Source organism: Panthera leo, chromosome F3 (genome assembly GCF_018350215.1).
Source record: "Panthera leo isolate Ple1 chromosome F3, P.leo_Ple1_pat1.1, whole genome shotgun sequence".
NCBI lineage: Eukaryota > Metazoa > Chordata > Mammalia > Carnivora > Felidae > Panthera > Panthera leo.
In genome coordinates, this window is record NC_056696.1 from 59,501,519 (window position 1) to 59,573,607 (window position 72,089).

General features: G+C 43.2%; 1 protein-coding gene across 1 annotated transcript; it reads right to left on the bottom strand.

Moving 5' to 3' along the window:
- Positions 1-6,503: 6,503 nt before the first annotated feature.
- LOC122211553 (flavin-containing monooxygenase 5-like) lies at positions 6,504-21,911 on the bottom strand. Its single transcript, XM_042924786.1, is given in 10 exon segments — positions 6,504-6,659; positions 6,661-6,690; positions 6,692-6,860; positions 8,144-8,216; positions 10,268-10,617; positions 12,044-12,243; positions 13,294-13,436; positions 17,285-17,432; positions 17,869-18,057; positions 21,777-21,911. Coding segments are annotated over 10 exon segments (1,593 nt in total).
- Positions 21,912-72,089: the final 50,178 nt, after the last annotated feature.

Consider the following 72,089-nt stretch of genomic DNA (forward strand, 5'->3'; position numbering starts at 1 on the left):
AGTACAATATAAAACTGGGAAGACCTTTGAGTGACAAAGGCTGATTAGAACTTAGTCTTGGGGGGTAGCTGGATGGCTCAGTCAGTTGAGTGTCCAACTCTTGATATTGGCTCAGGTTGCGATCTTGTAGTTGTCAGATGGAGCACCATGTCTTGGAGCTTGGAATTCTTGGAATTCTTGGAATTCTTGGAATTCTCTCTCTCTCTCTCTCTCTGCCCCTATCCTGCTCACTCTCTCTCTCTCTCTCAAAATCAATAAACTTAAAAAAATTAAATTAAAACAACAACGACAACAACAACAACTTAGTCTTGAGACCAGCATCACATTAAGGGTATAGCCATCCCACTCATTGTTAAAACCTCTGAGTGGCTTCAAGCGCCAAGGTCACAGCCATGGCAGGGCTCAGTAATTCCTTTCAACTGAGCAGAAGAACTTGCAATCCAGTCGGGAGGGGGTGGTGAAGAGAGAAAGAGAAGCAAAGGATGTGGGGGATTGTGGGGGTGTGGGTGGGGGCAGAGGGGAGAAGCAGAGGCGGGGGAAGGCCAAGAAATACAGCAAGCTGGCTATTGGTGCTTGTAACTGGCAGGAGCTGAAGAGGTGAGCTCGGTTTTCGAGAACGTTGTACCGTCAAAAGGACCATCTGCCTAAACTAGAATAGACTGTAATGGTTTGAAGGCTAAAGATGACCCCCTTGGACTCCCAACATCCAGAAAAGCTGGTTAGTCGGGGACGTCTGGGTGGTTCAGCGGGTTAAGCATCTGACTTCAGCTCAGCTCATGATCTCGTGAGTTCGAGCCCTGCGTCGGGCTCTGTGCTGACAGCTCAGAGCCTGGAGCCTGTTTCGGATTCTGCGACTGCCTCTCTTTCTGCCTCTCCTCCTCCTCCTCTCTCTCTCTCTCTTTCTTTCAAAGATAAATAAACGTTAAAAAGAAAAAAAAAGCTGCTTAGGATGAAAGCAGAATCCCTAAAGCCCATTTCAGGTGTGGCCAAGGAGAATAACCTCACAAGCAGAACTGCCCCAGGGGTGGAACTAGGGGCTACAGAGAACAACAAACTTCCAGATGGTGCAAATAGGGCTTAATCGGAAACATTCCCCACCCGCAGTCATATCTCAGAATTACCACAGTGAGCTCACAAGTAAAGGGCGTATCTTGAGCACCTAAGCACTCGATAGCTCCCAGCTATCAGCACAGAGACCAATGCAGGGCTGAACACACAAGCCATGAGATCATGACCTCATTCAAAGTCAGAAGCTTAACCGAGGGAACCACCCAGGCGCCTCTGACATTTTAGATCCAGGTTTCCGTTGTTATTTTTTAAAACCAATGTCATCGTGTATCTTGTTTTTCCAGCAAATAATATTGACGTTTGTGTTCAGTTTTGTACCCGAAACAGAAATAATTATGAGACATTTCTATGTTTAGATGGCTTCGGAGAATAATTCCAGTCTTATATCGTGCTTACTCTATTTATGAGCTTTTCATCTCCTTCAACTCTTTTAGTAATTTCTTCAAGAAAAGAGAGGGAACAGTGACTTGGCCACCGTATTGTTTCAGCCGCAACTTGTGGCTGAAGTGTTCTTGAGTTTTTCATCTCCACACCCAGCAGTGACTCAGTGTTTAGCCTTAGGCCACACAGCTTAACATAGCCTCGTTTCTTGAGGATGAAAAGATATTAAAACCTTTCTGACCTCTGAAGGATTTTGTACAAAGTATTATCTGCTGTCAAAAATTATAATATACGTGCGGTTATGGTCTCTTTGAAATAGACACCATCAAAGATCTGGGATAGGCAGGGAGCAAGAAACACCTTTCAGAAGTACTTTCCAAGTGCACGGAACCCCTCCAGCGTATTTGGGTTCAGTGTGAACTTGATCATTCAGGTGTGAGTATTTCTTGTGAGCCTTGACTGATGTGAGCTCTGAGGCAGGTGGGACATGTGTAGAGGCTGATAGAGTAAGGGGTTGTGTCGCAATTCATGGGCCCACTGGGAGGCCCAGCCTCGCGCAGAATTGTCTGTGACTAAGGAAAGAATCTCTCTCTAGGTCTTTCAGGTGAAGGTGAAAATAGAGAAGACCTCTGTGGCTCGCTTAGGGTGCTGAGCCGGTTCCCCCAGGGTCCCAGTGGTCTGGTACCCACCATTCTCTATCTGTCTATGCAACTGCTCTGAGGGAGCAGAAGCTGTCATTTTCCGAAAAACCCGTACTTAAGGCATTCTTGGCGGGATTCACCTCCTATGAACAGAGAAGATGATTTCAGAATGAATCGCATGGTTACAACTGTTACGGGGCGATGGTTCTCACACTGCGGCCCCCCAGGTAGCAGCAGCAACATCGCCTTGGAATTTGTCAGAAATGCCAATCCGTGGGCCCCGCTCCAGACCTACCAAATGAGAATCTCTGGGGACAGAGTGCAGCAGTCTGTGTTTTCACAAGCCGTCTAGAAGAATCTGATGCACACTGAAATTTGAGAACCATTGTTGAAGGGGTTCATTCGTCAGCAAGAGGCCAGACCAGAACTATCAAAAAAAATGGAAGCAAATAAAAAAACAACAAAAAAACCTTTTCTATACTTGAAATTACTCTTAGGTTTGTATGATGAATCTCCTCAGAAGCATGGTCAGGGGCCTGAGGTGAGGACAACTAGAATATGTATCAGATGTAAATTCAGATTCTAGTATTGCATTTCTGGATAAATGAAGTGAAGAAAACTTTAATACAAACGGAAAACTTGGGGAGGCAGGAAAACAGAACAAAACAAACAAATGAAACACAAAAGAATGGAAAATTTCACTTCACTTACAGCCTATAAAGAAGAAACATTATATACGAGCCAAGGAGTTGAGCTTGGTTCCAGAGCCAATGAAGAATGAAAGTTGGGGCGCTTGGGTGGCTCATCTGGTTAAGCGTTCAACTCGGCTCAGGTCACGATCTCGTGGTTCATGAGTTCGAGTCCCGCCTGGCGCTCTGTGCTGACAGCTCGGAGCCTGGAGCCCGCTTCGGATTCTGTGTCTCCCTCTCTCTTTGCCCTTCCCTCACTTACGCTCTGTCTCTCTCTCTGTCTCAAAAATAAACATTAAAACATTTAAAAAAAAAATAGTGACAGTTTTAGTTTAAGCAGGGGAATGTTGTGACGAGATCTGACTTTTAGAAATTTAACCCCGGCAGGTCTTTAGGAGATGGTATAAAGAGTGATGGCACTTAGGAGACGGTCGGATGGGGGTGGAAGCTGGATGCAGGGAGACGAAGGGTACGACTGTGAGAAATTCTAGGTCTGCTCCAGATCAACGAAGGGAGTGGGGATAGGTGTGGAGGGCAGAAGTCCTTCCATTTCTGTCCCCAAACCACCGCTTCAGGCTCATTTCTGTCACCCCCCCCGCCCCCTTGTATATCCTGTGCTGTGTTCTTGCATGAATCCTCTAGCATTCTAGGCTGTTGTGCTCACTCATCCATTGCATAGTTGGTGTCTTTCTCTTTTGCCAGAAACAAACTCCTACTTATCTTTAGAGATCCAAGTGTACTTTCCTGATCTCTGTCATTCCTTCCTCACTTCCCCTTTCTTGAGTTCTTTGCTCTGTCTTCTGTATTCCAATAGTACTTGCTTGTATATTTGCTATAGACAGATGTGTCCACGTTCAATTGTTATTCATATTCATCTGTTCAGGTGGTCGCTTTTTCCTATTAAACTTAGAGCTCTTTGGGAATGGGGACAATATCTACTTGTTCACTTATCCCACAAACATTTTTTTAAGCTCCTCGTTTGTGTCTGTTCTGACAGAACAGGGAAAATCTTCGCCACGGCGAAGAGGGAGATAGAAAAACAAATAGGAAACAGAGAACCAGTTAATATGTATTATGACAGGGAGAAAAATAAAGCAGGATAAGGAGGATGGGAATTGCTATCGTATGTAGTCAAGGAAGATCTCACTTAAGACAAAAAAAAAAAAAAAAAAAAAAAAAAAGGAACCAAACCTTGCAAACCCACAAATGGAGAAGATAACCAATATAATGTAAAGCTCAGAATCTTGCCTACTAGCATTTAATGTGCATAAAAAAAATAGAGAAAGAACTCACTTTAAAAGATAACGTTGGAGCAAAGACCCAAAGGAGGTGAAGGAGTGAGCTTTGTGGATGTGCGTGTGGAGGAGTGTTCCAGGAAAAGGGGCAGCACGTGCAATGACCCTGAGGTGAGAGTGGGCTTGGCCTGTTCAAGGAATGGACATGGAAGAGAGAAGTGATAGAGGAGGCCAGAGAAGTGGTGGGGAAACAGGTCATAAAGGGCCTGGTAGGATTGTTAGGATTTAACCATCACTCTCAGTGACAGGGAAGCCATTGACACTTTTGGATATAAAATGTCATAATCTGGCTTATGTTTTATATTTTTATTTATTATTTTTTAAAATTTTATTTTAGAGGGAGAATGTGAGTGGGGGAGGGGCCGAGGGAAGGAAGGAGGGAGAGAGAGAGAGAGAGAGAGAGAGAGAGAGAGAGAGATCTTAAGCACGCTCCATGCTCAGCGAGGAAGCCCTATGCAGAGCTCCATTTCACAACACTGGGACCATGACCTGTGGTCAGTTCAGGAGTCAGACGTTCAACAGACTGAGCCATCCAGGAGGCCCTGGTTTATGGTTTAAAAGTATCATTTGGCTGCACCAGTGAGAATAAACCACAGAGATTAGGGGTGAAGGAAGGAATGTGCTGAGGACACTATTATAATGGCGCATACAAGATGGTGGCAGGGAGTAAGGTGGTAGCATTAGAGGTGATGAGAAATGGTGGGATTCTGGATTTACTGTAAAGGTGATATGATTTGCTATTCAACTAGATATGGGATATGAAAGAGAGGAATCAAGAGAATTGAAAAAGGAAGCCCTTTTACACTTTTAGTGGGAATGTAAATTGGTACAGCCAGTATAGGAAACAGCATGGAGGTTCCTCAAACTATTAAAAACAGAGCTCCCATATATATGATCCAGCAATCCCACTGTTGGTTTTTATCCAAAGGAAATGAAAACAGGATCTTGAAGAGACATCTACACTCCTAAGCTCATTGCAGTGTTAGTCACGAAGCCAAGATATGGAAGCAACCTAAGTGTCCATTGATGGGTACAGGGATAAAGAAAATGTGATGTGTGTATATACATAATGGAGTATTATCTAGCCCTATGAAAGAAGGAGATCCTGCCATTTGTAATGTAATGGGCAAAACTGCAGGACATTATGCTAAATGAAATAAACCAGACACAGAAAGACAAATACTGCATGATCTAACTTACGGAATTATGAAAAGTCAAACTCTCAGAAATTAGAGAGGGGAAGAGTGGTCACCAAAGGCTGGTGGTTGGGGGGAAATGGAGAGATGTTGGTCAAAGAAACATCCAGTTATAAGATGAGAAGTTCTGGAGACCTAATGTACAGTATGGTGACTATAGTTAATAATACTGTCTTACTAAAGTATTAAATATTCTATTGTATATTGCATTGAATATATTATTGAGATTTGCTAAGAGAGTAGATCTCAAGTGTTCTCATCTCAAAAATAAACATATCTATGTGAGATGATGACTATGTTAATTATCTTGATTATGGTCATCATTTCACCATGTATATGTACACTTACTACTTTTTCTCCCCATTTCTTCTTCACATTCTTCTGAATGATTTTATAGAATTTTGTATGTTTACTGTAGAATTTGTTCCATGTTTGGATAGTTTTAACAGAACACAAATTATGTGCATTTTCTGACTTCTATTATTCCTCTGTGGTATTCTCCATCCCCTAAAATACCCTCAGTAATACCTGAAATAACCTGTGTATTAGTAACCTGTTACCTCAACATCCATGATTCTATAGAATGTGACTGTAGAGGAGAAGGTTTCTTTCTTTCTTTTTTTAATGTTTATTTATTTTGAGACAGAGAGAAAGTGTGAGCAGGGGAGGGGCAGAGAGAGGGAGAGAGAGAACCTTAAGGAGGTTCCACCCCCAGCATGGGGCCCAACATGGGGCTCCATCCCACAACCCTGGGATCCTGACCTGAGTTGAAATCAAGTTGGTCGCTTAACTGACTGAGCCACCCAGGGCCCCGAGGAGAAGGCTTCTGATGAGGACATTTGTTCATCGTTAGCTATTCGAGATCGTTTGAAGAGATACTTTTTCCCAGACTGTGCTTTACATGCAAAACCAAGAATTTGCCAATTGCGAATAGCTGACAAACCATGTGTTTATTATAAAAGGAGGGCCTAGGAGAACTTGGCGTAACTGAGAACATCTGCCATATTATGGAAATTAACTTTTCACTTCCAAAGCAAAGTTTCATACAACCCACTTCATTTGAACTCTCTGTTGAAGAAATCTCCAATTTTGCCAAAATACTCACGCAGAGAGATTTTAGAATTATTCGTTGTACTGGTCTAGTCTGAATTGAAGGATAAACACTTGAACACACTCAATCTCCTTAATTAGTGTGTGTCACTGTCAGCTCCTAATATGGTAACGACCATAGGATTATCCTTTAATAATGATTAAGGTGAGAGCAAAGAGGAGAAGAGCTGCACAGGCACTTTTAAGCCAAAATGGCACAGAGGATGGAGGCTGGTCACAGATGAGGGTTCGAGATCTCAGGGGCTTGATGATCCGCTCTCTCTGGGTCAGGATGGCTCTCCCGGGCCCCAGCCCACGTCCCTGGCCCCATGCAGGCGGTACTGGTAAGGCGTGCATGGGCCAAAGAAAATTTCTACAGCCAGCTTTGGATCCCACAGGAAGATGGAGGGCAGGTTGGGTTTCGCTCCTATTTCAGAGGCAATCTCATCCATGTATTCCACGTATTGCACTCTGCATGTGTCGCGAGGATTATTCAGGAATCTGAAAGCAGAAGGGGAAAAAAACCGCAATCAGAGACCTCAAGTCAGATGACAACCTCCTTCCTTCCAAGCATAATTTCCTCTAAACATCGGTGGACTTTGTGTGAGGGGATAACCCATGGGGGAAAGGACTGATGGCTACGGGTAATTTCTTAGTGGTTCCTTTTCTTTAAAATTTTTCTTGTTTATTTATTTACTTCTGAGAGAGAGAGAGAGAGAGAGAGAGAGAGAGAGAACACAAGCAGAGGAGGGGCAGAGAGAGAATCCTGGGCAGGCTCAGCACTTCCAGCACAGAGCCCGACATGGGGCTCAATCCCATGAACCACAAGATCACGACCTGAGCCAAAATCAAGAGTCAGACGCTTAACTGACTGAGCCACGCAGGCGCTCCTCTCAGTGGTTTCTAACAAAATATTCACACACTGTATTTTTCATCCTCAAATCCTTCCCAGAGTCTTGGATGGTAATAGGTGGGTTTCAGAAGATTGTTGTCATATTAATGGTATTCTTTTCTTAAATCCTGTACTTTGGCCATGCATTGGATTCTCATTCAGGGTATAGTCTCATTTTGGTAAATTGGTGGGGAATATGAAATTGTACATGCCAGTTATTTAGGTATGTGTGACATTCATTTGATTTTAAGTATTACTAAAATGTAATTCGTGGCCGACCTTTTAAACCAGTTGCTGGATAACTGACTGTTTTCGGGATAAACCCTTTGGTCTTAGAGACAGGCTGTAAACATTCACACTGTAAATTCTCAACAGGTATTTGTTGCATAGAAATACCTTACATTTCCCACCTCAGTGGTTGAGAATGATTTTCTATTAAGAAGATTTCATACAACCTATGAGCCTCTGACTTCATGTCAGTATTTTAATTAGATTCTGTAATGATTTGCCAACTCATTTCTCACATTGATTTATCTTTCCAACTCCTTAAAGGAGTAAAACAACCCTTCATTTCATCTTACATTTTTTTACACTTTGCAGCTCTAAGGCTATGATATGACATAAATTTGTAATTGTATTTATCTAGTGTTACATGAATTTTAAACAAGATTCTAAGGTTTCCATATTGGACTATTCTGTACCCATTCTTCCCATAAATATTCCCTACGTTTATATTATGTATTATAATAGGAAGAGATGGCGAAGTTGATAATTTGAGATCTCATCTAGGCAAATAGATTCTATGATGAGAAAAATAGAAAGAATCTTTGGTAGGCAAACAGCTCCACCTAAACACGTCCAATTGACTTTTACTAAGAAGCAAGTTTCTTACTCTTTTTCAAATTTTTTTCTCTTCTGTCTTATGTCTGCCATCATGCCACTCACCGAAGGTAATTTGTTCAATCCTAGGAAGGAAAGAAGATGAGATTCCAGAAGAAATGAATACCTTGAGAGTCACTTTGGTGGAGAACACCCTAAGTGAGGCAGCACAAGAGTGAGGGAGCTGCATCCAGGAGGTCCTCTTGTGTGCCCTCCACTCGTTGTTTCGTCCGACGCAAATGCCTTACAGATGCAGAGACATGTCCTCTAATGCGTTCACATCTTGACTAGCAGACCTCAAAGCCCACAAAGAAGGATGGACTGAAGGGAGTGACACCCAAATGACAGGACAAAAAGTAGCATGCGTGTGCTTCCATTATCAGAGCATTCACTCTGGCTGTCCTTGATTTATTTATTCACATATTTTAAGATGTTTATTTACTTAATTTCTGAGAGATAGAGATAGAGAGAGAGAGAGAGAGAGAGAGAGAGAGAGAGAGAGAGAGGATGAGTGGGGGGAGGGGCAAAGAGAGAGGGAAAGAGAATCCCAAGCAGGCTCTGCATAGGAGAATCCCAAGCAAGGCAGAGCATAGCCTGCCATGAGGCTTGATCCCATGAACTGTGAGATCATGACCTGAGGCCAAATCAAGAGTCGGATGCTTAACATACTAAGCCAGTCAGGCTGTCCTTTAAATAGTGAGTTACCCCTGTTCATTTATGTTATGGATTTGTTTACAAATACATATTGTATTTACTAATAAATAGTGACTCAGTGTCTCTTGTTTTCATTGGACAAAGATTTATTCTTAATTTTCCATCTTTTAAAAAAAATTTTTGAATGTTTATTTATTTTTGAGAGAGAGAGAGAGAGACAGACAGACAGAGCATGAGCAGGGAAGGAACAGAGAGAGAGGGGGAGACACAGAATCTGAAGCAGGTTCCAGGCTTTGAGATGTCAGCACAGAGCCCGACGTGGGGCTCGAACTCACAGACTGTGAGATCATGACCTGAGCTGAAGTTGGACGCTCAACCGACTGAGCCACCCAGGCACCCCTTAATTTTCCGTCTTAACTCATGGGAGATACCTTCCTATAATTCTCCCTCATTTCTTTGATGAGTGACATTCTATATTTTGAGAAACACAGAATGTTCCAGGAAAATATGGGGAACTTTTTAAAGGAGAAACAAATGAGCAGAATTAATACAATGTGATTGACAAAAGGTAGTTTGTGAATCTGTCTTCATCCATTAATTCTCAACCTTAGAATTAATGATATGGAGGAGCTGGGTTTTCTTTCTTTTTCTTTCTTTTCTTTCTTTCTTTCTGTCTTTCTTTCTTTCTTTCTTTCTTTCTTTCTTTCTTTCTTCTTTAAGTTTATTCATTCAATTTGAGAGAGAGAATACACAGTGAGGGAGGGGCAGAGAAAGAGGGAAAGAGAGAATCCCAAACAGGCTCTGAGTATGGAGCCCAATGAAGGGCTCGAACCCACAGACCGTGAGATCATGACCTGAGCTGAAGTCAGATGGTTAGCCGACTGAGCCACCCAGGTACCGCTGGGGGAGCTGGGTTTTAATCCCAGGTTTGTCTTGGTACAGAGCTCTTACTCTTTTCATTGTGCTGTGGTGCTACCCCAGTTACTTGGTGATTCGGCCGTAGTTCATATAATTCACATAATTTACCATTCATAATTCTGTGACTCTGCTTGTCCTCTTTTATTTTGAACGTGAGAGGCGAAAAAATGCTCCCTTTAATTTAGGCTCGTTCCAGAGTTATTCTAGCAACAATTGAGAAGTAGCATAGCCATTATTTCCCATCTATACTTTAGGTTGAGCTCTTTCTTCCACTTCCATCACTTCCTCTACTAGGTACTGCCCTAATGTGCTCTGAAGAATTATTTGCCAATAAGTTGTCACTTCATGGTAGCTTAAGGTAGTTTTTTTAATCTCCATTTTTCATGGTAATCCTAGAGGTTAAATAGCCATCAAACACTAACATAACAAATACGAAGCGGTACAATTCCGGATACTGTAAAGGTTAACTTCACATATGTTTTGCAGCAGAAGACCTTTGCAATGCCTCTGAAATCACCTCTTTGGGTGGTCACCTTTTCCAAATATGCATAAGGTCAGCGCATACCCTTGAATACACGCATGGCCCATCAGCTCTGGAGTTCCGATGTGGGAATGGTGGCTCCCACTGGCTGGAGAATGCCAATGAAAGCTAGTGTTGGTTTCTCTAGTTGAGGGGGGAAGACAAATTTAAACATGGAGTGCTGGCTGTCCAGAACTGTTGCATTGTTTTCCAAAAAGGGAAAAGAGAAAGTATATCCTGTGGCAAAAATAACAACATTAACGTCCTCTTCTGTTCCATCTCCGAAGATGGCTGACGTCTCTGTGAACTCCCTAACATCTGATTTTATCAGAACTCTTCCAGATATTATGTGATTGGGTAGATCGTCACCACAAGTAGCTTGATGAGTGAGAAGTCTGAAGAATAAAAATTGAAATTCAGGAAAATTAATATGTCTTTTGGGATAGGAGTTGAGCTCAAAAATATTTCAAATATTTTTTGGTTGAGCTAAAGAAAAAAAAACTTGCATTTTTGTTTTATAAAAAATTTCTTTAAGTCAATACTTTTTCTGAATTGTTTACTGAATAAATATCCTGTACTTATTAGAATGCCAATAGCATTTATTTAATACTTATTATATACAAAGAGAAGATTTTGCAATGGTATATAAGTTTATGCCAATGATAATATTGACATCTAATTTCTTGGAAACCATTTTTTGGGGGAGAGATTTTTTAAAAGCAATTGGTGGAAGTGTTCATACTAGAATAGGAAAATTAGATCATATTCTGATTTCCATTTATTTCGAGAACCTACATACCACTTTTATAAGCTTTACTGACATCATTTAATACTTAGTAGTCTCCCTGCTTCTACCCCAGCCTCCCTATAATTTCCCCTCCACTCGGCAACCTGAGGGATCCTTTGAAAACGTAGAATTATATCCTGATGGGTTTCTATTTCACCAAAAATGAAATCGAAAGCTATGACCATGCCCTAACCCTAAAAATCCCCCCGTGATCTGGCTCCTGCTTACATCTGTGAATATATTTCTTACCACTTCCCCTCCCCCAACAGTCTCTACACTGGGTTGGTTCCTTGCTCATTCCATCCAGCCTTTGAACTTGTGTTTCTTCTGCCCAGAATGATATTCTCATCTTAGACATTCTTTCAGGTCTTGCCTCCTCACGTCCTTCAGGTCCCATTCAAATGCTCTCTCATCATATATGCATTCCAGAACCACCCCATCTAGAAAAGATTCCTCTCCCCAACTCTTCTTACTGTTTGTTATAGCACATATGACTCCACATCATTGCATTATCCCCTGGTTGGTTTCTCCCCTACCAGAAAGGAGGTCCAGCAAGAGCTAAGATTCCACCTGACCTTGTCCTTATTCTACTCCCAGTATCCAGAAACATACGTGACCATAGTAGGAACTCAGAAATATTTATTAAATTTATCCACACTGTACACAATCAATTTTTTGTGCTTGCACATTTATACCTCATAACAGATAGGAGATAGGGATTGCATTTTACCAATGTAAAAAAGAAAGAAAGAAAATACTTAACTATACCAGGGTTAAAAGACAGAGGCAAAATTTTTTTTTTTTTAATGTTTATTTATTTTTTTGAGAGAGACAGAGACAGAGCTTGAGCAGGGGAGGGGCAGAGAGAGAGGGAGACACAGAATCTGAAGCAGGCTCCAGGCTGTCAGCACAGAGCATGATGTGGGGCTTGAACCCACGGACGGTGAGATCATGACCTGAGCTGAAGTCAGACACCCAACTGACTGAGCCACCCAGGCGCCCCAAAATTAGTTTTTAAAAAACCTAGAACATACCTGTGTTTAGGTAGTAAGCCATAAACGTCATGGTTAAATCGAGCGTTTAATTTATTCTCTGCCCATCTGTTGATTAAGAATGTAGGGTAAAATTTGTTGAGGATGGTCTTAAAATGAGTGAAGAGAACAGTGTCCATGGGCATTCCATTATCCCAGACACGGTTCCAAATCCATGCACCCCGCCTTGTGCTGAGATACACCTGGGAGAGAATGCAGATAAATGAAATATAGATGCCTCACAGTGTAAGACTTTCCTTTCTCAGTTTTTCAGATGTCTCTCATTTGGCTCATGAGAGATGGAGAAGAACTCTCTTGCCTTGTTAGCTTGAAGAGTTCCTCTGTCCTCAAAGACAGATAGACAGACAGATATAATCACACACACTCACGCAAACAGACACATTTGGCTTATGGCTTATAGTTCCAGAAATCTCCCTCAGCTTTCCTCTGGGTCTCACTCACTATCCCTCTTGCGTTTTCCCCAAAGCAGTGTTTGATGCCTGCCATCTCTTACATTGCAGATCCTGGACAAACACAATGATGTAAGATGACTAGAGGTCAACAGATTGACATGCAAGATCCCATCCATCTGCTAATTATGACATTATAGAATTTGGAATACGTACTTGGTTACTATGTATCCCTAGAAATCTAGGTATGGAAGGAATCAGAGTTGGGAGATGTATCAAGTGTCATATCAGTGAAAAATAAAAGGATTTAAAGTGGTTTTCTGATATAGTTCATTTTTTTTAAATATATTTTTTTAACATTTATTTATTTTTGAGAGATACAGAGACAGAGTGCGAGCAGAGGAAGGGTGGAGAGAGAGGGAGACACAGAATCTGAAGCAGGCTCCAGGCTCTGAGCTGTCAACACAGAGCCCAGCACGGGGCTCGAACTCACGAACTGTGAGATCATGACCTGACCTGAAGTCGGATGCTTAACCGACTGAGCCACCCAGGCGCCCTTGATACAGTTCATTTTTTTAACTCATGGCTGTACCAGTGAAGCTGACACTCTCTGGTGAAAATAATATGGTGGTCACTAAAGTTTGAAATATCGATTTTTATTCAATTCTCATTTTTTAAATGTATTATCAAGATTGCTACCAAGAAAACGAGTATGAAGAGGTAATTAACAATCAGGATTGAAGCAGCGTGTGGGTAGGCACCACACACACTTCATGCAATGCCAACATCTCAGAGGGCAGTGGGAAGGGTGCATCTCAGGAAAGAGAATTTTAGGAACCAAACCTGTGAAGCTACATGACTGAGTTCAATTGCCAAGTCAGCTCCAGAATTTCCAATGCCAACCACAATGATTTTCTTCCCCTGAAATTTCTCTGGGCTCCTGTATTCACAGCTGTGGATATATTGACCTTTGAACCTGTTGATTCCTGTGGGCAAGAATAGAATTACTCAACCATTGGTCTTTATGTATGTATGTATGTATGTATGTTTGTTTGTTTGTTTATTTTTATTTTTTTTTTAACGTTTATTTATTTTTGAGACAGAGAGAGACAGAGCATGAACAGGGGAGGGGCAGAGAGAGAGGGAGACACAGAATCTGAAACAGGCTCCAGGCTCTGAGCGATCAGCACAGAGCCGACGCAGGGCTCAAACTCACGGACCACGAAATCATGACCTGAGCCGAAGCCGGACGCTTAACCGACCAAGCCACCCAGGCACCCCTGTTTGTTTGTTTATTTTAAGAAAAGAGGGAGGAGGAGGGGCAGAGAGAGGGAGAGAGAGAATCCCAAGTAGGCTCTGTGCTATAAGCACAGAACCTGATGAGGGGCTTGATCCCATGAATCTTGAGATCATGACCTGAACCAAAATCAAGTCAGATACTCAACCAACTGAGCCACCCAGGTGCCCCTATATTATTTTTTAAAGCTTATTATTTAATTCAAAGTCCATCCTATTTAAACCTCTCATTTGCTGTTTTACTGATGCTGGCCTGCAGATTATCTGCCCAACATCATCAGAGAGAATAAATCCTCAAACATTTTTGTTCTAGATCATAAATTCCAAGCTTAAACAAATTATCAGGTTTCTAAACAAATCAGACATCTAATTTCTGCCTCCGTTTTACTTACCTATTCCTTGCCAAGCCTTCAATGGTGAGTTAGGCTCCTATTTAAGTAATGCATCTTCCTTTTCCTTCATCCTTGTTATTTACCATTACTGCTTTGGACCCACTTTCTGTCTTGCTTTCCCAACCCAAGCTTCACCCTTGTCTAGATGTTTCCACTCAGGCTAGGCCCAGCACACCCTTCCCACCAGCACTACTCACTCTGCTTTACTACTGGGGACAAACACTCCAACATCACCTATGGGATCTGAAGCTAAAATAATGTAGGAACTTAATATTTTTGCCTAAAAATTTCCTCTGACAAATAGAAACCTCATGTGGCAAAGCCATAAAAGCTGGTTGATTTCGCAGTATTTCATTTCATTTATTTATTTATTTAAAAAAATTTTTTTTTAACATGTATTCATTTTTGAGAGACAGAGAGAGACAGAGTATGAGCGGGGAAGGGGTAGAGAGAGAGGGAGACACAGAATCGGACGGAAAGTCCAGACTCCGAGCTGTCAGAACAGAGCCCGATGCGAGGCTCGATCTCACAAACTGCGAGATCATGACCTGAGCCGAAGTCGGTCGCTCAACTGACTGAGCCACCCAGGTGCCCTGACAGTATTTCATTTTTTAAGCAACACTGGGGTCTGCACATATGGGCTTCATTTGCTCCTCTTGTGACACTGGACAGCCCTAGTCAGTCCTGACTGTGGGTCAGTCCTTGCCCTGTTTCTTTTCCCCTACAGAATCTGATCTAAGATCTCAGCTTTCCTTTGGAAGTTCTTCAGTCCTCACCTAGCGAACTCCTGGCATGGATCTAATTGTTCCCAAACTCCATCTTTCCGAGTTGCGTAGTCCATAAAATTTCTCATCAGTCATTTCCCCTCCCCTCGGGCCCACTGCGATTCATCTCATTCCTGAAGATAACTTTTTTTTCCCTCACGTTTATGGAACAGCAAAGATCTTCAGGGAGTTTCCCAACACCTAAAAGTTACTGTGTTTTCATCCATCCTTTTTCTGTCTCCCTTCCCCAGGAGAAAATATTTCTCTTCAACTCTGAAATGAATCCCTTGCCCTGTGGGCCAAACTGTGAGGGGGTTTTGAGGTCAAACAAATGTAGGCATGAAGGTCAGCTTTTTTTTTTTTTTTTTTTTTTTTTACTACTAGGGACATTGCGATGGGTATGGTTTCACCCAGCTCATAGGAAAGGTATCAGATCTGTTAAAATGTTCCTAAATATTAAGTACTTGAGAAATAAGTTTAATACTCTTCTTTAAGTATCTTCAGTCCCGGCCCACGCTCTCCTATTTTCAGGGAACATTCTCTTCAGCCTTGTTGCTTCGTGGTCCCCTCCGTCTTTCTCCCTCATGCAGGCAGAATCAGCGTCTCCTGCATCGTCCCCTGTCGCAGGAAGTGGCAACTCAATTGCTGGGACCGATGACGTGCAAGGTACCGTTGATACCTCCCTGCTACATCTCAGTTCTGGCCCATCAGCAAATTCTATCATCTCTATGTTCAAACTCTATTCAAGACCCAAGCACTTCTTTATGTCTCCACTGCCACCCACCTGGTCCAAACTACCATCATGTCTCCCCTGAATTAGCGCAAGAGCCTCCTCCCTGCTCCCCCCGCTTCCATCTGTACTACCTCCTTCCCCGACTCTTCTGAGCACAGCAGCTAAAGAGATGAGAGCACGCCTCTACTGGGCTCAACACCTCCTAACAGCTCTTACCTTGCTCAAGGCCAGAGTGCAAACAATGCCCCCCCCCCCCCTTCACTCTCCGACGTCATCTCCTGCCTACCCCATCCGCTCCTCCCACCACACTGGATCTGGGAGGCACACTCCCCCATCACGGCCTTTGCACCTGATGTTCTTCCTGCACGGGGCGCCTTCTCCAGATATCTGCATCACTTCCTCAACTCCTCTGGGCGTTTGCTCAAGTGTCCCTTTCTCACGGAAACCTTCCCTGGCCACTTCATCTAACCTTGCATCGCACCCTCATCCCCAAACTCCTCCCCTTTCCCACAGTTATCACCTCCCCATATTTATCCCATTTTTGTCTGTGTCCATCTGCCGTCCGCATGCTCCTTGCGGGCAGGGGTTTTGCTTGTTTCGTTCTCTGCTGAGCCTCTGGACTCTTGGTGCCCAACAGGTATTTCTTGAATGACTGTTGAATGAAGAATACAGGAATATTTAAATTTCGAATCAACTAACCAAGAGCTTTCTCTCGACCCATTTAAACCTTCCTTGTCTTCTCAGACACTGGGAAACAGACACACACAGCAGTGAAAGTGGGGGGCATCTAGAATCTTCTAAGATCCCCAAAGGAGTCTCAGGTTCAGCTCTGTTTGAGAAGATTGAGCATGCATCCTGCTCCTAGGGATAAACAGGGAGGCACTGTGTAGGTAAACCATTCCTGCAGCATTCCTTATATGCGAGGTGCTTAAGCTTCCAGATAGTAAACAATAGCATTGCAGCAACTTCTAAGATGTGTACATGGCTATTTATATTCATCATGCTATGTACCTACATACACCTTCGGGGTGTTGTATGTAAGCAATGAGTCACTGTAATCTACCCCCAAAACCAAGAGCATGCTGTATACACCGTATGTTAGCTAACTTGACAATAAATTATGTATATATATATATATATATATATATATATATATATATAAGCTAAATCTTAATATATTTTCTGTAGCTTTGATCCTACTATTTATTCCAAACTATTTTTTTCAGTTTTTTATTCATTTAAGTAATCTCTACACCCAAAGTGGGGCTCAAACTCATGACCCCAAGATCAAGAGTCACACGCTTTTCCAAATGAGCCAGTCAGGAGCCCCATATTGACTCCAAACTATTGCCAACACACAACAATTCCCACATTTTGCTTGTTAGTTGTGGAAAAATGTAATGCTTTTCTCTGAAAATAACCCAGAACTTGTGGCAATAGGTATTAGTAATTTCAATTTTTGATTTTATAATATTATGTATTTTTTGAATGGACCCCGTAAGAGCATGCATTACTTTATAATCAGAAAAAAATAATGTTTCTTTTGAAAATAGGGTGACTTTCTGAGTGACGAACTTTCTTCGAGAATAACAACAGCAACAATGATAAAACCTCATAGCACCAGTGCCTTAACGCTCCATATGACATACCTGGAAAGTTCTGGAGTGGCAAGATGGGCTTGGTGTAAAGACCACTACACACCATAATCCCATCAGAGACATAGGATTCCTGCTTCCCTGTGGTCTCGACCAGGACGTCCGTGCAAGAGAAGTCAGAGCGCTTCCTCACGCTGTGCACCTTTGACCGGGAATGAGACAAACTTGGACATGTGGCTTCTCTTCCTGGCTGCCTCCTGTCCCAGAACTTTTGGCCTCATTGAGTAAGGTTGGTTATAGCTACTCTCCCTCGGGGTTTTCTGAAAGAGTTTCTTTATAGCTGATTTTCCTACCAAGACCTTTTTAAGTAGAGACGTAAGCCAGCACGTCCCCAGCTGTGGTCCTGAATGTAGTTGACGGTGAGCCAACACCAGGTGCACCGTCTGGCGTTTTCAGCCAACCCATCATACCTTTTCCAGAAGGAAGTAAGGATGGAAGGTCCTGCTGACTCCACCAGAGAGGCACACAGGGCTCCCCTCCAAGACTGAATGCCTGTGCCTTGCTGCCCCTCACTTAGCCTGGTTCTGGACTCTACCAAGAAGGTTCTGCATATGCTGAGTGTTCCCGGTTCCACTCACCAGAAACCGGATGTGCTTCGTTAGGTCAAAGTGTTGTGCATACATCCTGAGGTACTCCATGATTCTGGAATTGTGCAAGTAGTTGGGGAAATGATCGGGGGAAGGGTAATCGTGGTAGGTTGTCATCTCCTTCAAAGTGTTGCTGGTGGCAGATTTGTAGATACTTGCCCTGCCACTCGTAGTCTCCTCCTGCCAGGAAAAAGAAGATACTTCCCATCTTTTAAAATACAAGAGTAACATTAAAAAAAAAAAAATCAATCCTTCATTTGTCAAATTATGAGGCTCCTGGGATGAATTCCTTCAAAGAAAGTAAAGTTGCTTTTCCAGTACCTTCACGAAGAGATAAGTTACCTTGTCTTAGTTTAAAACAACAGATAATTTTGTTGAGGAACAAAGAGGAGAGTATGAAAAGATGGAAGCAACCTGAAAAGAAAACTGTATGTAGAATACCAGAGAGTGAAAGTCATCAGAGGAAGTTGGGGCTGCCTCCCTGCCCACTGAGCTCAGAGGGGTCAGAGTCCTGGCCAGAGGATATCCAAGAAGTCCATGCTGTTTGTAGTGACAGAAAGAATACAGAGTGTTAGTACATTTGGCTTTCTTTTTTCCCTCCTTTTTTTAATTGATGATTTTTTTCTAATTACAAAAGCATCAAATGTTTATTACAATTTTATAGAAAATCAGAGACGAATATCATTCTTGATGATCATTTTCTTTTTTTTCCAAATTTTTATTTAAATTCTAGGTAGTTAACATATAGTGTAATATTGGTTTCAGGAGTAGAATTTAGAATATAGTGATTTATCACTTATATACAACACCCAGTGCTCATCACAAGTGCCCTCCTTAATGCCCATCCCCCATTTAGCCCGTTCCCCCCAACTCCTTCCCTCCACCAACCCTCAGTTTGTTCTCTATCATTAAGAATCTCTTAGGGTTTGTCTCCCTGTCTCTTTTTTCCCCCTTTCCATATATTAATTTGTTTTGTTTCTTAAATTCCACATATGAGTGGAATCATGTGGTATTTGTCTTTCTGATTGACTTATTTCACTTAGCAGAATACCCTCCAGTTCCATCCACATTGTTGCAAATGGCAAGGTTTCATTCCTTTTGATGGCTGAGTAATATTCCAGTGTGTGTGTGTGTGTGTGTGTGTGTGTGTGTGTGTGTGTACATGTTAGATCTTTATCCATTCATTAGTTGATGGACATTTGGACTCTTTGCATAGTTTGGCAATTGTTGATAATGCTGCTATAAACATCGGGATGTGTGTACTCCTTTGAATCTGAATTTTTGTATCCTTTGGGTGAATACTTAGTAGTGTAATTACTGGATCATAGGGTGGTTCTATTTTTAACTTTTTAAGGAACCTCCATACTGTTTTCTAGAGTGGCTGCACCAATTTACATCCCACCAACAATGTAAGAAGGTTCTCCTTTCTTCACATCCTCGCCAACTTGATGATCACTTTAAATGTTTTGATATATATGCTTTTGGTCTCAGTTTCTCAATCTTTCAGAACCTCTATTATCTACTTATCTATATGCATACAGATAGGTATATTGTATTTTAGCAATTTACAATATGTTACAGTTTATAAAGAGTTAAAAAAACTTTTTTTAATGTTCATCCATTTTTGAGAGGCAGACAGACAGACAGACAGATAGAGCACAAGCTGGGGAGGGGAAGAGAGAGAGGAGACACAGAATTTGAAGCAGGGTCCAGGGTCCTAACTGTCGGCACCTAACGCAAGGCTCGAACTCACAAACTGTGAGATCATGACCTGGCCCGAAGTTGGACACCCAACCAACCGAGCCACCCAGGCACCCCTAAAGAGTTTTTTATATACATTACCTAATTCAATCTTGTGAAGCACATTATCATGCTAATTTTTCAGGAGTCCATACAGCACATAATATCTGTTATGCGTGTTAGCAACCATTCCTGATTTTTTTTGAAACTAAGGCCAGACACTTAAGTGATTTAAGGCTAAGAAAAAAAATACACCACCACTTAAAATATGTTGTTTTCTCCCGGGAAGAATTTATTATAATCTTAAAATATAGTCATTTTAATATATGTACGCAGAAAACACAATTGGGGAGGAGGTTATTTTTTTCATCTTTTGTATATTATTGGTGAAATAAAGAATCAGTAATACATGTACTATGAATATTCTAAACTTGAATCCAGAAAATATGGAATCTAATTCCTGCTAAATCACATCAACTTTAAGAACAGATCAAAATATGTGTTTTCTCCCTCAAAATGAAGAGTATTGTTTAATAAATGCCATTGTAGTGAACACTCATATATAAAAATATCCCTTCTGAGAAGGATAGCTTCTGCAAATATAAGCAGCATTTTTTATGAGTGAAAGCTTAAAAGATGGGTATCAGATGAAATCAGATGACATGATGTGGTATTTTGTGGCATTCTGATGTGGTCCTGGAGATATATTATTGTCTGGCTTGGATAGGGAACCTGACATCAAATCATTTCTCTGAATCTATTTCTTCGCCTGCAAATAAGTGCTTGCCTCTCTCACGGAGTTATTGTGAAGACCAAATCGTGCACAAAAAATGCTTAAAAACCTTACACACCTCAACAAGTGCATATAGTGCGATATGACTAATAGCCTGTGTGCACAGGGTGCTGTAGACATCAGGCGTGGAGGCTGGAGAAGCTTTCCTAGAGACAGGCCTGTATTGGTTAAGGTCCAACCAGTAACATGGAAACTAGGGCACCTGGATGGCTCAGTCAGTTAAGCATCCTACTGTTGGTTTTGGCTCAGGTCATGATCTCAGGGCTCCTGAGTTTGAGCCCCACGTCAGGCTTTGTGCTGACACACGGAGCCTGCTTGGGATTCTCTCTCTCTCTCTCTCTCTCTCTCTCTCTTTGCCCCTCCCCTGCTCACTCTGTCTCTCTCAAAATAAATAAATAAACTTAAAAAAAAAAAAAAAGAAAAAGGAACATGGAAACTACTCCCAATACTTGAAACTGGGAATGTAATGCAGGGAATTGTTCTTCCAAAAAAAAAAAAAGAAAGAAAGAAAAGGATAGACCTAAAAAGCCAACTAGGTGTGGGTGAGACATCCCAGAGATTACCTTTCTTTTATCCCCACATGGCAAACTTGGAGGTCGCATGGTCAAGGGGCATAACTCTAAGTTGGAAAAGAACTGCTTAGTCACATCAGACTATGATGCGGGACAGAAACCGTTATTGTGCTAAGTCCTGGAGATTTCAGAGTTTGTCTGTGGGACAGTTAGTGTTAGCTGCCCTTACTAGCACATATATATTATTAGGATGAAGATCAAAATCTACAGATAGATCAAGCATTAGCATGTATGTGGTAGCTGAAAGCCAAGGTGGGGTGATACGGAAGAATCCCAAGGGACTTGCAAAAGGTAGAAGACCAGAGGATCGAGAATAGAACCACAATCAGCCACGTTGAGAGGCCAAGCGGAAAACTATCGCGTTGGAAAAGGAGAGAGAAAAGAGAGTGAAATCACGGAAGCCAGGGACAAGCGGTTTTTAAACTGAGTTGGTTTTTGACACTTTTAGATCCCCTTGAGAAAGCAAGAAAACTCAGCACAGGAAGTCCATCTGATTTGACAGCTTTGATTGGTAACAGCCGTGAGAGCAGTTTTCTGGGAGGGTTTGTGTGCCCACTAGGTAATGCTGGTGGAACTTCAGGGAGTTAGACTCTGTAAGGAGGAAGGACTGTTGGAGCATCATCCTTGGGGGAAGGAAAGATTGGGATTCGACGCACAGGTGTAGGCACTAATAAAAATAATAATTATTACGCTGGTAGTTGAGGATAAGTTACTGTTGATATCTTTGCATTCCTACTTCCAGATATGGAAAAGATGTCATCACACATGCGGTGACATAGTCTATTCAAACTTACCTGGTATCTCCACAGTCCTCCAATGTCATTGGTTCCTTCAAAGCAGGTGGGCTCCAATCCCTCCTCCAGACAGATCTTAATGGCCCCTAATCCACTGACCCCAGCACCAATCACCGCAATTCTCTTTCCTGGCATTGTTCCCTCTATCAGGGAATTTATTAGTAGAAAATCAGATTTTTCTTGTCATGGAATTTTTTTCTACAGTTCAACATCATTAGGTTTTTTTTTTTCTTTCTAAAATTGCTAGCTAATGCATTTAAGTAATGTCCTACTCAAAGCTGCTATCCAATTCAAAGGTTCTCTGAGCGACAGAAAACCCTACCTCACACAAGACTTTCTCATTTTCAAGTACAAAAGTAGATTGCTTAAAAAAATAGGTTTGGGGGACCCTGGGTGCCTCAGTCGGTTAAGCGTCCAACTCTTGATTTCAGCTCAGGCCAGGTCAAAGATGGAGGCCCTCGTGGGCTGAAGATTCTCTCTCTTGCTGTCCCTCTGCCCCTCCCTTGATCATGTGCACGCATGCGCACTCTCTCTCTCTCTCTCAAAAAAAAAAAAAAAAAAATTGATTCCTAAAGTTAGCACACACAAACACACACACATACACACCTCCATATACAGATTTTGCACAAACTGACTTTTAACTCCTTCTGCTACTACGATCTGCTTGCCGAAACACTCATGTTGGTGACTTTTGCAGTTTACTTTTGATTTAAGCCAGAAAATGGCCACTTTTGCCCTGTGATAGGGTTTGAAGTGGGTAGGAAAAAGAAAACTCCAACAGAGCATTTCATCAAGTAAGTATCGCTCATCTCACTGTTCTTGGGACAGAGTGCAAGCTACATACATGTAAACGTTCTTCACAAAAGTAGTCCAACTGCCTTCATCCTGAAGATTAATGTTCTGCCATTTGCTCATTCACTAAACATTTACTGGTATCTACTCTGTTGCAGATATGACTTCAGTTGGGCAGATACAGCAGTGAACAGATCTAACATAGTTCCTTGAGAACATTCCAATGATGTAGAGAATAAACAAGGGAGTAAATAAATAGTAAGCTGGATGATGATACACACTATGGAGAAAAATGAAGCAGGGTAGGGGCTGTGGGGAATACAGGAGGCAGGCTATTGTTTTCTATAACACGGTCAGGGAAGGGCTCCCTGATGACACTGAAGCAAGGAGTGGGGGACCAAACCCACCTGTAGGCATCTGAAAGAGAATTCCAAGCAGAGAGTCTGAGGCAGAAACATGCTGGACATTTTTGAAGAAAATCAAGCGAAGCCTTGTGAGTGGGTGCCAGAAGGGTAGAGGGTACAATGAGGTTGGAGATGAAGTATTAGGCGTCAGCGTCAGGGTCAGGATCAGGGTCAGGGATCAGATCAGGCAGTGCCCTTTTCAACGGATGGAGCAAAGAAAATATGCGGACGATATCAACAGGTATGCAGAAATGCCACTTATCTGTAAGTGACTCTGAGGACACCACTCTCCTCACCCTGTCTGCTCTATGAGCTTGCTCTGTCCTCTGCTACTCAGTTGAAACATGAGGAGATGGAATTTTCTTCCTTCCTTCCTACTTCCCTTCCTTTCCTTCCCTCCATCCCTCTTCCTGTCTTTCTTCCTTTCTCTCTCTCTTCCTTCCTTCCTTCCTTCCTTCCTCCCCCCTTCCTTTCTGAAATAGTTTTTTAAAACTTTTTAAAAAAAAGTTTGTTTATTTATTCTGAGAGAAAGAAAGAGAGAGAAATTGCGAGCAAGCAGGGAAGGGGCAGAGAAAGAGAGAGAGAGAGATTGAATCCCAAGCAGTCTCCACAATGTCAGCGCAGAGCCTGAAGCGGGGGTTGAACTGCAAGATCGTGACCTGAGGCGAAACTAGGGTCAGATGCTGAACCAACTGAGCCACCCAGGTACCCCTGAGATACAGTTTCCTTAGGAGAGGTCTCCTTAACTCTCTGGTGATTTTCTCCCCGTATGTTTGCTCTTTAGCTGAATTTCTCTCTGAAAGAAAAGCTGAAAGGAATTCTGTACTGCATTTTAAAAAAGTTTTTAAAAAATGTTTATTTTCGAGAGAGAGAGAGAGAGAAAGTGGAGGAGGGGCAGACAGAGAGGGAGACACAGAATCTGAAGCAGGCTCCAGACTCTGAGCTGTCAGCACAGAGCCCGATGTGGGGCTTGAACCGCGAACTGTGAGATCATGACCTGAGCCAAAGTCGGACACTTAACCGACTGAGCCACCCAGGTGCCCCAGGAATTCTGTACTGCATTTTAATAAGTTTCTATTACAGTGGATTCGAGCTGCTATTAAAATATGAGACTGTTTTTTAATCTGGAGTTCGTTGGTAAATCTTTTAAATTAAGGCTTATTAACATAACCCTGTACCATTTGATGTGCCGCTACTACTTGAAAATGTATCCAGAGGCTACAAGCAATGAGTTTACCCAGTGACAGCAGCTAGTCCTTAAATAATCCCCCCTGAGTACACCAGTTAATGCATAGGTTTTCCACGCACTTTGCAGGATTGTAATATCAGCCAACACCCTAGATCACAAAGTAGCCGAAGGAGTCTATATTAACAAAGAAATTGCTACCAACAGAAATACATAGACAATGAATGTTGCATTTAGTAATTTGAAAAGTGAACCCAAATACTCAGTGTCCATGTGTTTAATGCCAAGGCTATCATGTTTCATTGGGACATATACATTTGTTTGAAAAATCACCTTTCTGGGCGCCTGGGTGGCTCAGTCGGTTAAGCGTCCGACTTCAGCTCAGGTCACGATCTCGCGCTCCGCGAGTTCGAGCCCCGCGTCGGGCTCTGGGCTGATGGCTCAGAGCCTGGAGCCTGCTTCCGATTCTGTGTCTCCCTCTCTCTCTGCCCCTCCCCCGTTCATGCTCTGTCTCTCTCTGTCTCAAAAATAAATAAACGTTAAAAAAAAAAATTAAAAAAAAAAAAAGAAAAATCACCTTTCAAATATCAAAATTATCCGGTCACTTTTCTCCAGGGTAGTTGATTTCCTTGGCTGCTGAAATAAAAGGCTATTTAGCACGTGCAATCTGTGTTTAGTGTGTTGTAGGTGTCTCCTTGATCATTTATATGCTGTTGTTTCTTCAGCAGCTCCCCTTGACCTCCAGTGCCCAGTCACCTCTGTCTATTTATCCCCTCATCTGAAACAACCTCAAATTAAATCTCAGTTGGCAAAATCTCTCTCCATACGTATAGCCAACACTGACCTCAACCTGTCTTCTTCCTCACTGGAAATGGTAACGAGTTGCTCTTTGGATAAATTCTTAGTCCATTTTTCCTTCCCTTGTGAATATTCCAATTAGCCATTTTTTTTTAATTGCACATATAGAACACAAGGATATTTTTCTAATCATGCACTTATATGGCACAAAATAAAACATTTAAAATCTCATTAAGCCCCAATTTCTTTGAGGAAATAAAGGTCATAAAACTAACCTGCCACAAGAAGGAAAATAACAGCAGATTTGCTCTTGAAGTTTCCTGGTGCCAGGGTGAAGAAATGGGCTCTGAATCCTTGTCTCCTATGAAGACTACTGGCTTCTTCTTTGCTCTTTTCTATACTGAGGAGCCCGTCAAGGTGAGTTTTATGTGATAGCTAATTTGCAAAAACTCCTCCTCTTGTCTCTCCCCCTTCCACCTGGATTCTAAAGTTGGGATTCGGGTAAGAAACTGTCATGATGTCAAATTTTTCTAAACATAGTCATTGTGTTGGTTTCACAAAGTCTGATTAAATCAAAGGTAAGAAGGAGTTTGGAAGCAAGTTCATTTAGACAGTAGACAGTTTGGAAATTGATCTATAGTGAAACTCAGCAAACATGGGGAAACATTTCATCTCCTGGGATGATAGACAATTAATTTAAACATATTTCTTCTTTTTAATTAATTAATTAATTAATTAATTTTTATTAATTAATTAATTTATTTATTAATTTTAATTAATTAATTAATTAACTTTTTTCCTAAATATAATTTATGGTCAAGTTAGCTAATATACAGTGTATACAGTGTGCTCTCGGTTTCAGGAGTAGTTCCCAGGATTCATTGTTTACCTACAACACCCAGTGCTCATTCCAATAGCCACGTTGTGGAAAGAGCCCAAATGTCCATCAACTGATGGACTCAAACTGATGGGGCTCAAACTCACGAGCTATGAGATCATAACCCGAGCCAAAGTCAGATGCTTAACTGACTGAGCCACCCAGGCACCCAAGATAATTATACAGATTTCTAATTTCATCTATTGCTGTAATGGATTATATTAGTTAGGTTTCCCAATTGAACCATATATGCATTTCCCCATTAAATCTTACTTGGTCATGGTATACTAGTATTAAAAAGTCTAAACATCTAAAAATATAAATCTAAGAATAGTAGTATTAAAAAATCCCTCTTGAGGGAGTGGGAGGCCACTAAACTTCCCAATGAACTCAGGAGCTGTGGATCTGGGATCTTGACCATGAGATCCCTGCACCTCTGTTATTGTTGTTACTCCTTGGCCATTTCCCGGAATGAACAATTTCAAAACAAGTAAAAAAGATCTAATTTACTTTTTTGAAGGCCCCATATCATGCTCTGCGGTTAAGGGACCCCTAGAAATAAAAAGGGTATTAACAGACCTAAAACAGAAAGCAAGGGAAGGAAATCTTTGAGTGGGTAGAAAGAAGCAGGCAGAGTGTTTGCCTAGGGTTGTTCTCAAACATAACCGAGTGGGGACCCACTTGGTATCAGACATACAGTGAAATTCTATCAAATGAGTTTAGAAACCAAAAGTTTGAGGACACACAATGAATGAAATGCTGAAGTCCGTAAATCCTCCACCTGTCTTGTTCTAAGCATTTCGTTTGGCTCGTGTCCTTAGTCAGAAATATAACTTCTGGGGCACCTGGGTGGCTCAGTCAGTTGAGCATCAGACTTCGGCTCAGGTCATGATCTTGCTGTTTGTGAGTTCGAGCCACCGTCAGGCTCTGTGCTGACAGCTCGGAGCCTGGAACTTGCTTCAGATGCTGTGTTTCCCTCTCTCTCTGTCTCTCCCCTGCTTGTGCTCACTCTCTCTCTCTCTCAAAAAATAAATGAACATTAAAAAAAATTTAAAAAACCCACAACTTCTGAATTGCCTTATAGCAAGCACATCTAATTATGGGAGGGGTTCTAAGAACTGAACCTACCTGAGATTCCTACAGTCATGTTCTCAGGTGCTGACTTAGTTTTGCTTTATAACTGATGAAAAATAGATTGGAAGCTTATATAATACAATAAAGTTCTCTAATAAAATTTTGCCTTCTATTTCACGGTAATGAATTGTGACATTATAACACATCTTAATAACTTTGTGGTAAATCTTATTAGTCCTTTAAAATCATTGCCAGTATTTCTTCAGTTAATTAAAATCAGCGAGTCTATTTAATGGGCAATGTGATTACTATAATTAATTAGGAACAGACAAGGTAAAAAGTCTCTGAACTAGAGGTTTCAAGATTTTGTCAAATCAGGGAAGGTAAAGTTCCTAAAATCAACATCTTCAATTGCTTTGTGACTTTCTTTTCTTTTTAAAAAATTTTTTTTTAATATTTATTTCTGAGACAGAGAGAGACAGCACATGAGTGTGGGAGAAGCAGAGAGAGAGGGAGACACAGAATCCGAAGCAGCAGGCTCCAAGCTGTCAGCACAGAGCCCGCTGTGGGGCTTGAACTCACAAACCTTGAGATCATGACCTGAGCTGAAGTCAGTCGCTCAACTGACTGAGCCACCCAGGCGCCCCTGCTTTGTGACTTTCTGAAGTGCAAGCAGAAAGGTAAAATTGGCAGCTAAACTTCTTCTTATATCTTAAGTAATTAATTTACACACACACACACACACACACACACACACACACACGTATATAGACACATTTTGACTGTAAAGTTATAATTTATAGACAATTGATAGTCATATGATGCATTGTACCTTAAAGACTGCTAAATCCATCTATTAAATGTTCCAGCGAAAAGCAAAGACCCACAACGAAGCAGCTGGAAACTCTGTACGCAGGAAAAGCACTGAACTTTTCAGAAGAATTGTTCATCTCTCTATTTGCTGCTATTATCTGTGTGAGTCTGAGCAATGCCTCTTTGTTTTTTAAAGTATAAAGTAGGAATGATAATATATGAAACGAGCCTCACAGAATTATGGTATGGTTTAGATAAAAAGCTACACTTAAAGATATTTTCAAAAGCAGAACATAAACTACAAATTTGTTTTTTATTATTTAGAATGTTACCTATTTCGATGGTTTTCATACCTAGTTGAGCATCAGAATCACTAAGGAACTTAAATAAATGCTGAGCATCTTTCTGGGCTTCACTTTATATTTACTAAAGCAGATTGTCCTGGGGAGAAATCAAAAATCAATATTTTTATGAAGCTATCAAGTTGTTTACAGATTTATATCACCTGCCATATCTCAGATACTTTGAATGGTAGACAATTTCCCCACATTTGGTATCTCATTTAGACCTCACAAGAGTTCTGGAAGTAGGTGTTTTTATCCCCACTTTACAGATGAGGAAAAATTAAATAATACACCCAAAGTCCTCTAAGCATATAATAATTGGGCATAATTGATATGTGGCAGAAACATCATTAGAAACCTAAGACTGTCAGGAGGCAAAATCTTTGCCAGTGGTTTCCAACCTTCAGGTGTTCGTGGCACATTTGAGGACTAGAATTTCTAAAATGATACTGGAAAAGATGAGAGGACTTAATAAATCGAGGCAAAAGCCATGGCTGGAGTGTCACAGTGGCCTTCTAAGGAGGCACGTGTCACTTGGCTGTCCATCGACAGTGCAATGCTGTCGCAGCAGAATGTTACTGCCTAACTGAAACTGCATGTTCCACGGGACGTGTGACCATGTTTCTTGGGTGCTGACTCCCTGTTGCACTGTGCTTTTCATTTCTAAGTGCATGAAAATTCTCCATGTCTATCTGATCTTCATGGCCCCAAAGATATAGGTTCTTAGTTTGACAAAAATTAATTTTGCACATTCGCCAAAATTTGATGCACGCTGAAAGGTCCGCAGACCATATTTCTTCCACTAAAGCATGCCTCCTACCTATTTAAGACAGGTGGTTTTTGTGTGTGTTTTGGGGGTGGGTGGTGGTAGTGATTTCAAATTCTTTCTTATGCTAAACATAAACTTATACTTAAGGTCTAACATAGACTGTCTGTTATCCCCATTTAACATGTGCCATTTTGCTTTATTTGAACTTAGATTTTTTCCCCTCATTCTGAACACATTTAATACTTTAAAAGGCATTTCTGAGGCACCTGGGTGGCTCAGTCGTTGAGCATCCGACTTCGGCTCAGGTCATGATCTTGCCGTCCGTGAGTTTGAGCCCTGCGTCGGGCTCTGTGCTGACAGCTCAGAGCCTGGAGCCTGCTTCGGATTCTGTGTCTCCCTCTCTCTCTGTCCCTCCCCCGCTCATACTCTATCTCTCTCTCTCTGTCAAAAATAAATAAAACATTAAAAAAATAAATAAAATAAAAGGCATGTCTGTGAAGAGTTTGAATGTGTGAGATTCTGGTCTGCTTTAGAAACAGGGCAACATTCCAAGTTGTGATATTTGAAAGAGTGTTACACAAGACCCTGAGACCCCTCACAAGGAAAGCCATGTCCCTGAGATGTACATTAGGTTAGAGAGGGAGCTCTTTGCCCAGAACTTTGGGCAAACTTTTCTTTAGTCTTCTTGTCTCCTGCCTTAATATATAAAGCACCCTTTTTTTTTTTTTTTTGCCTCCTTCTTGTATTTTTTGCTGGTTTTTGAAAAGGTACTTCCAAAAGTTTCTTACTTTTCTTAAAAACTGACTTCAAAACTGTACCATGTAAGATATTTCTGTAGCATGGATTATTACAGTATTTTGTATTGTGTTTTTTTTAATAAAATTTTTTTTAATGTTTATTTATTTTTGAGAGAAAGGGTGGGACAGGGAGAGAGGGAGACACAGAATCTGAAGCAGGCTCCAGGCTCTGAGTTGTCAGCACAGAGCCTGACGCGGGGCTTGAACTCACAAACCGTGAGATCATGACCTGAGCCGAAGTCGGACGCTTAACTGCCTGTGCCACCCAGGGGCCCCAAGTATTAATGTTTTGATTTAGTTTCGGTTGGGGAGAGCTATCATTTACTGAGCATTAACTATGTGCCAAGCATTGTGAATAAGCGCTTTGAAAACATAATCTCATTTAATCCTCACAAAAAGCATATTTCCATTTCATAGACAAGGAAACAGGCTCAAAGGAGATTAATTGTCCAGTAAATGGTAGAACCGGAATGGAAACCCTTAATTATTTAACTTCAAATTCCCTGCTTGTCACTCTGATTTAGCAGCCCCTTTTTTTATGCGTGTGTTGGTTTTAGATAAATGGCCACAAATTCTTTGATATTTCTCCTATTGAGAGGTGAAAAGCACCAGAAATGATAAATATAGAGATAAATATAAAAGGCATTTTTGTAATTAAATTATACCTCTAAAAGATAATACATTGTTGGGGCACCTGGGGGGCTCAGTTGGTTATGTGTCTAACTCTTAATTTTGGCTCAGGTCATGATCTCCCAGTTTGTGAATTCGAGCCCTGCATCAGGTTCTGTGCTGACAGTGTGGAGTCTGCTGGGGGTTCTCTCTCTCTCCCTCTCTCTCTGCCCCTCCCGTGCTTGTGCTCTCTCTCTCTTTTCTCAAAATAAATAGTTAAAAAAATTAAAAGATAATACAAGGTTGAAGGCAAAATAAATAGCAATGTAGTGTGAGAATTAAAATATACGTAGAAGTAAAATGTATGACACAAAGAAAAAAGGACAGAGGGCGGACAATAGAGTACACGGGGTTATATATGTACCACAAATATTATTTGAGAGGGCAGGAAGTTAAAATATATTTTATAAACTCTGGAACAGCCTCTGAAACAAAACAGAACAAAAGAGATTGAATAAAATACTCATAAATATTTTTTACATGTTGCAAGCAATCATTCTATATTTACAAAAAAAGGCTGGATTAAGTTTAATAATAGTGCTGAATTTAAAAAGCTCCAGAGGAAGCTTTTTAAAGCTTTCCACTTTCTGATTTGGCTTCTAGTTAGGAGGTAACCTCAGTGACAGTCGGAGGCAAAAGATTTTGGAGACCCTACCCATTTCTCAAACCCTCCTGTCACCCCGGGCTGCCCCAGCAGGTTCATCACCTGCATAGATGGTATGTAATCCAGGTGTGTGTGTGTGTGTGTGTGTGTGAACTGTTCTACTGAGGGCAGCGTCTCTCCTTTGTCCACTGCTGTGTCACACGTGCCTGCATAGTGGGTATACAATAGTATTTGATGATTTACCGACTGGAAGTATTAGAACCTTCTGGAGAAGCAGGCAGGTGAACACCGAAGTCAATCTTTGCATCTGGGTGAATGACAATAAAAGATTGCATCATTTGTGGCCTGGTATTTAAAAGCCCCACTCTGATGATAAAGATCTCGCCTTTTGGTGATCCTGGATGAGAATGCTTACCCAACAGCTCTCAAGACTTGTGAGTGTGCCTGCTCTTGGCTTAGCCAAACTAACCCTGATCGTCCACGCATTTGACATCTTTCCTTGGATCCCAGCTGTCCTCAGCTCAACAACTAAACCTCATTTCCTTATTCTTCCTTTAAAATTGGAAGTGGAGGGGCGCCTGGGTGGCTTAGTTGGTTAAGCATCCGACTTTGGCTCAGGTCATCATCTCACAGTCTGTGGGTTTGAGCCCCGTGTTGGGCTCTGTGCTGACAGCTCAGAGCCTGCAGCCTGCTTCCCATTCTGTGTCTCCCTCTCTCTGCCACCTGCCCCCCTCATGTTCTGTCTCTGTCTCTCTCTCTCTCTAAAAAATAAATAAACATTAAAAAAAAAGATTGGAAATGGAAGTATGGGGAAAGATATGCCAGGCAAATATAAGCCAATGTTTTTCGAGCCTTCCGAGATTGCCATGCAAAGAGTATACTAAGAAAGAGGTGGTGTCCTGGTCCCTTGTTACTTAGAGTGACCTGAGGACCAGCGGCATCTATATCTTCTCCGTGCATGTAGCCCCGAAACCTGCATTTAACCAGGTCCCCATATTAAAATGTGAGACTCCCTACCTTTCCTGCAGTTTGTGGCCAGAGGCGAATGGGGACGATTTGTCACCAGACTGGAGACTCCAAAAGTCACTTGTTACAAAGCTTTCCAGTGGCTCCCCATCTCACCAAGAATAAGTGAGGCTCCTTACTATGGGCCTTATCTACCTAATGAACAAGCTGAACTAAATAATTGCCACAAACAGGGTATTTTAGCATTTTTTATTCTCTAAACCTCTGTCCCTGAAACCGTCTCCGGGTTTTACTCTCCACCTCTCTGCTTCGAAACGTTTCTTCGTTCATTCACCTGTTCTACATGCAGTGATTACTGGATTCTGTGGCCCAAGCCCTCCCCACATTCACAGAATTCCATTTCCCTAAGTGGGGGAGGGTGGTCCTCGTTGCTCTGCACGTGTGTCGCAAGGGTCTGACGTGACCAGATCATCCTCAGTCTCGGAGACGAGCTTGAGACATGAAGCACGGAAGAGCCCCCCATGGGGCATCGAGGCCTGTCCGCTCTCACACACGTTCTGGACCTGCTCTTGGCTTTCCTTCCTTCTCAGGCCAGTGGTGGAGACAAAACTGACCACATCGTTGCGACGTTAGGTATTGGGCTCTCGTCTACACGATCTCACGTACCCCAGTCTGTCCTCTGGGGGCTTTCCCGAGCAGGGCCCCTCGGTCATCCGATCAGCAAGGCTTCACTGCGGGCCCACTGTGTGCTGCTATGCAGGTGTCCCTGAAGCATCAGGAATGACCCAGCACGGTCCCCGCTCCAGAGAGACTCTGCTCTAGTTGGGAGACAGACATTAAGGAATAATTGTAGTGCCGTAGGTCACAGACAGGAACGCAAATCCATATGAGGAATGGAAGCGACCAGAGAAAAGGGAATTTATGACTCCAAGGCAGGTAAGGGCAGAGAAGTTTTCTCAGAACAGACACTAGCTAGGGGCGCCTGGGTGGCTCAGTCTGTGAAGCATCCGACTCTTGGTTTCGGCTCAGGTCATGATCTCATGGTTTGTGGGTTCGAGCCTCATGTCGGGCTCTGCGTTGACAGTTTGGAGCCTGCTTGGGATTATCTCCTCCTCTCTCTCTGCCCCTCTCCAACTTGTTCTCTCTCTCGCTTTCAAAAGAAATAAATAAACATAAAAAAAAGTGCAAGTGCGTGGAGCTGTCCTGGAATGTAGAGTGAAGGGGCCCTTGTGGCTCCAGGGCCTGAGGGGAGGGCATCTGCTGTGCACGAGTCCTCCTACCCACAGAGAGGTACCACCGGGGGCTTTCAGATAAGACGGTGCTATGGTCAGATTTTGGGTTTTGCAAAGATTATGCTGTAAATAGTGAAGAAACTATCAAGGCAGGAAAACCGGCCAACTAGCATCCAAGGAGTTGCGCCGTCATGAAGGCACTGACAGAGTCTGCAGATAAAATGAATGTTTAGGAGGTAAAGATACTGAGTGAGCCCAGTGGATGATGGAGTGAGCGGTGAGGGAGAGGCAGGCATCCGCTGACGGGCAGACCTCGGGTTTGGCCGCTGGCTCCATGGTGACACCCGCAGCCCCTGGCCTCTGTTTGGACACTTGGGTCAACAGTGACCGCCCTGCTGAGGTGAATGATGTGACTGCCTTCACTTATTTTCTTCTCTCCAGTCCACATTCAAGGGCAGGGATCTTCTCTTACTAACCAGGGCTTGCCCAGGGTCTGGCCCACAGACTATGCTCAACTATTGCTTATAGACTTGAGTGAACAAAGGAGCTCTTAAAACAGACAGATGCATAGAGAATCAGAGAATGTTAAAGTAAGGATGTTTGTGGAGATCGTTTGGTTCAGCCCATGAATTATACTGATGAGGAAATAGACCCAAAGAAATAAAGAGAAAGGGAGACTGGGTGCTGGGTAAGTTTGGGGTGGGGGGTGGGGGATAATGAATTCAGTTTGGGTCATAGTTACATTCGTGAGGCCCATGGTGTATCTAGACTCCCACATCCAGTGCACTGTTGGAAGGTAAAGCTCAGGAGAGGGGTTGAGTCTACACTACAGGCTTGGGTTGCAGATCTTACAGAGCCCAGGGCAGGAAATGCTCTCATGACCCCATGAGACCTACCCCATGAGATGAAGTGAGGGGTCAGGACGGCTGTGGGGCGTGTAAGCGGAATCAGCTTAGCACAGTAGGAGGCAGCACAGCAAGTTACTTATCCTTCCCATGACTCGGTTTCCCTGGCTGAGTGTGTACCTACTTCACAAGGTTGTCACGAGTTTAAATGAGTGAATATTCACTAAGCCCTCAGGGCAGTGCCTGGCATGGAGGAAGCTCGGGCTAAGCGTGAGAAGGGATATATAGACACTAACATTTGATGCTGGACAGATGGACACGAGCTCTGAAAAATAAGCAAACTAGGTGTGATGAGAAAAGGAGAAGGAAATCAGGCAGGATCTGAGGGGGAGTTTAAAGGGGGTGGGAGCTGCAAATGTGAAAGGGCTTTGGCAACTGGAAGCTCCTGGGTGATGCTACACCTGCTCCGGAGGAGGGTCAGGGAGACGAGGGGTAGGCAGAGGAGTGAGTTGCTTGGTGGGCAAGAAGTGGGCAGGGCATCTGGGTGGCTGGGTCCGTTAAGCGCCCGACTTTGATCTCGGCTCAGGTCATGATCTCACGGTGCATGAGTTTGTGTCCTGCAGAGGGCTCTGTGCTGACGGCGCTGAGGTTCTCTCTCTCCTCTCTCTGCCCCTCCTCAGCTTGTGCTCTCTCTCTCTCTGTCTTTCTCAAAACAAATAAACTTAAAAGAAAAAAAGAAGTGGGCAGGTGGCTGAGAGGGAGGCTGTGCCGGGGCGCAGAGGAACCTGAACCAGCCCCTTCTCCATCCCAGAGTCCCCAGACGTGAAGTGAAGGCGCCTCACTCCTACCTGCTCTGGTGGCCTCATCGTTTTCTCTTCTTGTGACTGACATTCCATGGTGATCGAGTTCTTTTTTAATTTAGGAATGGCACCTGAATTAGCTCATGATATGCTCTTTAAAACTTGTTTTGAGTTTATGGAGATGGGTGTTGTCAAGGGCTGGTGTAGTTTTTAATTTACAAAACGTTGCCAACGTATGATTTCACGTGTGACGGTTGGGAACGTGGATTGCAGGTATTTTCACTTCTGCTCAGTGAAACAGATCCTGAAGGATGGCGTGATTTTTCTCCAAGTCACAAAAGGAGGAACCCACGACTTTAATCCAGGGCTGCTGGCAGGAAACCCAACGCCTCCCAGTTTATGGGAACAACTGGGGTGGGTGCCGGAAAACTGGTTTAGAATTAGGTCTTTAAAGAACATAGTTTCTATTTATGAAAAACACCTATGGGGGCGCCTGGGTGGCTCTGTCAGTTGAGCGTCTAACTCTTGATTTCAGCTAAGGTCATTATCCCAGGGTCATGGGCATCGGGCTCTGTGCTGACAGAGCAGAGCCTGCTTAGGACACTCTCTCTCCCTCTCTCTCTCTCTCTCTCTCTGCCCCACCCTCTCTCTCTCAAAATAAATAAACATTTTTAAAAAAATGTGTCAACAAAAAATGTCTTCTATCTATTTCTCTAAATCATGGTGTTTTTGTTTTTGTTTTTAACCATGTTTTTTTTTCTCCTACAGTAGGACATAATCTAACCTAAGTTTTTTTTTGTTTGGAGAAATAAACTTGTTGTTGTTGTTGTAATCTTTTGATTTCTTCTATGGTGGTAGAACATTTCTTAATACCATAAATTTTATTTTGTTAGATGTGATATGTGATAGATGATTTCAAAGCACTTTTGCTTGCATTATTCATCTGATTCTTCCAGCTGCTCTTTGAGAATGGTAAAACAGGGTGATGAATTGTTTTACAGGTAAGAATCTCGTGTTAGAAAGACACTCTGATGTTTATAGCAGCGCTATCAACAATAGCCACATTATGGAAAGAGCCCAAATATCCATCGACTGATGAATGGATAAAGATGTGGTTTATATCTACAATGGAATATTACTCAGCGATCAAAAAGAGTGAAATCTCGCCATTTGTAACAACACAGATGGAACCAGAGAGTATTACGCTAAGTGAAATACATCAGAGAAAGACAAATATCATATGGCTTCACTCATCTGTGGAATTTAAGAAACAAAACAGATGAGCGTATGGGAAGGGAAGGAAAAATAAGGTAAAAATAGAGAGGGATGCAAGCTCTCTTAAATATAGAGAACAAGCTGAGAGTTGCTGGAAGGGAGATGGGTGGGGGGATGGGCTAGATGGGGGAGGGGCATTAAGGAGGACACTTGTGATGAGCACTGGGTGTCATATGTAAGCAATGAATCACTGGGTTCTACTCCTGAAACCAATACTACACGGTATGTGAACTAACTGGAATTTAAATGACTTAATTTAAAAAAAAAAGATCATATGACCCACCCAAGGTCTTGCAGAATTACTCAGGAACACCATTTAGACGCTCAGCTCCTCGTCTCTAAGCTGCTGAAGGTGATGCCCAGCGTGGGAAGTCATGGTGTGAGCGTCCATCGAATGATGTCAGCGGCTGCCTGGCCTGTAATCGGAAACCCTGGCTGTAGATCAGTCAGCATAAGTCAATGAGCATTTTAGGAAAGCAAGGCCCCCACCTCTTTGTGAATCTTCAGGTTTACCGGCAGGGTGTTGGGTGTGGTGTTTTTATATCTTAGGCACCGAAGCATAGGAGAAAACTAAAAATACGGCATCAGGTGAGAGGAAGAGAAAGGGAGGAGGAAGAGGAGGACAGAAGTGGAAGCAGCTCGGTAGCAAGTGAACATTTCCCAAGTGATGGCTTTGCGTCTTTCACATACTTGTATAAAGTGCTGACTTCATCATTCTACAAAGCATTTATGAGATAATATCTAAGAAGCACTTCAAGCGCCTTGGAAAATAGTGTTAGACAAATATAAAATACTGAGAATATAAAAGTGACAGACAATATCAGATATATAGTCTATGCGTTAAAAGAAATAAAACTGCTTTATTCATCAAAGTGATCAATGTACAGTGAAGAAAGCAGAGGGGGTTTTTTTTGTTTGTTTGTTTCTTGGCTGGGCAAGCCCATCTGGTTTTCCTCAGGATTAATGTAGTATAAACATATTTACCACCAATGAAAGGTTCTATAGAAATATTGCTTCCTCGTTGAACATGTGGATGAAACATTACTAATTTGGTCCCAGCAGAAACAATTCGGCTGTCTTTAGTGCTGAAATCTGCATAACTTTAAGTCTCTAATAGAGAGTAAAAAATGCTGAGATCAGGTAGTTCATCAGGATGTGACATTTAGAGTGTGACCGGATTTTATCTCAGAAGGACATCTTTGTGGGCATGGCTTCAGAATATTCTGGACATCTTCTTTTGAACGAATTAGTACTATAATTTTCAAAGGATGACAACATAAGGGGCAATCTTTTCTCAATGTCATTACTACTAAAATTCTTATGCCAATTTAAAGAAAAGTATACTGTAAGTTTGACTATAAAATACTTTACTATAAAATTGGAAGGCCAACAATGATTTTTTTCTTTTATCCTGAGAAAATAATTAAAATTTTTTTTGGATATTTATTTATTTATTTATTAACATTTACTTATTTTTGAGAGACAGAGACAGAGCATGAGTAAGAGAGGGCCAGAGAGAAAGGGAGACACAGAATCTGAAGCAGGCTCCAGGCTCTGAGCTGTCAGCACAGAGCTCCATGTGGGGCTTGAACCCACGAGCCATGAGATCATGACCTGAGCTGAAGTTGGACGCTTAACTGACTGAGCCACCTAGGCGCCCCATGAGAAGATAATTTTGAAAAAAAAAAAAAAAAAAAAAAAAAGCTACCTGTGCAAAGTTACTTTTAGCTGCATTATTTGTAATAAAAAAAAAAAAAAAACAGGGGCGCGTGGGTGGCTCAGTCAGTTAAGTGTCCGACTTCAGCTCAGGTCATGATCACATAGTCTGTGAGTTTGAGCCCCACGTCGGGCTTTGCTGACAGCTCAGAGCCTGGAGCCTGCTTCGGGTTCTGTGTCTCCCTTTCTCTCTGCCCCTTCCCTGCTCATGCTCTGTCTCTCTCTGTCTCAAAAATAAATAAAAACATTAAAAAAAAAAACCCAGAAACAAATAATAGAAAAAAATAGTTAATAAATAATTGCATGTTAATATATCAGGCTATTATATAACCATTAAAATGACAAATATGGTGTTCAGAAAAAGATGAGGAAATGTTTACAATATGTTTTGAAAAGTGTCAAAGGAAAGTGTATGTATACTATGATCATGTCCACGTAAAAGAAACTTTATGTACATGAAGTGAGATGAGAACATGAAGAAATGGAAACCCTGGCTGTGTATCAGTCAGCACAAGCCAGGTCATGCCACAGTAACAAACAATCCCTATCTCTCAGTAACTCACAACAAATGCTCGTACTAATGATCAGGCTCTGCTCATTGTAATCACTCAGGAACCCAGGCTGAAAAAGTTCGCATCTTCACACCTGCTTCCTCAATTATCTCAACCTCGACAGAGGAAAGGTGTGATTGGCACTGTATCCTAAATATTCTATATGGGAGTGACATATGTCATTTCTACTTACATTTATTTGGCCAAAGCAAGTCAGATTGTCATGCCTAACATCAAAGGGGCCAAGAAGCTAACTCCTACTATGTGATCAGAGAGAAAACCATGAATACTTTCAAAAAAATATTTATTTATTTTGAGAGAGAGAGAGAGAGAGAGAGAGACGGAGTCTGAGTGGGGGAGGGGCACAGAGATACAGAGACACGCATTCAGAAGCAGGCTCCAGGTTCTGAGCTGTCAGCACAGAACCCGACACGGGGCTCAAACTCACAGACCTCACAGACTGCAAGACCATGACCTGAGCTAAAGTCGGGTGCTTAACCGACTGAGCCACCCAGGCGCCCCCCAAACCAGGAATATTTGATGAACAACACTGCTGAATCTTACAATGAGATTGATAGAATTATAGATGCTTTCCCAGATATTTTATAATGTGGAAATACATTTTACATTTTCATTACCTCAGATTCTACTGAAAGCCAGAATTTGGGAGTTGATGATATACACCATACCAATCATTCAAAGAAAGGTTTTTAACCACAAATTCTTTAAAATGTACATTTTTTCTAGTCAAACATTCTAAAGGGACTGAGATGATAAACATTTTCATGTTAGGAAATAGAATTTGATTTAAAAATATTTCTGGCTTCACATCATTGGAATATGCAATTTGTAAATTATATGGAGAAGGAAATTTCAAGAAGGCATTCTGTTATAAATATTTATGTGTTGTTAGAAAAATACATCTTTGCCTATGTACACTATCACAATTCACTGGCTTCAGCAGGTAATCAGCAATAAAGAAAATACATGTCACACTAGTAGGGTTGTAAATATTCTAGTATATAAACTCCTGAAATATATCCTTTGAGAATGAATGAAAGATAGTACAGCACAGAACATTGGCTTTGGTATCAGTTAGGTTCAAACGCGGAACCACCATTTATTAGTTATATAACCTTGGGCAACCCGGGCTAAAAAATAAATAAAGAAAGAAAGAACACTTCCCCTGTGTATATTGTTTTGATGTTTCTGAAGTAACATACACAAAACATTTATGACAGTGGCTAGTGCATGGTCAGTAAATAAATGTTCATTTATTTACGTGTTTGCTGAATAACGGGCAATTACAATTCCATAATAATCCTGCCATATGCTAAGCAGAATGAATATCTTCCAAATTCCTGTGAGTTAGGAATGTAGAAATATTTGGTCAAAGCAACCATAATCTAGTTGTTCTTGCTGAATGGAGGCACTGGTCACATAGAATTCCATTAGATGCATTATTTTTTTTTTTAACTGATGCTCAACCAGTGTGGGATGATTGCCGTTGCTGGGGACAGTGCAGTGTGTATCGTGAGCCCTGAATACATAATAACAGAGTAAAACAATGACAACTATTCCAACTTCCTCTCTCAGTGGTCTATGATGAGCATATGCCTCTTTGGGAGCAAGCCGGGTGAGGGGAATGAAGCCATCCAAAGGCAGTGGCATTGACCTCAGGAAGTAGAGACACATAGGCTCCTGTAACCTTTGCTCCATTCTGTCATGGTATTTTTTCTTTTTTCTTTCTTTCTTTCTTTCTTTCTTTCTTTCTTTCTTTCTTTCTTTATGTTTATTTATTTATTTTGAGAGAGAGAGAGAGAGAGAGAGAAAGTACATGCACTTGAGCCAACAGGGGTGGGACACAGAGAGAGGGATAGAGAGAAAATCCCAGTCTCAACACTGTGTAAAGTCTGAGGAGGGGCTCGATCTCATGAACCATGAGATTATGACCTGAGCTGAAATCAAGAGTCTGACGCTTCACCGACTGAGCCACCCAGGCACCCCATTCTGTTGCGTTGAGAGCAGGTGTTCATGAACACTGAGATGGCCAGGCTGGCCTCTGAGACTGGCCAATGTACTTATGGATCACCGAGGTTCTTCATGGGATGGAGAATTCATTCTCTGGGGGTCAGGATGGCTCTCTGCGCCCCGTCCTATTTCCCCAGTCCCTGCTGGTGCTACTGCCGTGAGGTGCATGAAGGAACTTCCAGAACTTAGACTGGGGTCGATGATGAAGAGAGACAGCAAACTGGATTGCCTTCCTACCCAAGAGTCAACTTTGTCCATGTAGTTTATGTAATCTTTCTGAAGCCCGTGCCAAGGGTTCTGAGATACTTAAGAATGAACCACATGGTTTTCCGTGACTGTGCAGAGAGAATAGAAACTGTTAATGACTTTGAAACTTCTGGGGCCACACTTGATCCTGGGATGCTCGGCCTCTCCTTCCTTTTGCACAGACAAGTGTTACTTTCAGGACGAGGTTCGAGCCCCCCCCTTGTGGCCACCAGAGTTCTCTGTACCCCTCCCCACAGGGCTCCTGACCTCACTGATTCTTTACCATGGCCTGTCTGTACTGTGCATATTGTCTGGGAATATCCCTATGCACATGGATCCTCGTGTTCTCAATGGTGCTGGACACTGCCTGTTAGTGGGGACCACAGCTCATGGACTGTTTTATAGCCTACATAGATTTCAGCACACATGTAGGCATGGAGCGGACATTTATTTAAGTGTTTCCCACAATTAACTAAGAGTTCATTTGGAGTATCTGGCTGCAGAAGGTTGAATTTGGCTTCCTTTCCACCCTGTTCTAAGGGTTGAGTTTAGTTTCCTTGTTTATTTTATTATTTTTTAAAGATTTTATATTTAAGTAATCTCCATACCTAACGTGGGGCTTGAACTCATGACCCCGAGATCAATGGTCTCATGCTATTCCGACTGAGCCAGCCAAGTGCCCCATTTTCCTTCTTTATTAAACCTAAAAAATGGACCTGCATAGAAGTCTCCCAAAGGTGACAAAAAGGACTCTAGGAAATATCTAGTAGCCTTAGGTCTTTTCCTGCTTAGAGCATTCAAATTATTCCTGCCACTTTCAAATTTTCTCCTGGGACACATTTGTGGTCTTAGCTTGTGTGAAGTTTCATTCCTTCAGCTGGCAAACATTTAATTACTGTCATCTGGCTGTTCTCTGTGGGTAGGAATCATATTATTGCCACCTTGATCCTGTCTGAGTCGCCTGGTTCCCGACGCATCGTAATCACTCAGATATTTGTCTCGTAAGCGAATTTCTGCTTTCTCTCATTTCTCCATTACGAAGTGTTTTCTCTTGGCTCAGAAGATAATCAAATTGAACTGGAATATTAAAACCAAGGCAGAGTAAGCAATAATGAGCTTTCAGCCTTTCCTTTGAATGGTCCTGGAAGCTGTCTCTGGTGTTGTAAGCTGCGTCTAAAATCTGACTCGGAGATTTTGCTTTCCTTTAACCCCCTCTTCCCTAAGCCCATAAATGCTGTTTCCAGTAAGTGCCTGCTGGTGAAGGGCCCTACCTTCTCCCCGAATCCTCTCGTCTGCAGAAGGTGTCAGCCATGACATCCTCAAAGGAGAGCAACATGTTTGGTTATATGAAAGGACATGTGGTGTAAGGAAGGGTCTAGGCAAAGACAGAGTATGGTTCTGGGAAAGAAAAAAAAAAAAAAAAAAGAGGGAATTCTGGTGCTGAGCTTCTCCAAAGGTAGTTGAAAGACCCTGAAAGAGGAACTCTAGAAAGAAAATGCACACTTGACTTTTCTGTTAGTAATAGAGAGGGGAGTTAGGCAGAACTACTGAAAAAAATTCTTCCTTACTGTTGGTTCCTCCATTACTGTTGGTTCCATAGAATAGATAGAGAAAGAATCAAGGAGAAATTTTATTCCAGAAAGAATTGGAATGAAAATTCTAAATGGAACTCACAGCAATGGTACGACACTGGGGCTGGCTGCTGATTCTCTCTGTTTTTGTGCTGAGCGTGGAGCTTAGAAAGCATAGACAAGGATGGGGAAGTCGTTCGCTTTTGTAACACTGGTATGATTGGATTTCTTCTACTTTTCTTTTCCAGGCCTTTCTGAATTAGAAAGAAAGAAAGAAAGAAAGAAAGAAAGAAAGAAAGAAAGAAAGAAGAAAAGAAAGACAAAAGAAAGAAAGAACAAAAGAGAAGAAAAGAAGAAAAGAAAAAGGAGAAAGGAGGGATGGAGGGAAGGAAGGAAGGAAAAATCTGTTCTTGTTATTACTTTAAGTGAAATAAAATTTGGCTGGAAGATGGAATCATTTTAAGTGAAAAAATTAGTGAATAGTAATGTTGATTGTAATCAACCAATCCTTTAACTTAAACTGGCTTGATTTTCACACTCCTTTGGTTCAGGGTGTCTACCAGCAGCAAAGAAACCACAAAATTCATTCTACCACTGTCCTCTCAACTTTAAATAGTGCCTTTGAAGTTCTGTTGTTAGTATGACCATTCCCACTGACTGGATTAAGCCAATATAAGCCAAAAGTGGTTTTTCAAAATTAAGTAGGAATGTTCTATGCTACAGGGATATTTGGTCATCAGTGATATTCTCAGAATCTCCAAAGGAAGGAAATGGGAAAGTATACCCTGTAGCAAAGATGACCACATCAGTATTTCCACGGTGCCACTATCTTCAAAAATGGTGGCCTTTTCTGCGAATTCTTTCACTTTGGATTTGACCATTATTCCATCATAAATGATGTGATTGGGAAGGTGGTCAGTGATGCTCACTGGAGAGGTTAAGAATCTGCAAAACCAGGGAGGATGACTCACATTAGTCTTTATTTCCCTTCACTTATTCATTCACGTATCCATTTATTCATTCCAGAGACTTTGCTGGGTATCCTTTTTCTGCTCTCTGTTTCCTCAGATGAGATAAAAATGTTCCTTAGGAAAGGTGAAGACTCCAAGGTTATGCTTTTCCTCTTCTCTTCCTCTTCCACTACAAGGCCATTATCATACTAAGAAGCCAGTAAAAAGCCAGGAAAACAAAGTTCTGATGCTCCAGGGCAAAAGGCTTAGTCTCGTTTTCCACCCTTAAACATGACTATCTACATTAGTGCAAGACAGTAGGTTAGGTAAATGCTAGAATGTGAAGGTTCCATTCTTAACTTTGATCCTGTTCTCAACTCTGGTCAAGTATTTATCACAACAACCAACCTCTCCTCCTCGCTCTGCTGTGATGCCTCAGCTTTAGCACATAGCTCTTGAAAGTACTGAGATCTTCGGCTGAATTTCACACGGTGGTGGTGATTAGGCACTGTGGTGTAGGCAGAATTCTGAGGACACTGAAATGTACGCAGATAAGGAAATTCTTATTTACTTTTAGTTCCTTCAGTTTTTACTTTGTGTTTTGATAAAAATATTTCTAAAATTTATCACACTCTTGCCTCGTTTTTCAGACCGTGTGCGGCAAACATAACTTAACCGGCTTTTATGGCTCATTCTTATCATTAAGCACCTTAATTACTGCTCAAATACTATAATGAGGTTTTAATGTCTCCTCCCTGTGCTGGTCATTATTATGGCTCTTGTCACAGAGTCTGTAGCCAGCAGTATTTCCCTTTCATTTGTTGCTCTGGCCGGACAAACCAGACAACCCATGGTTAGAATTATCTGTAAAGTTAAGGGTCAATAAATTCTGGGGGATTATTTCCAATCCTGTCTCATTAGTGAAGTGTATGGGTCGTAATGTATATAAGCCTGTTTTTGTCCTTTTCGGGTCTTATTATCACATCAGCTGAGACAAATGCACCCTGCAGAGTGACATAAATACTTTTTCTGAGACTTTGGATCATAGTTTGCACAATTGCAAACTTGAATTTCATTTATTCTCTGCCCAGTCATCATCACAGATGCCACCGTGGTCTTTTGGATGAAGCAGTAAAGCAAATGAGGGGTGCCTGGGTGGCTCAGCAGGTTAAGCGTCTGCCTTTGGCTCAGGTCATGATCTCGCGGTTCATGGGTTCGAGTCTCCCATTGGTCTCTGTGCTAACAGCTCGGAGCCTGGAGCCTGCTTCAGAATCTGTGTCTCCCTCTCTCTGTCCCTTCCCCTGCTCATGCTCTCTCTCTCTTTCTCTCTCAAAAATAAATAAGCATTAAATTTTTTTTTTAAAAAAAGCAAATGAAAAGGAGAGTGTCCATGGGATAGCTATTGTTCCACACACTGTTCAAATGCAAGCCCCTCATCTGGTGCTTAGAAACACCTGGAATAAAGTAGGAGTGTGTTCCAAGTGGGGTAGTCAAGGCAGCTGTGGGGCAGAACAAATAACATAGAAGTTACCTGGCCGCTTTGGGGAAGACAGAACCACATGATCTACTCCATGGGGTAAAGTAAATTTTAGAAATATTTTAGAAATAAATTTTAGTACTTCAGACTGTAAAGACTGGAAAGGGTGGAAGAACCAGAATCCCTCCTACACCTCAGGGCCTCCTCCTGGTGGCTCTTTGGAGTGTGACACCTCATTGGGGACCCTGCTGAGGACATGGCCTGTGCTCACAAAGGCCTCCGACTCTTCTTGCCCAGACTCTAGTGTGTGTTCTAAAAAAAAAAAAAAAAAAAAAAACTTGGTAAACCAAGACTTCACAACCTTTGCAGAGTGTAACCACAAGATCAAGTGCTTTTGTCTTTTATATATCGAGTGCCCCAGCAGTGTCTGGGTTCTCTCACAGTCTTGGTCTCCTGAGCTCTGCCAGACTCCAGCCCTGGATCAGAGCAGGCATGTTCTCTCTGGAACTCCTAAATCCCATACCTTGCAAAGGGTTGGGATCAGATTTCCTCGTTTTTACTTCTCAACTCACCCCTGGTCTTCTCCTCTGTTCTCTGACCTCAGCCATATTTACATCCATGTGGATGAACCCTAAATTCATGTTTCTATGTAAAGTGTTAGTTCTTACGTGTTTCCTTTATCAAATCAGTGGTCGTGGCTTAAACATAAAAATCCACAACAACAAGAAGCCCGAACACAACAACTTGATTCTTTTGCTTTGTGATTATTTCTGTCTTCAGTTGCAAATGTGGCAAATCAATGAAAAAGGTGATATAAATTTTAGTGCTGGCTATTTTTTCCCCCTAATTTTCTGTCTGCCTTTATACTAGCTGGTACTGTCTCCGTTTTCTTGACTCTAAAGAAGGTTGAACTAAATAATTTCTTAAGCCATCCCTGGTCCTAAAATGCTATGGTCTCTGTTACATGCCTTTACCTTGTTTCACTGTTTCAAAAAATTATCAGAACTCCTTTAAAATATTGTTTTGTGCCAGTCTCAGCCTATTGAGGGGAATGTTATGGGCTGGGAAAGTCTGGGGGCATTCACCTGGGCCCCGGCGAATTTCCCACAGACATTTCCCCTTTCCAAACCTGTGTTATGACTGGACCAACCCTCATGGTTCTTACGACTACAAGATATCCTTCAGTAACAACCATTAGGAAAGTTTGAAAACATAAAGCTTTATTACTTAGAAGAACTGGAAATTACACAGTACACCTGGGACCACGCAGCGAGGTCGCAGGTAGAGAGAGAAAGAGAGAGAGAAAGGCAGAGAGAGAGAGAGAGAGAGAGCGCTAACTGGCCAGGGATACTGCTTTTGTTAGGGTTGAGGATGGGGACTTAAGGTTTTGAAGGCTTACTCTTTATTGGTGAATTTAAAGCATGGGGATTTAAAGCAGGGGAAGAGAAAAGAGAAATGGCCCAAACGGCCAGTTACCCAAATCGGCCAGGATCTCTGAAACGAAGGAGTCTCAGTGCAGAGAGGCCGCCCGGCTCTCTATGGAGCAGTGTGGCTGGCAATGTGTTTATTCCAGATAGCCTGTGAAGTGGATGCCTCTTTGAAATGGCTGCCTTATCACTTGCATTACAAAAAAAAAAAAAAAAAAAGCAACTGTCAGGGCTTACACTAAACATATAAAATTTTGTTTTTCACATCACTTTTCCGCCTTGTCTTCCTCTCTACATTGGATATATTTTTAATGAGAAAATACTTTAAACCTACCAGAAAGTAAATCGAATCATACAGTAAATACTAAAGTATCATGTATGATGATACATATATGCACCTGGCACAGAGTAGGTGACCAGTTAATACCCTTGGAATGAATGAATGGTCCGGACCGTAGTCAGGGAGGACACCGTTGTTTTAAAACCGCTGTGGTTTCCCCCAGAGTGGCCAGCAGAGGGCGAGCTCGAACACTGACAAAACCCACCATTGGTTTAGATGGGTTACCTCGCGAGGGGGCTCCCCTCAGTGTAGGGTTCTATTGTTGTGCGATTGCTTAGTACATTTCCAACAACTGCTCTGTTTGCACTTTGTTAACCATGCTCAATAAGCATAACTACACACATGTACACATTGTTCACAGACCTCAAAGTGAGAGGCATGTTAGGTATCTATTTGGAAAATTTGCAATATTTAAGTCATCTGTCTAGCTTATTCTGAACCCCTAAATCTTCTCTGCAGGTTTTAAATACCTTTCTGAAGCATGCCTGTCAGGACAGGAGACCGATGATCTGGATTAATTATCACCGTTGCTGTCTATTTTGTTTCACCGATAGTGTATAGTCTCTCTCAGTTAAAAAAAAAAAAATCCATAAAATGTGGAAGACTGTCCCCTCCCTATGCACACATACCCAATCCTTATCCCCAGAGGAAGCCACTGTTAAGTGTTTTGTGTCTTCCTAAAACTGCATATACGGGGGCGCCTGGGTGGCTCAGTCTGTTGGGCCTCTGACTTCGGCTCAGGTCATGATCTCACAGTTCATGAGTTCAAGCCCCTCATCAGGCTCTGTGCTGATAGCTCAGAGCCTGGAGCCTGCTTCAGATTCTGCCTCTCTTTCTCTCTCTCTCTGTCTCTCTCTGCCTCTACCCCGCTCACACTCTGTCTCTGTCAAAAATAAATAAACATTGAAAACAATTTTAAAAACCCTGCATATACAGGTGCAATCATAGGTAAATAGTTTCTTTCTGTAAATGGGATCACAAATGCACATGGTTGTACAATTAGATGTCGTTCAATGGGTATCTTTCAATCATGGCATACACATGAAGTTATTTTATGTGCATTTATTACAGAGCAAATTCATTTTGGTGATACCGAAATTCACACACTGAACCACTGAACTTGTAGTTGTTTTCTGTGATTGTCACAAAGGACTCTCCAAATTGGAAAATTAGATTGTCTGGTCCAATCTTACATTATATATGAATATAGCCCTGCTACGCAAAAGGTGACCTGCAGACCACCACCGGCAGCAGCACTGGGGGACTTTGTCAAAGGCAAATCCCTAGGTCACACTCCAGACACACGGTGTCAGAATCTCATGGACTTGGAAGCAGCAATCTGATTTTTATTTTTTATTTTTTAAATTTTTTTAACGTTTTATTTATTTTTGAGACAGAGAGAGACAGAGCATGAACAGGGGAGGGGCAGAGAGAGAGGGAGACACAGAATCGGAAGCAGGCTCCAGGCTCTGAGCCATCGGCCCAGAGCCTGACGCGGGGCTCGAACTCACAGACCGCGAGATCGTGACCTGAGCTGAAGTCGGACGCTTAACCGACTGAGCCATCCAGGCGCCCCAGCAATCTGATTTTTAAAAGCCTCACAGTGATTGGGGCACCTGGGTGGCTCAGTAGGTTAAGTGCCCAACTTTGACTCGGGTCATGGTCTCATGGTTTGTGGGTTTGAGTCCTGCATTGGGGTCTCTGCTGTCATCCCGGAGCCCCCTTCAGGTCCTCTGTCCCCCTCTGTCTCTGCCTCTCCCCGACTCTCACACATTCTCACTCTCTCTCAAATATAAATAAACAGTAAAAAAAAAAAAAAGTCTCACAGTGATTCTTATCCCATAAGAGGTTGAGAACGACCGATCAGAAAACCTCTCATTGACGGTCGTGAGTTTCGGCTTAAACGCCTCCTGACTTGGGAAACTCACTACTTCACAAGGCACACCATTTCACCTTGGGATATGACTTCTTGCTGGAAAATCTCTTTTTCTTTTGAGCCAGGCCTACCTCCCTGGAACTTCTGCCTACCAGTCCTTGCCCCGCCCCACAAGAACACACACGGCGTTGACTCCATCTTGCAGTGAAGTTCATACTGCAGTCAAAGATCCCGCTCCTCTCCTGCCTCTAGCACGTGTCTTCCAGCCTAAATAGTTCGAGCCGTTTTTCAACATTCACCATGCTGCATTTGCCTGGGTCTTTACTATTCTGGCTGTTCTCCTTTTCCTTTAATTACGTTCCTTTTAGTGGCCATTCCTCTGGGAGGGGACACTGGAGCAGAGCACTCCAGGTGTGGTCCGATAACACAGGGCAAAGCAGATACCTCTCTTCTGTTGAAACCTAAGTGACATTATCTTGGGCTTGGACGTTATGATTATGACAGAATTTTTCTTTCATAAAACTTAAAATGGGGCGCTTGGGTGGCTTAGTCGGTTGAGTGTCTGACTCTTGATTTGGGCTCAGGTCATGATCTAACGGCTTTGGGGCTCAAGCACTGAATCTCTGCTTGGGATTCTCTCTCTCCCCCGCTCTCTGCTCCTCTCCTGTGCACACACACTCTCTCTCTCTCTCTCAAAATAAATAAACATTTAAAAAAGCCTTAAAACCTCCAGAAGTCAGATTTTCTTCTAATTGTATTATTTGGGTTAATGACCTATTGTTTGCTGTTATTAAGCGAATTCTAAAGAGGACAAGGGAGATGGTTGAATACCAACTCTGTAACCAACCTCTAGGTCAGGTGTTCTCACAGAGGCCATCTATGAAGACCTGCTTACGAGTGCCTTCTAGGTCAGGGAACAGGGGCTCTGAGACTTGCCCAGCTGAGGGTTCCAGTCTCCCCTTCCAGTCCTGCCTTAGGGCTGCCCCCCAGCCTGTGTGCCCGCAGCACACAGCCTCCAGGACACCTGGCTCAGCTCTGCACACTCTACCTCGTACTATAACGATCTTCCACGGCTTCTGTCCTTTGCCACAAACTCTGGACGCCAGGAACCCGTCCTGTTTATCTTTCTATTCCCCACAGGGAGCGGTTGCCAGCTCACAGTACGTTCTTGTTTTACATTTGTTGAGTCGTACTGAGATGGGACGTGAGCTGTGTGCCATCCCAAGAACTTTGTGACTTGAAATCTGCAGAGTCCTTCCATGTTGTCACGGTTTCAGAGCAGGGGGCACTCCAGTCCTTTGTCCAAGCGGCACTTGGGGGCCCCCAGACCACTGATCCCAGCTCCCATCACTCCACTCTCCGCATCCCCATGTCCTTCGACATCACCGGGAGGAACAAAAGCCATATCATCACGGCTGCAAATCCAGGTGAGTGGGGATGAATTGCCATTCGGTTAAAACACCTCTACGTTAGTAAAGATCTCTAACAATTCTTTTTTTTTTTTTTTTTTTCCAGAAATAATTCAGTATCCTACGGTTTTGGTTGGCTCTTGCCTTCCCAGAGTTTCCCAACGGAATTAGTGATGATCTGTCCCACTTGGTTCCTGAATCATTATTGACCATTAGGGAGAAATGTTGACCTGGATAATATATTAGGACAAGAAAATTTTAATCTCCCCTTTATCTCTAGTCAAGCAGGTTACAGGCTCTCTGAGCCATTGTGCCAGGGAAAAATAAGCCAGAAGTTTAAGAAAAGCAGACGTTGCCATTTTCTGTTGTTCTTGTTCCCGAATGTCTCTGGGCCAGATGGAGGGAAGGGATTAAAGGAAGAAACAGTAGTTGAATAAACAGGAAGCAGAGAGGGGCCTCCCCCGGAACATACAGGTACCACTTGCCTCCAGAACAAAGCCAGTGCCTCCAGGCTCTGCTCTGCCCAGTCTTGCCCCCTCTCCTTCGACCTACCGTTTTTTAACGGAAGTGCCTCTGTGCTTTGCCTCTGAACTTGCCCATGCCGTGACTGCCTCTGAAGACGTACATACATAAATTCCCTCAGCCACCTTACACTGTTCGGTGCTCAGTTGTCTTCCTAGCACTTTGGTAAGCCTTTATTTTCAATATGGCCCCTGGAAAAAGTAGGCAGGGCAAGTACCAGTACAATCCCATTTTCCTGATGAGGAAAGCCATACTGGGAGAGCAGTCTTTTGTTCAAGGTCTGCAAGTGGCAAACAGAGAAGCTAGGCCAAGCACATGGGCTGACTGACTTCCAGTCTGGTACTCTTCCCCGGCATTCCCTGGGGCCTGCCCACAATATTTCACAATGCCTACCCATCCACACTTCCTTCTGGGGGATTCCTGGCTGGACCTCCTACTGCCCCAAGCAGTCATGCTCTGGAGAGTGTGTCTTCTGCCAGCCCTGGTCCCCAGCTGCCTGGACTTAGTAAGCTCCTAATCTGTCCAAGGTTAGCACTGAAGGGAAGAGGTCAGAAAGATTCAACACATGGAGAGCTGTGATGTTACTGAGGAGGCTAAGGTAGCCTTTATGGGCCATGGGTAAGGCAGAAAAGGGTATCACCCAGCAGAGAGAGAGAAAAAGAGAGAGACAGAGAGGAGACAAGAGAGAAGCAAAAGGTAATGGCCCAGGCCTGGAGAAGGAAATAGAGCATCTACGGCTTTCCAAAATGGCCATACTATGGCTACCCGAATCCCTGAAACAATCCCATTTTCTTTAGCCAGCTCTTCTCTCTGCTATGATTGAAGGCTAACCTGAGTCCCAGTGAGGTCAGAGCACTGAGCGCTGATCCCTTCCTGCAAAGAGTGTGGACTGAACAACTCAGAGGCCACTACCAACGGAGTGTCATCAAAACAGAAGCTGGGAATAAATGCAGGAAACGGCTTGAAATCTAAGGTCCTTTCTTCATCATGCGCCTCTTGGGGATATTTCTTCTTCTTCTTCTTCTTCTTCTTCTTCTTCTTCTTCTTCTTGTTTATTTTTGAGAGAAAGAGAGAGAGAGAGACAGAGAGAGAAACAGAGCACAAGTGGGGGAGGAGCAGAGAGAGGGAGACACAGAATCCGAAGCAGGCTCCAGGCTCCGAGCTGTCAGCACAGAGCCCGACGCGGGGCTCGAACCCATGAACCATGAGATCATGACCTAGGCTGAACTTGGACGCATAACTGACTGAGCCACCCAGGCACCCCTGGGGATATTTCTTTAAACTATTACTTAGTCCCTCAATTCTACTATGGAGAAATGTATTAAAAATTCTAACCAGTTGTTCATACCCTTTGCTCATATAACACTTTCTTATTTTATTTTATTTTATTTTATTTTATTTTATTTTATTTTATTTATTTTACTTTATTATTTTAAAAGAGAGAAAGAGACTGTGAGCGGGGGAAAAGGGCAGAGGGAGAGAGAGAATCTTAAGCAGGCTCTACACTCAGTGCAGAGCCTGACACGGGGCTTGATCCCAGAGCCCTTGGGCCATGACCTGAGCCTAAATTAAGAGCTGGATGCTCAACGAACTGAGCCACCCAGGCACCCCAACACTTTATTTCTACACTAAGAAATTAATATATTAAATTGTGATTTATATATGTATTTGTCTCTTCACTGGACTGTGATTTCCAGGACAGAAGGGACTGGCTTACGTGTCTTTGAATATCTTTTATCTACTACTACTCTTTGCATGCCGTGGGGACCCGATAAATATGTGAAGAACGAACGCATGAATAAATTACCAAAGACAGGTTTACCTCAGTAAATGGTGTGAAAATGTACTCTGAAAGAAAGAATAAATAATGTGGAAAACTCTTATGACTGATCTAAAGTCAAATTCCCTCTCCCCACCCCATTAAAAGAACAGGAGGGGGCGCCTGGGTGGCTCAGTCGATGAAGCGCCCGACTTTGACTCAGGTCATGATCTCACAGTTTGTGGGTTCAAGCCCCGCGTGGGGCTCTGTGCTGACAGCTCAGAGTCTAGAGCCTGCTTTGGATTCCCTGTCTCCCTCTCTCTCTGCCCCTTCCCCTCTTGCTCTCTGTCTCTCTCTTAAAGAAATAAATAAACTTTAGGAAAAAAAAATAGGACAAGCAAACAGTATACAGCATAATAAATACAATTCATGTCTTCTTTCAGTTAAATCTCAAGGCAGAATTGTTGAACCCTTGCTGCACAATTTCCACGTCCTGTCATAGTGAAACGCCACTCGCTGAGGGCCTGCTGGGTTATGGCCATGCCTCGGGAGTGTTCCTGACGCCCAGCCCGGGGGGTGTGCATTTTGCATCGTGAGCACAGCCTGCTCCCACAACTGACTTTGCTTTATGAGTGCTTTCCGCAAATATAGCCAGCTTTCCAGAAAATGACTACAGGCATCTCTCCCCTAAGGGCCAGAGGCGTTGTGGAACGGATCATTTACCCAGAAAAAGGTGCTTTGTTGCTCAGAAAAGCAGGGGCACCAGCCCCTTGGAGTCAGCTAGGTCAGACCCCGTGGCTCAGTTTCTAGGAATTCCGCAAGCTGATTGTTAAACCCGGTCGTTAGTAAAACATATGGAAACTTACAACTAAATGCGTTTTGTTAAAAACGAAGCTAATAGGAATTCAAAACCCATCACTTCCCAGTTATTTTGCTACATTTTCCTGGTATCCATTCTCGTGCGGTTATCTTCACGTATTTGTACCGCGGAGGAGCGCTGAATGATGAGCCTCTTCCCCACGCCGCGTTCAGTGGCATCATTTGATAGCTTGAGACTGGCTTTGGGGGGAGTACTTACACCTTAGAAATCAGCAAATGCTACAAATTAGGGCTATCTTCTGCCCCCCCCCCCCCCCAGCCTGTTATCAACCACTGCCAAGCACACACTAAGGTGCACTGGAATAAACCCTTTGTGATTTGAGCCTCACAACGAGAGTTAAACATCCAAATAAGGGGGTGTCTGGGTGGCTCAGTCAGTTAAGCGTCCGACTTCGGCACAGGTCATGATCTCACGGTTCCTGGGTTCAAGCCCCCAGTCGGGCTCTGTGCTGACAGCTCAGAGCCTGGAGCCTGCTTCGGATTCCGTGTCTCTTGCCCCCTCCCCTGCTCGTCCTCTGTCTCTTTGTCTCCCTCAAAAATAAACATTAAAAAAAAAAAAAATCCAAAGAAGGGCAGTGCGTTTGAATGCACACAAAAGTTGCCTCAGACATCTGCTCGGCGATCCCTAATCCCCGAGAGAGCAAGAGTCCCATAAAATCGCTCCATTGCTTTATTTCAGGAAAGCCACCACATGTAGACCCTCCCTCTCCCTGGGAAGCCCTCTTCTTGGGAACCAAATGCTAGAAAGAGATTATGTCTCAACTGCATTTGAATACCCTGCCTGCAAACCTTTAATGAAAAACGCAGAAAAACTACATTAAAAGCCTCATATTGATCCATCAGGCTTTTTATGATCACAGGCACAGAAGTGGAGTGGTGAAGCAGAGGCTATTATCTTACTGCGATAACAGCAGGACAAATAAACAGGAAAACATTAAAAAAGTTACGTGTAAGTATGAGCTTAAGTAAGCAGATTGCAAAGGAGTCACCACCCTTGGGATTCCATCATTCATCAAGGCGATTAAGGAGTCACAGTGATTTCAGCCAGGGGTAGCTGAGGGTACAGCCTGCAATCAGATACCTCACGTCCCGATGTAATTGTTAGCATCCAATTCCCTCGGAACAGTTTGCATGTTTTGAATTCAAATTAAACCAAGAAATCATGGCTGGACATTGAGGTAATAAGATTTGTTTTTTGCCCCCAGTTAGGTCACAGTCCAATGTATCAAGCCACAGATTTTTGTTTGTTTGTTTGTTCTTCCTGTCTAGGAAGGTTCATGTTAAAAGAATACAGTAAATGTTTGCTTAAAAAACAACAACAATGACAAACCAAAGCAACAACAGCAAAAAACCAAGACAATAATTATAATAATGAAAACCAGCATTTACTCAGGTGCCGTATTAGATCTAATCTAGTCATTGGGTCAAACAGGTACAATGTATTTCTTCCCTCTGTTCATGACTTCCTCAGCTTTAGTAATACTACGGATTCTGGAACTCAGAACACTCACTTCTACTTCTATGAAGCTGGAAAAAAAAAAAAGCAGTTTTAGGCATTTCTTTGAAGACAGCAAGTGCTGTTTTCTTGACTCGGGTTGCTTGATTTTTGTTGAAGCAATTTTCCCGTGAGTTATTGTTGAAGTTGCCCACAAAACATTTGTGAGCAAACCATCTTACTAATTCAGGTTAAAACAACAACAACAACCAATTAGTTAAAAGGTGAAAAGGTGGTGAAAAGGACACAAATCCTCTTAAAGCTCAAAAGGAAGCACACTGTTCTCACATTTCTAGGTTTTATGCTTCCTTTGGGGAGAGCCTGGGAGAAAGAATTTCTCACTCACGAGTGGTGGGGTTGCTTCTGGGTTAATCTGAGTATTCAGTGAAACCATGAAAAGTTATTTTCTTTTTCTTTTTTAAAAAAATTTTAAATGTTTATTTTTGAGAGAGAGAGAGACAGAGACAGAGCATGAGTGGGAGAGGGACAGAGGGAGAGGGAGACACAGAATCTGAAGCAGGCTCCAGGTTCTGAGCTGTCAGCACAGAGCCCGACCTGGGGCTCAAACTCACGAGCTGCAAGATCATGACCTGAGCTGAAGTTGGCTGCTTAACCGACTGAGCCACGCAAGTGCCCCTGAAAAGTTATTTTCAAAAAATAAGTTATTTTCTATTTGCCCTTTTGATACTATTTCTGTTCTCCTTTCCTTATCCCTTCTTTGAAAAAATATTTGCACAGAAATCTGTCTTCTCCGTTAAGCTCCAGTCTTAGCTAGCGTGACATTTTACACTACATACATTTCTACCGTGAAAACATTTCTAGCAAAATTAAGATATTTCCCTCAGTAGGTAAAGCCACATCATAGCTCCTTCCCAACATGTTAAGACAGCCTTCAATTCACTGGGTTGTGTAAGTATAACATTTGTGAATGAATGAAGATACAAGGCAAAACATACATTCACAGGATCTCAGAAAATTTCCAGGCACCTTAGTGAGGAAGTTTGATGGCTTCTAACTGGTCACCTGCTTTCTATTTCTCTCCACGTCGAGGCCAGAAGTATCTTTGGAAGGTTACTCCTGTCAATCCCCCCCACTCAGAAACCCTTTGATGGATCCCCGTGGCCTAGAGAACAAAGTTGTAAAGCTACAATATGGCATTCAAGGCCCCTCAAGTCTTGATTCCAACCTTCTGGCTTTCCATCCCTTGTGACCATCCACAGGTGGTGCTTCCTGTGAACTGGGAACTGTTTTAAGCACTTTAGATGCATTAAATCACTTCTGTCTCATGAGAACCCTATGAAGTAAATGCTGCTGTCATCACCATTTTGCAGAAAAGGAAACTGAGTCTCAAAAAGGTCAAATTACTTGCCTGAGGTCACACAGAGGTCAGATAGAGCCTAGCTGAGGCGTTCTTGCTGTAGTGTCCGTGCTCTGACCACTATCATTTACTGCCTTGTGTTCTAGAGCCCCACAGACCCCCCTCTGCTGTCACTCAAGCTATCGCTTTGCTTTGGAAGTACCATTTCTCACACAACGTCTGCCCATCCTTCAGGATCCGTGTCAAATACTCCTGTGCCCCAGAAGTGGCCCCTAATCCCTGCCTGCCCCACATCCTTTAGGGATTCCCCTCCTTTATTTCCTGTTTGTGCTTCTTAAAGCATTTCACTCCTTGGGGTGCCTGGATGGCTCTGTTGGTTGAGCGTCCAACTCCTGATTTTGGCTCAGGTCATGATCCTAGGGTCATGGGATTGAGCCCTATGTCGGGCTCTATGAAGAGTGTGGAGCCTGCTTAAGAGTCTCTCCCTCTCTCTCTCTCTCTCTCTCCCTCTGCTCCTTTTTCCTGCTTGAGCCTGCTCTGTCTCTCTCTTTCTGAAAAAAACAAAAAACAAAATAAAACAAAAACAACCAACCAACAAAAAAACAAACATTTCACTCCACTGCTCAAAAAAAAGCCTGCTACTTTTACAGTCCTTGAGGGCACGGCCTGTCTCCTCTTCATATAAACTCCCACAAATGCTTTCTCTGTAGAGTCTTGTAATTAGTTTGTGCTCATTGCATTTTGTTGAGTTTAATTGAACATGGCTGCTTCTGGAAAAACCCTTCCTAACTACAGGTGGTTACATTGAATGAACAGCAGGGGGCAGCAAATTTAGTAAAAATCTGAGACACAGGATGAAGACCAAGGGGATAAACTGGGGCTGGGAGGCAGGGTGGCTTAGTAAAGAAAGGATGTTTTTAGTTGTACCATCTGGGTTCCAATCATCACTGTTTCTCTTAGCTGAGTCTTTAATCGGCACAGTCTTTAATCTCTCTTAAAGTCGGTAGGGTCATTAATAACCTGTGGATGCTAGCACCTTGTAGGGGCAACATAAGAGCTGTGGGCTAGCAGACATGTGATCCCATTTCATCTAAAATGACAGCCATTTTACTAAGTATTCGTTTAGGGTCTGGTAACGTCTTTGGTACTTCTCTGTGTCTCTCATTTTCCCTTCAACTTGCTCCCCACCAACACCATCTTCTCTACCCCACTGAAGGAGCATCATTATCTCCAAGGTGCTTCCCCCAAAACTGGAAGCCTCCCATGATTCCTTGCATTCTTTCATCCCCCATAGCCAATACAATAGCAGGTTATACAGACTCTGCCTCTCAGAAGTACCTAATATCTGTTGATTTCTCTTTATCACTGTTGCCATCACACCAGTACAAAGCACCATTATATCTTTTTTTTTTTTAATGCTTATTTATTTACTTTGAGAGAGAGACAGGGAGAGCAAGTGGGGGGAGGGGCAGAGAGAGAGGGAGAGAGAGAAAGAATCCCAACCAGGCTTCCCGCTGCCAGTGTGGAGCCTGACACAGGGTTTGAACTCACAGACTGTGAGATCATGACCTGAGCTGACACCAAGAGTCAGACACTCAACCGATTAAGCCACCCCGGTGCCCCCCTTTTCAAAAGTTTTTTATTTTTAAAATTTTTATTTATTATTTGTTATTATTTTTAAATCAAAATATTTTATTTTGTTATTTTGTTATTATTTTTATTTTCTTTTTAAAACATTTTTTTTTTCAAAGCACCATTATCTCTTACCTGGCTTTCTGCAGTGGTCTCTAAATGGGTCTCCGTGTATCCATTTTGGCCCTTCAATCCATTTCCCACACGGTACCTACTCACTTTTACAAAATGTAGATAGGATCACACAACTCCCAGCTTAAAACCACCCGTTGGCTTCCCACTGTCCTTAGACCAAAATCCAGCCCCCGTGTGACCTAGCTCCTGCTACCCTTCTGACCCCTCACAGCACCCCCTCCCCCTTCTTTCCAGCCTACTCGCTTTCCTGCTGTTCCTCCGTCATGCTGGGCTCGTTCCCGATTCCAGAAGCCTCCTGGCTTTCCTAAATTCCTTCATCACACTTTCCATGAGCTGTTTCCAGTGCCTGGAATGCTTTTCCTTCTAGAATTTACACAGGTTCCTCCTAGTCATTCAGCTCTTAACTTAAATGTCACGCTCTACCATATTGTGTGTGTATAATTTGCATATATAATAAACACACACTTGTTTGTTTGTTTGCCAACTCAAATGTCAGTTTCAGGAGAGCAGGAACCTTGTGTTTCGTGTTGAAAGTCATCTCCTTACAGGGTAAACTATTACATGAGATGTGGCTGATGCTAAAAAAAAAATCATTGAATGCATGAATGTTAATACATGTAAGTAATAAATAACAAATATGGATAATAAGAATCCACATTAGCATGTAACAATGATAGAATAGTCATATTCACTCATTGAACAAACATTTATTAAGAACCTGCCATGAACCACACACAATAGTGTGATGTAGTGGGGAATCAAAAGTGAAGTATAAGGGTGCCTGGGTGGCTCAGTCGGTTAAGCGTCTGACTCTGGCTCAGCACACGATCTTGCGGTTTGTGGGTTCAAGCCCCGCGTGGGCCTCTGTGCTGACAGCTCAGAGCCTGGAGCTTGCCTCAGAATCTGCGTCTCCCTTTCTCTCTCTCTGCCCCTCCCCTGCTCGTGCTCTGTCTCTTTCTCTATCAAAAGTAAATAAACATTAAAAAAAATTTTTTTTTAAATTGAAGTATAATCCTATCCCTCAGGGAGCTTATGGTCTGCTGTTATGTTTTTATTCTGGCAAACTGAGACTTTTTTATAAGAAGGTAAAATGCATTCTCTATGTTCTTCTTCTGTTTCTTCACCTTTCTAGTCTTTATTGCTCACGCGGTCTTGTGAGCAGGTGGGCCCTTTAACAGGATAACTGTAGTCTTTGGACTTTGACAGCCCTGGATTCAAACCCCAAGTTTTCCCCAGCTGGCCGCATGCATGCATACACTGTGCACAACGTCTCTGGCTCTCCTTTCTATATTTCTAAGAAAAAAGGTAACAACACTCCTCTTGTAGGGTCCCTTGGTATTTAAATATTTTAAAGACGCTATAAATCACTTCTTCCTACCTTTTTACTTAGCTGAGCTTCGAGATACCAGATACTTGATCCTGCGATTGCCTCCAGATATAAACCATGGCTGCAATATGTTTGTATCTCCTCAAAAATCCTCTTTTTGAGTGGCATGACAACATAAAGGTTAAGTGTGCAGGGCCTGAGGGCTGGGCTATCCCTGTTGGATTCTCAGATGCGTAAATGCGGACAGTTGCTGAATTTCCCGATGCCTCAGTTTCCCTTCAGCAAAGGATGAGAATAAGTACCTACCTCATAGGATTGCTGTGAGCATCAAACGCACTATTACACTTGAAGCCTTTAGGATAAGTGTTGAGCATACAACAAGCACTCAGTAACGGCTAGCTACTGTTCTGGTTATTCGTTGCTGAATTAACTTAGTGACATAAAGCAACGACCATTTTATTATGTGCCTGGATTCTGTGGGTCATGAACTTGGGAAATGGATCCAAGGGACAGCTTATGTCTGCTCCACAGTGTCTGAAAGCTCAGCTGGGCAGACTCTGACAGGGGGACTCTACGGCTAGAGGCTGGAATCATCTGATGGCTTCTTCACTCATAGTTCTGGTGGCCGATGCTGACTGTTGGCCGGGGACTCAGTAGAGGCTGTTAGTCCAAACACCTCTAAGGGGCCTCTCCGTGTGGCTACGGGGCTTCTCCCAGCATGGTGGCCGGCTTTCATGAGTCAGCATCCCAAAAGGGATGGAAAGCAGCAATTTCCTGAAGACACTGTCCCAGGAACTGGTGCAGCCTTACTTCCCCTGTACTCTTCCAGTCGAAGCAGTCACCGGGTCCTTCCCTCCAAGTTTGAGGGGAAAGGACACAGACATCACCGCCCGAGGGGGGACTGTCGACGCCATGCTGTTGTGAGGCATGTGGGGCTGATCATCTTTGGAAAGCATACTCTGCCACAGCTATTGTTATTATTGACATTATGCCGCAACAGCTGTAAAAACAATACTCTAGCGCTGACAGATGTCCTCTCCAGGGTGCAAAAGTCGAGATAAGGGAGATTAGAAGAGGAGAGGGAAGTAGGTGTTAGCCCTTCAGAGACCATCACAACAGACATTTTAGTCTGATGCCCTTACTTCACAGATGATATCACGTGGCTAAGAGATGTGAAGTGACTTGTCCCAGGTCATGCAGTTGGCAGAAGCACCAGGATATTTCCATCCCCGATGTACCAAACACCTGGAAAAGTAACAACAAAAAGAAGTGCTTGAGCGGTGTTAGGATGGTGAAGAGAGAAAGAGAGAAGTAGAGAAAGCTGTTGAAAGGAAATTCAGACCACAGTCTTCTTTGGATACATCCCCCACTTGATTTTTTTATTTTTATTTTTAATATTTCTTTATTAAATAAAGAGAGACAGAGCGTGAGCAGGGGAGGGGCAGAGAGAGAGGGAGGCACAGAACCCGAAGCAGGCTCCAGGCTCCGAGCTGTCAGCACAGAGCCCGACGCGGGGCTCGAACTCACAGGCCGCGAGATCATGACCTGAGCTGAAGTCAGACGCTCAACCGACTGAGCCACCCAGGCGTCCCCCACACTTGATTTTTAAACCATGAGCTTCTGGGAAACCTTAACCCCGGAATGATGTTGGCGAAACCTCTCGGGTCTTTGGGATGACTTCCGTTCTTCCCTAACCCTGAGGATAGGGCCAGGCCTGAGAGGCAGGTGGAGAGTGGAAATTTACCGTTGTGACGAGAGCAGATGTCTCTTCTTGCTGTTCCTTCCTGTTGTCCTGCTTTCCTGGTTGCCTGGAACAGGCTTCCATGTCTTGCCATGAGACTCCTTAAATGTAGCTCCTACCGCCCACTCTGTGTGGGTTATTCCCCATGCCCCCACGGTCGCCTTGGTCACCTAGTGTGCATCTGATGTGGGCTTCTGTTCAGTTATGGTGTTTGGTCTCAGATGAGGGCTCTAAGCCCTTGGGGACAGAGAGTCCATTTTGAGGTCTGGGGTTTGCAGAGTCCCCAGGTGTGACGGAGGCAACAGCCATGGGGAACTCCAGGCTGGTCCGTCACTGCTTGGCTCCCCCCCCACACCCCCCCGCCCACGACTTCATGCTGCTCTGTCCCACTGCAGAGAAGAACACTGCTCTAAAGGAACCTAGAGAAGCTCACCTTTCTTTTAAACTCACCTCAGTATGAAAGCACCAACCTTCTTGCTGGAGAAGCCTCCCTTACAGCCAGCTCATATGTCCAGTTATTAATTAATAGGAATTATCCTATTTCTTCTTTTTGACTCAATGGTGCCAGAGACCAACAGCTGTTAAGAGCTAATGTAATAGACACTCTCGTAACTAATAGAGCAGAGAGTCTCTCTTTCTTCTCCAAGATAATGTCCAAATTTCTTATTTTTATGAGTTTGTCAAGCATTTACCAAGTGTTTCTTAATATGTTAGGTTCACTGGTAATACAAATATGAATAAAGTGCCTCAATGTCCTCAAAGAGTTTATTGTCCAGTGAAGGGATTAGAAGCTTAGGATCTATGGACTGTGAACCCCCCAAATCACATGCAAAGCTTTGGGGGTATATGTACATTTTTCCAAGTGTAGAGTAAGTCCCTTTTTACCAGATTGTAATCAGGGGCCGTGATACAGAAAATGAAGAATCCTTGAGATATAGACCGAGTCACACCCAAGTGTCACATTCATGACCCCAGAGGGAGGGGTAGAGTTACTATGTGTACTTACTCTATGTGGTTGCTATGCATAGTCACTATATGTGTCCCTATGTGTAGTCATTATACACGGTCACTATGCGTAGTTGCAACAGAGAAGTCAGTACCCAGGCCAGGTGGGACTGTCCAGGGTGAGTGCCTGATGGAGAAAAGACCTCCCTGACCACTGCGTTGGGGAAGGAGGCTGGTTGCAGATGGAGGTATTACTTTGAAAACCCTGCCTCAAGAGGAGCCCTCTCACTGTTGTTTGATCCACTTTGGCGACCTCGTCTTCATATTTTCCACAGCTTTGTCATTTTCATTATGATTCTCAGAACACGTTTCAACGTCCTCATGGGCCTCTTCATCTGTAAGTCCAGACCAAACAGGGCTCTCCACTGGGTTACGTCACACAAGTATGTAGCATGCTGCTGAAGGACACAATTCAGCCCAAAAGACCATAAGTTAACTTTACAAATGATTTGCCTAGAACTTGCACATTCATTCTAAGATCACCTTGGACTGAAAATGTATGACTATCTTGCAAAGTTTGCCATTCTTTGAAGTTTCTTCCACTGCTGATACCTATAAAACAATATATAATGAATATGTGTATGTGATATGATATATATCATATCTGATATGATATATATACACATATATATCATCATTTACACAAGTCAGTTTTTATCAGAAGTGGAAAATAGGAAGGAGAGAATTTGGAGGAAAGAAAGGCTGAGCATTGAGGGCTCCCAGTAATCAATTTTGTGACATGAATTATATCTTCTTGACGGTTTAGAGAGTCCTGTTACCAAGAAAGAACAACTCATAGTTTTTGCAAGCCAAGAAAATCATAGCACTGCATTATAATGGCTTTTCCTCAAGCTAGGTCAAATTATTTTGCTTTTATCTAAAGGCTGCTGAAATACTCATCAAGTAGGCAGGCAAAGTGTGATATCTAGAATAAGAGGCAGATTACAGTGAGTTCCTCTGCATGGAGATATTTGGTGTTTCAGAAGGAGTTCCATTAAAGAAAGTACCTGATCAAACATACCATTCTGTCAGTAGGACTGCAGGATCTGAAAACAATTTTAGCCCTTACTTCTTAAACATCCAGTTTTAATGATTTCATAACCTTTGTCACATACTCAGAAATTAACTTTATTAGAATATATTTAAGTTGTCAAGCACTTACTGAATACCTATGACTAGCAAGGTGCTGTGCTTAGCTTTGCAGGGGTACAACTGTGAATGAGAAATGGTCCTTCCCTTACAGAAGTTACAGAATAGTAAGACAGACTCCTATTTATAAGCAACTATAAGTCAAGGCTGAAACTATCATATGCTGTAATAGTAAAAAAAAAATTAAAATACAAGGGAAGCAGAAATGAAGGAGGAAGTATGTGGACTTGGAAAAGTCTCATGAAGGGGGCAAGATGTGAGCTGGGCTAGGGTATTGCCAAGCAAGAGGGGGACAAGGTCACTTCAGGCCCAGCATGTGGCAACAGGCAGAGAACAGGAAATGAGAAAATACGTCCTGGGAGCAGCAAGAGGCCAGTTTGGCTAGAACAGGTATCTTGAAGGGGAGTAGAAAGCAATACGTCTACAAAATTATGTTAAAGCAAGAATTTCGAGAGTTTTAAATACATACTAAGGAACTTCAACTTCTCCATAGGTATAGCCTGTGGTTTGGGGTGGGGGAAGGAGTGTTTTGGAATACAACTAACAGCATGAAAATTCAGAAATTGGAGACAGACCACTTAGGAGATTATTACAAATCCAGCACTGGCCAAAGATATACACATGAGACCAGGAAGAACATTTGTGAAGACAAGGGACTTTGGCAAGGTAGTAGTCTCCCAATAAAGCTAGTTAGAAATACCCTCAAAGGTCTCTGGCATGAATCCCAGTTTACAGAGTAGAAAAAACCCCCAAAACACAGTATAGATGGTCGTCTAGATCAGGAGCCCAGCAAACGTAGACTCTGATCCACAGCAGTCTGGCGGCATCGCATTTAATCATGGAGGCCAGTTTGATGGGCAAGGAGAACTCTTCCAAAGCTTATCTGAAACTGGGAAGGATAAGGCTAATCAAGTCGATTATGATTATATTTGATTAATGTACTCTTCATGGAGAATAATTGCATCTAAAAATGTCATCTGATCGTAGAGCATTTTAAGTAAACCCTATTGCAAGTTTTGGTGCTTGCTCAAACAAAGACTTTTGAATTCAAGACGTTGCTATCGTGAAGGTCAAAAACACCGGTTCCAGCTTGCCCGTCACCAAGTAAGGGTGTAACCCTGACCAGCTACTTACATTTGATAATCGTTACTTCCCTCATCTGTAACATGTTGTCTATTGCAGCTACCATCTTTGATTATTATGACGATTGGAGGAGACAATGTATATTGAAATGCCTGGAGCAAAGGAGGGCAGTAATATTGGTTTTCTGGCTTTCCGTTGCTTTGCCTTTTAACAATCTTGCATTAAAGTGCCTTACGCCAACCCATTCAGTTGGACGCTTGGCTGTGGTGTGCTGCTGTTGGACCCCGAGAGAGTGGCCGCATGATCACGCTTTCAAGTGAGGGATTCTCATGACAGCTCCATTCAAAGTTGGTAAGTTACAAGAGGGCAGAATTAGACTATTACTTAGAATCAATTTGAGCTACCGTTTTATCCACCTCTCACATGTCCGTTATTTTTTTTTTTAAGTTTACTTATTTATTTTGAGAGAGGGTGGGGAGGGGCAGAGGGAGAGGGAGACAGAGAATCTGAAGCAGGCTCTAAGCTGCCAACACAGAGCCCAATGTGGGCTTGAACTCACGAACTGCGAGATCGTGACTTGAGCCAAGGTCGGGCACTTAACTGACAGCCACCCAGGCGCCCCTCCCTTGCCCATTCTTATTTCCAGGACTCTTTTGCCCCATTGTGCCCAGCTGTGAATCCTGAGATCTGGTGGCTCGAGGGGCCAGAGCTGCCTGGCGGGCAAGATCCTCTGAGCCAGTGAGAACATGGCAAGGGGACGTGGCGAGGAGCTGGCAGTTGTGAAGCAGCAGACGGAAGTATTCTGAGCAGAACGAGAACCACCCAGAGAAAACTCACTTCTCACTTGGAAAGGCTGACCTGCTTCTCATAAAGGGAGGGCCAGATTGGAATGGAAGGTGCAGACTGCCAGGTCTTCCATGGGGAAGGGGATCAGGCAGAAGGGTTGGATAGATCTTAAGGATACCTTTTGTCCTTCCTGAGAATCAATCCAGAACTAGAGAGGGAAGCTTTCCTGTCGGTGGCTCCCTGGTCAGGTCGCTGTCGGAGTTACGCTAAGTGCCATCCATCACTCTGCCAGATCAGCTAACGAAGAGAGGGGTTTCACACCTGATAGCACGTTCACTTGGCTTCTCCCCTCAACTGCTAGCACAAAGTTCTTGCAGCTTTTGCATAAATCAGAAGAGCGGACAGAAGATTGCTGTCAAGGAAACGAGGAAATTCACAAATTGCTCTGATTTTTAGGGGCAGGTATTAATGCGAGATACAACCAAACTCCCTGTCACCTCTAAAAGAGGCAGCGTAGCCTGGAGGTTAATTCTACAACCAGCCTACCTGGGTTCACTTCCCAGCTCTATCACTGACTAGCTATGTGGCCTCTGATCAGTTGTTTAATCTTTCCGTGCCTTGGTTTCCCCATCTGTAAAACAGCGGTGATAATGGCATCACATGGACATAATAACAGCATTTGTTGTGACAAAGAGTTAGCACGCATAAGATACTCAGTGAATGGGATCGACCCCTGAGGCGGATAACGACACATGTGTAATGATGATCCCTAAACGTTATTTTACTACAACCCTTTCATACTGCACAAAATTTTAATTGGCACTTCAAGAAAGAAGTAAGTAGACTTCTCTGGAGACAGCTGTTGAACAAAAAGAGGGAGAAAGCCAGAAGCCATGGAAAGGGGAGGTAAGAGATAAGAGAGCCTAAATAATTGCCCTCTGGACAATCCCAGATGGCCTTGTCACCTCCCTCACTTCTGTCGATGACACCTGATGTCATATGTGATGAAAGCCAAGAGCATGATTAGGGAATAGACCCCAGGCTCCTAGCTTCACACCTTCTGCAGGGGCAAACCCCACAGGTATCAGTTCACAGTGACCGAGGAGTGGCCTTGAGGAGCGAGCGCCCATCCCAGCTCATCCACTGTCTAGAAGCACTAGGTTCAGAGCAAAGTGGTGTCGGGGCGCCTTGGTGGTTCAGTCGGTTAGGTGTCCGTCTTTGGCTCAGGTCATGATTTCGGGTTCGCGGTTTGTGAGTTTGAGCCCTGCATCGGCTCTGTGCTGACAGCTCAGAGCCTGGAGCCTGCTTCGGATTCTGTGTCTCCTTCTCTCTCTGCCCCTCCCCACTTGTGCTCTCTCTGTCTCTCAAAAATAAATAAATGTAAAAAAATTAAAAGAAAAAAGAAGCAAAGTGGTGTTTTTTTAGACTGGGTATTTTTGCATGGGCTTTGTCTTAATCAAATAAGCCACCTGTAAACACGGTAAATAATAAAAGGCAACTGGAAAGGTGGACGTTCATTTTGTACCAGGAGACACAGAATCCTTGTCCACTGAGCTGCCAGTAACCTGTCCATGGCCTGCGTGAAGGAGGGTAGGAATATATAAAACTCTTTTTTAATGTTTAGGTATTTTTGAGAGAGAGAGAGAGACAGAGCACGAGTCAGGGAGGCACAGATAGAGACACACACACACAGACACAGAACCCAAAGCAGGCTCCGGGCTCCGAGCTGTCAGCACAGAGCCCGACGCGGGGCTCGAACCCATGGACTGCGAGATCATGACCTGAGCCGAAGTCGGACACTCAAACCACTGAGCCCCCCGGGCGCCCCCCAGATAAATATTCTTTATAGCTTTCTCAGAGACTCCCTACATAGGCAGTACTTTTCCAGACTCATCTAAGACCACCTTTTTATCCACCAAAGTCACATTGTCAAGGCCCCTTAAGCTGATTCCTGAGCTATGTTTACATCTGCTATTTAATTTAAATGAAGCTTCTCTCTACAGAGAGCTCTTCGTGCTTGCTGAAACAGTACACCCTTGGGGAGCTCTGGCAGTGATGCTGTGGCGTGTGATTCTGTCCTAGTCTAAATGGCCTCAAACAAACAGCCAGAGTGAGTTTCAAAGCCCAGCTCTTATATTGGGCCTCAGATCGCTTCAGCATCCCGCTTCACCCCAGTAGCCAAAGGCTTGAACAAAATTCAATGTAAGGTTTATCATGGACTAAATTCTGTCAGGGCTATTAAAGAGTAATCTGTTCTTTCGAGGCCAGCCCAAGTCTCCTTTCCCCTCTGGACGCTAGCCCAGTGGACCCACATATTGTCCCAAGCATGCATTTCGTGTGGCTAGTTAACTTCTTTTTTTTTTTTAATTGTTTTTTTTTTTTTAGTGTTTTTATTTTATTTTATTTTATTTTTGAGACAGAGAGAGACCGAGCATGAGCAGGGGAGAGGCAGAGAGAGAGGAAGACGCAGAATCTGAAGCAGGCTCCAGGCTCTGAGCTGCCAGCATAGAGCCCGATGCAGGGCTCAAACTCACAGACTGTGAGATCATGACCTGAGCTGGAGTTGGATGCTTAACCGACTGAGCCACCCAGGCGCCCTGGTAGTTAACTTCTTTACTGCCACTTTTCTCTTGCGGCTTTATTTTTCTGGCCACAAAAGCAGTTTAGAGACTATATGTAAGGACAGTTCATTTTGTGTACTTTGGAGTCAATCTAGTGTAAAATTCTGTTACTTCCCACCTGTGCGCTGTGGCAAGTTACCTGTTAGCTGGGGATGCGAGGTTTAGAATTACATGAGATAATGCTTTTATCACGCTTGGCACTCCTGTTGATGATCATTGTATAAACTGGAAAATACAGAAAAGAAAAGAGAAAATAAAATAGCCCGTAATCCTACCACCCAGGAGATAAATCACTGTTGGGATTTTGGTGTAAGCTCTTCCTTTATCAAGGCACACACATGGGTACAGTGTCTTAGGAATGTTGCCCAACGCTATAGTTATATAATTTCTTTTTTTCATGTATTATATAAGGAGACTGGCCCCACAATACTTATTTACTTCAAACTCATGATTTTAATAGCTGCAAACTATCAGATGAGTTTTACCCAATGTAGAGTCCTCCAAGATTATCAGATGTTTTATTTTTATTTTTCACTATTGTAAACAATGCACAGTGAATGTCTTTTCATGTAATAACCTTTGTGTGCCAGTCATTTTGTGTGTGTGTGCTAGTTTGTGTGTGTGTGTGTGTGTGTGTGTGTGTGTGTGTTTTGTAGCAGAGTGGCTTTGAGGACAGAACAGGGTTCAAGCTCAGTCCCTATGACCCACTAGCTATGTGATCTTTGAGCAAGTAACCTAACTTTTCAAGGGTGCCTGGGAGGCTCGGTTTTTTGAGCATCCAGCTCTTTTTTTTTTTTTTCAACGTTTTTTTTTTTTTTTTTTTTTTTTTTATTTATTTTTGGGACAGAGAGAGACAGAGCATGAACGGGGGAGGAGCAGAGAGAGAGGGAGACACAGAATCAGAAACAGGCTCCAGGCTCAGAGCCATCAGCCCAGAGCCTGACATGGGGCTCGAACTCACAGACCGCGAGATCGTGACCTGGCTGAAGTCGGACGCTTAACCGACTGCGCCACCCAGGCGCCCCGAGCATCCAGCTCTTGATTTCGGCTCAGGTCATGATCCCAGGGTCATGGGATGAAGCCTTGCCTCGGGCTCCTCACTGAGCGTGAAGCCTGGTTAAGACGCTCTCTGTCTATGGGACACCTGGGTCGCTCCGTCGGTTGAGCATCTGACTTTGGCTCAGGTCATGGTTTGTGAGTTCAAGTCCCACATCGGGCTCTCTGCTGTCAGCTCGGAGCCTGCTTCAGATCCTCTGTCCCCCCTTCTCTTTCTGTCCCTCCCCCACTTGTGCTCTCTCAAAAATCAATAAACATTAAAAAAAGAGAAAAACATTTTCTCTCTCTCTCCCCCTCTGCCCTTCTCCCTTGACTCGCACGTGTGTTGTCTCTCTAAAATAATAACAAAAAAGTAACCTAACTTTTCGGAGCGTCAGTCCAATGATTTGTAAAATGGCGATAATAATAGTGTCTGCTCACAGGCATGTTGAAAAGATTGAATTGATAATCCATATAATGTGCTTAGCAAAATGCCTGGCACGTCCATAATAAGCTCTCAATAAACATTAACTACTATGGTTATTTTTTTATAAGGGAAACTACTGGGCCAAAGATCGGAAGTGATCTTTGCATAGCAAAGATGCATAGCATAGCATGCATAGCATACATGGAATTTGCATAGCATACATGGAACGATATCTTCATGGGAAATTTGGGAGTCTCTATATAAAAACGTTACACTGAACCTACAGTGTCCAGAACTCTGACTGGGGTTAGTGTAAACAGCAACCTGATTAACGGTGGGCACAGGTCACCTCATCTGTCTTGTCTTACGGCATCACTGAATGCAAGTATGTTGTCAGGGGCAGGCAAAAAGGTGTGAAAGGGAATCCCTTGTGATTTTAGTTATCTCCTTGTGTGCTTGCCTGGAACAGCAAGTGTGAGGGTGCCCATGGGCTCCCCAGAAACCGTTCTCACCCTGTGTTCCAGGAGGGGTGCACCTGCTCTGCACAAAGTCCAATTCAGAGGCTCTGGAAAGAAACAGCAGGGCGGCCCTGAGTTCCTTAGAGAGTCAGGCTCAGTAACGGAAAGGCTGAGAAGAGACGCTTCTGTGGGGGAGCAGGTGGGGCAGGGGTTTCCCCCTGGAGAAGTAGAGGCCGGGAAGCTGGAGGCCCAGAGGTCATCATGCAGGCTCTGGCTGTGGCAGTGGTCAGGACAGGGGGGCATATACAGGTGTGCTGAGGCCAACCGTCCCGCTCTTCACCCGTCTTTGGCGTCTCACCAGAGATCGCCCTCTTCCACCCGGCTGCTCGGGTCCCAATTCTCCACGTTCAATCTGTCCCAAAGTTCTGTGGCCTCTCTCTCCAAAATGTGTCTATTTGGAGCTCACATATGTCTTCATCTTCACTGTTGGAACCCCGGTTCATGCCACCAGCCTGTCATCCGACGACTGCGGCCGCCCTGGACAGGCCTCCTCGCTTCCGCTCTTGCCCGATCCCTCTCCCACGTGTGTGCTCCACAGGGCTGCCAGAATAATCTTTCCAAAGCATAAACCAGACCGTGTCACTCTCCTGCTTAGTATCCTGCAGTGACCGTCACCGTGAGGAGAGTGACGCCTAGTCTAGGCCTGCAACCACATCATCTGTCCCCAGCCTCTCTGATCTTGCCTCCCCCAAACCCTGCGGGCCCTCCTTCCCATGATAGGACCTTTGCATTAACTGCGCCCTCTGATCGGAAGACACCTCCCCCTGACCTCCAGGGTGCTTACTCCTTCTTGGGCATAAAATTTCAGCTCTAAGTCACCTCCTTAGAAAGGCTTTACCTGATCACCCAAACCAAAATATCCACCAAGCCACCCCCTTTTATATCCGTTCTTTCATTTAAAAAAAAATGTTTATTTATTCTTGAGAAAGAGAGAGACAGAGAGTATGAGTGGGGGAGGAGCAGAGAGAGAGGGAGACACAGAATCCGAAGCAGGCTCCAGGCTCCGAGCTGTCAGCACACAGCCGGATGTGGGGCTCGAACTCACCGGCCTCGAGGTCATGACTTGAGCTGAAGCTGGATGCTTCACCGACTGAGTTACCCAGGTGTCCCTCCATTTTGATTCGCTGATACCACTTGTCATAATCTGATCTTCTTCTCACGTAGTTTTTGTTTGTTTCCTGTCTCCCTCCACCAGAAGGGTGGCCTTGAAAGCAGAGACTCTTCCACGACCCTGTTCACTGCTAAATCCTCAGGCCCTAGAACCGTCCCTGGCACATAGTAGGCACTCAGTAAACATTTGCTGAATACAGGAGCTACAGCCAGTGAAATCTGGGTCAGATTTTGCCAAGGGGTTTGCCTCTGTGTTGGTCTGGCATGGAGATTCTCTTCTCTGCACCCTATTGTTCTGTTCCCACATCTGTCAGATCTGTGCCAGTCTGTTGTATCAGGTTTAATGGACCAAGGGCAGAAAGTTCTCTTTCTGTCCGTAATTACTCAAAGTCGGGGTTTATGTTTCATCATGCCAACAATCCACACTTCTATAGCTCTAGAAGTTTCTATTTCTATTGTTACATACACATCTATGTATAAGGAGGCATGGCTCTTCTTGGATGTCTACTTGAAAGAGGTGCCAAACATTGTGCCCTATGCTCATGCAGGAGGGAAAATCTCATAAGTGTGCCTGGTTGCTCGAGGGAAAGGAATTTCTAAGCTGAAGTTTTTGCAAACATTTTCCACTAATTGTTTGGAAATTCCCGATCTGTGGTGATGTTTGATGTCATCTTGTTAATTGCTGAGGGTGACAACAGATTATGGGATTGAAATAGTCCACATGCTTGCATGTTCTGGATATCTTACTTGCTCCTCAAGGACGATTCTTTGAGCAGCCACATGCACCCAAAGATGGAAAGTGCTGGCTACCTCTGGGAGCGGAGAGCTTCCTCTCATTGCAGAGTCCCCACTAGGAAGATAGTTGTGGAGAACATTTTCTACCATGAACTGAGAGACCAAGTGAGGCCCCCTGATGATTCCTCCCCATTCTGGAATCCCTTTTTTTTTTTTTTTTTTTAACCACGAATACAGTTGCTTTTATAATCAGATACGTGAAGTCCTTTTTTGCTTGTTTGTTTTTCAGGGAAAATTCTGGAGTCAGCGTGGAGGATGGTTTGAAGAATGGTGTCACCATTTTCATGGGGACAGGGGAGAAGCTCTTTTGATAGCACAGGCGTGAGTTTGAAGACTGAACTCCCACAGTAATAGTAGGGATCCAGCCACCCCAAGGTTAGTTAGTAGGTCGTGGAATGGATTTTCAGCCAACGCTCTTCTCAGGAATTCTTTACATTAGTAGGAAGAAGATGGCTTCTTTTACAAAAGTAATGCTGTGGACATATCATCTGTGGTGTATGCATTTGGAGGTGCCACTTTCTTGCCTAAACTTCTTGTCACTGGAACTTGTTTTTACAAGAGAGCTGGCTTTGTTGTGTGATTCAGTCTCTGGCCAGGCCAGGTGTTTATACAGAACCCATCTCATGACTCAGTATTCATTACCATTATTCTCTGTTCAGCTAAGATAAATGCTTGCTAAGGTAAATGCTTGCTGAACTAAAGAATGCTGAATGAGGAGAAGGTGTGGATTCAGAGCTAGACAACACATAAGAGTGCAGCTTCCAGTTGCCACTGTGGGACTCCAGACACATTTCTTCTCCCCTGTGTGCCTCATTATCCATTCATCAACACAATATTTTTTGAGCCCTTTCTGTACCAAAACTATTCTAGACATCCTCACATGTCAGGTTGGCAAACAGATCAAGGATGCTGTTGATAGACACACAAAAAGAAAAAACAACATGTAGAAACAGTGTGCAGTTTTATAGTTTCTATTTTTAAGAAATAAGAAAAGGACAGTGGGAATTCATTTTAATTCAACAAATGTTTATCAAACATCTACTGTAGCCAATGAGCTAAGCACCATTGGGGGTGGTCAGGAGAGGGAGGGATAAACAAAGCTTAATGATGCAGAGGTCCACCCTCCCCAACTAGTGA